At 37.4% G+C, this 66989-nt stretch overlaps 3 protein-coding genes and 1 long non-coding RNA gene across 4 annotated transcripts; 2 read left to right on the top strand and 2 right to left on the bottom strand.

The window, feature by feature from the left end:
• Nucleotides 1–26870: 26870 nt before the first annotated feature.
• On the top strand, nt 26871–33755 carry LOC135153075 (uncharacterized). The gene is made up of 2 exons (XM_064104985.1): nt 26871–27230; nt 32352–33755. Exon 2 carries the CDS (start codon nt 32526–32528, stop codon nt 33744–33746), a length of 1221 nt encoding a protein of 406 aa, XP_063961055.1. The 5' UTR covers nt 26871–27230; nt 32352–32525; the 3' UTR covers nt 33747–33755.
• A 2608-nt stretch (nt 33756–36363) lies between these two features.
• LOC129268085 (UPF0489 protein C5orf22 homolog) lies at nt 36364–49840 on the top strand. The gene is made up of 7 exons (XM_054905668.2): nt 36364–36445; nt 37926–38071; nt 39363–39512; nt 40915–41896; nt 42810–42985; nt 45009–45230; nt 46754–49840. The coding sequence occupies exons 2-7, from the start codon at nt 37986–37988 to the stop codon at nt 46872–46874; spliced, it is 1737 nt and encodes a 578-aa protein (XP_054761643.2). The 5' UTR covers nt 36364–36445; nt 37926–37985; the 3' UTR covers nt 46875–49840.
• Nucleotides 49841–56852: 7012 nt separating this feature from the next.
• LOC135155545 (uncharacterized) lies at nt 56853–57027 on the bottom strand. The gene is made up of 2 exons (XR_010294694.1): nt 56941–57027; nt 56853–56884 (listed from the first exon to the last, which is right to left on the bottom strand). It is a non-coding gene; the product is annotated as an uncharacterized LOC135155545 (long non-coding RNA).
• Nucleotides 57028–58024: 997 nt separating this feature from the next.
• LOC129268087 (DNA damage-regulated autophagy modulator protein 2-like) lies at nt 58025–64799 on the bottom strand. Its single transcript, XM_054905672.2, has 5 exons — nt 64735–64799; nt 63891–64042; nt 62450–62627; nt 60964–61040; nt 58025–60263 (listed from the first exon to the last, which is right to left on the bottom strand). The coding sequence occupies exons 1-5, from the start codon at nt 64748–64750 to the stop codon at nt 60057–60059; spliced, it is 630 nt and encodes a 209-aa protein (XP_054761647.2). The 5' UTR covers nt 64751–64799; the 3' UTR covers nt 58025–60056.
• Between the last annotated feature and the right edge of the window lie 2190 nt (nt 64800–66989).

The raw sequence follows: 66989 nt of genomic DNA, 5'->3' as shown, positions 1-66989 counted from the left end.
AAATACATAATCCTCTATTAAAAACGTTCACACATATCAACTTCAATAATTGGTACTTGAAATGCAGGGGCCGTGGAAAGGTCTTGAAAGGGGGGGGGGGCTGACCATGCAAAAAACACAATCAGGTGGTCCACTTTATGTTTTTGTACACGGTTTTGGGAAAAAAAGTGGGGGGAGGGGGAAGGGGCTGAAACCCACCCAGCCCCCCCCCCCCCTGTTTCCGCGGCCCCTGAAATGAATATCTGTGAATGAATTGTCAATTCCACTTTATAAAGATTATGCAGCCACAATCACAGAAGACACATCCTTAAATGAATATTAATTTCATTCGCTCCGAACATGGACTTCTTTTCGCCAATCCCCTCCCCCACAAAGTCACAAACATCCCATCGTTTTCATTTACATTGCCCACGACCACCTCCCATTATTCTCTTTATCATTTACACAAATTAATTTCAAATAATATTTTATTTTAAATCGTAGTTGTTACCGGGAGTTGTTAAGCAATTGTACAACAAATTCATGAAGCATTCACTGCAGTGGCGTACCTAGGATTTTCCACAGGGGGGGGGGGGGCAAAAAAATTGACAAGCAAAAAAAAAGGTTTTCAACCACAAATAAAGGATTTCGTACCAGAAAAAACAAAGGAGCGGCCAGGGATCAGTTATGACTCGTCAGGGGGCGGGGGGGGGGGGGGGGGACAGTCTGCCGCCCCCCGTAGGTACGCTAGTGATTCACTGTGATGACTAAAAACATTTCTCAGGATAGGACCGTTCATTATTTAATTGGCAGGCAAAGAGTAATAAAGAACAATACAAATGAAAATACACTACGTATAACTCACATTCAAAAATGAGTCGTAATATGCTAAAAAGTGTGAATAATATTAATAAGGATTATTACTTATGAAAATTATAACAGATTCAATGAATATCCGAAAATAAAAAAAAAACATTCAAATTAAATCAGTTTTGGATCCCATCTAATTTTGGAAGACGCGGATCAAGGATTTTGATGCTATGTGCGATTTGTATTTATGTGGCCGTGGCGAGCGCGAGTGCAGTGACACAGAACTTGGTAGACACACCGTCGCGAAATTAATCAACACTTTCAAAAGATCGATGTAGAGATCAAGACTTTGGAAATTATGGAGTAAAATCGGAATATAAATGTGAATAAATCATTTTGCTGTAAGTAAATGAGTTGGACATTATTAACGTGATCTTTTAATAATTTTCTCAATTCGCTCTACGGCAGTGTCATCAGAAATGCATTCAATGAATTCATGTAGATGTAGCTATACAAGGCTGGGGCCTGGGACGAGATGAAACTAAGTTTCGATCGAATTTATGTTATTTTTGAGACACTTTACTTTTGACAAAATAAGTGACAATATCAACTGAAATCCTCTCCCCTCACTTTATTTTTGAGAGTACCGGTATTTACTACCATTTTAAAGACGTACCGGTCCCGTAAATATTGTGAGCAATGCGATACGCAAATCGAGGTAAACGTCTTCGCGCTTCCTACCTCGAGTCGAGGTCGTATCGTATACAGATTAGTAGCGAGTCAAAGAAATCCTGGGAAGAAATCGTGGACGAAATAATCGACAAGTTTATTTTAGGATCTGAAAAGCATATTGTTTTTTTTAAAATATATTATTCATTTTTTTGTGTAGATCTAGGCCTGTTTGACAGTTGTCGGCCACGGTTGTCGGGGAAGTTCACGGTTGGCGGATTTGCTCTGAAAATTTTCAGGGTTGGCGGCGCCCGCCAACCGTGACGCGTGGTAGCGAGAACGTTGGTTGCATCGACTGTCTGATTTGCATGCCACTGAAATGTGCATATCACTGTTTTGTGAAAAATAAGCGAAACTTTAAAATGTCATAACTTTCTTATTTTGATGAAACTTTCTGGTGTTTACGCTAGTTTGATTTTTCTCTATTTATTCAAATCAACATTTTTCTGGGGTGGACTTGACTTAAATCACATATCTCACGAAGCTGGTAAGTCTATTACATTCTACACTACAGCTTCATTCCCCCACCTGTATAGTGCTGTATACACAAATCGCACCATTTGCGTTGTCGCCAAGCGAAAGACAATGAAATCAAGATGGCGACGTAAACATGGTGGCAAGTTTTCCCCATCTTTACATAACATTTTTTATTGTCATGTATGAATTCTTGTTTAAAAATGAAATCGATAGTGTAGTAGAAATGTCAGAAATGAAGTTCCATTTATGATTTAATTAGGGCTAGATGAAGTAAAAATCTCGGGGGCGAAAGTTTCAGGTTTTTTGGCGGTACATGGAGATGAATGGGAAGGAATTTCTGGCTCCTTGGAGAGTAAGCATGATTTTTTACTCTCTACTCTAGGACTAGGACTTGGGAGTAGGACTAGGAGCCTCCTGGCTAGGCTACAGCTACACTGGCTACAGTACAGTATCGCTCATCGTGAAACAGGCCCCAGTACGTAGGATGGGGGATCGGGTGTCCGGACACTTTATATTTTTGAAGCCTTCTTTTTTGTCTTTGGATTACACTAAAAATATGAATTCAATACTTGTAATCATCTTCTATTTTGTTCTGAATAATATTTCCTAACATTTTGTAGGCCTACTAGAAATTTATGAAACTTTACTTCGCTTTCAAATTTTTCCAAATGACTTTCTAAAATTAATCGTCCGGACACACAACCTGTCCGTACACACAACAATCCAAACACGCGTCGTCCACTGGTACGTACCACAAGTAGGATGGGGGGTCGGGTGTCCAGACACTTAATATTTTTGAAGCCTTCGTTTTTTTCCTTTGGATTACACTAAAAATATGAATTCATAATTAGTTGTAATCATCTTCTATTTTGTTCTCTATAATATTTCCTAGCATTTTGTACTAGAAATTGATGAAACTTCACTTGTATATTCTTCCAAATGACTTTCTAAAATTGATCGTCCGGACACACAACCTGTCCGGACCCACAACAACTGGGTATACGCCCGGCCGGGATTCCCGGGAAACCTCCCCGGCCTGGGTCCGCTGCGAGTGCGAGAGGTCTGCCTCTCTCTGACCCTTGCACAATTAAGCTACTCATTTGAATGCATTAAATCATTAATACACATGTAAGAAAAAAGACGAGGAAAAGGTCAGAAGTGATATAAATTAAGCATTTTCTATAACATACTTATTAGTAGTATTCTTACCCAAATAATCACGGAGCTAAAATAAACAAAGCAGCACTCTCGGGACACCGCGACGGTACGGAGCTCGGGATAAAGGAATACGGTAGTTGACGACACTGATATGACATTAACGTAATGTAAACACGGGATTTAGCCCCTGTGTAATTCCAATCAGTCAATCACGGAGTCGTGATATACATATTGAAATTGTGTGCATAAGAAAAGTATGCGCTGATAGCGGTAATGGTCATTACAACATTCGAATTTCGACAACTGTTGAACCTCGCTCAAATTGATTCGGGGGAACTTTACAAATTTTAGTCGAATTATATTTGTGTATCCCTGTGGCTGTGCTGTGGAAATGACAAACGTTCGCAATTTCAGCAAGCTACCAGTATGGATTGTGGAAAATCATAATGAGGTATATGGCAATATGCAGACTCTGACTGAGTTTAGTTTTTAGTACATTTCACTTTTTTAACAAGTTCAGTCCCATTCACTCTTATTTATGTTGGTGTACATGGTGTATGTTGGTCGATGGATAGATGTGTGGTCTGTGGAGAAATTGAAATGAATGTCTTGTCTTGTATGGTTGGACCTACCCCTTATCATGCTTATCGACCACCCAATTTTCTAAGCATCGTATTTGCTAAAATATTTTTCACTTTCAGTTTTACATTTCGTCTAATTTTTGCAGAAAATTGAGCAGATCAGAATCAGATTCCCATGCTTCGCCTTCGATCAACGACTCGGATTCTACATTTGCTCATTTGGACCCTTCTTTTGAAACTGACCGCCACCGATACACTAAGTTTATGGCCGATTCTTGTCGCGGTGGCGAAATATTTTGACTCTTCCAAGTCATTTCTATAATGTCAATATGCTAAATAATCGTCTCACTACTTCCACTGCGAGCTCCGGCACATGATTCGCGATTGACGGCGGATATTTGTTCTAAAGCCGTTTCCTATCGGATTTCTTAAACTCTAGGCAACACCGCAATACTTACCCGTGTTAATAAACTGGGACTCCACTCACGCGCATTTGGGCCACCCTAGCTTAGAACTAAAATTTATTATCTAGAAATTGTTCAACTATACTGATAAAATATATTTCATTAAATAGCTTGATACTGTTTGATCGGTACTCACCGGTTCTTTTGTTGCATTTTCAGCCCAATTCTCACAATTCTTGGGAAATATTTGCGGCAAATTTTGTCGCCATAGACAGCTACACGTCCATCTTTATTTATAACTGGAGCGCCCTTTACGACGCGGAGAAATCGTTAGGCATTTTGGCCTGTGTTCAAGGTGTAGCTGTTCTATTTTTTTTTTATAGGTATGAGATCGAAATCACAACGAGTATTTACACTCTTCCATAATGATTCCGAAAGGGAGGCGCAACACCCCCCACCCACATGGGCGCAAATTCCAGGGGGACATGTCCCCCTCACCTAGAATAGTAGGGAGGCACATTATGAAATGTCATCCCCCTACTATTTTTGGTCTTTTCATTCAAAATCGAAATAAAATATGTATTTTGGAAGAGACGATCTTACTTTTGGGGTGCCCTTTTTTTTTCTTGTTTGCTTATCAAATTTCTTTTGGTCAAGATGACCTTCTTTTTGGGGTGATAAACCTTCTTTTTTTGTTTGTGTTTGTTTGTTTTTTTCTTGTCAAATTTTCCAGCCCCTGGTCCCGGCTACCTTTGGGGAGAGATTTCCGCCCTTGCCTAACAGTACACTTGATATTGTTTGCGAATCTGCGTGGGCGTCGGGGGCTGGGGGATTAGGAAAAGCGGTGAGACGAGAAAAAAAAATAGAAGGAAAAAGAGGACAGAAAAAAAGTGAACGAAAGAAAAATTAATGGAAAATAAAAGGGAGGAGAAAATAGTGAGAAAAGTGATGGGTAGGTCGAGATTTTATGTGTCCGTGCAAAAAGAAATGAGCAGAGGTTGAGATGTTGTCTGTTTGGGCAAATGTCTGTCTGTTTGTTGGACTGGCGCCTGTTGCAAAAATTATTAAGCTGATGGAGAAAGTTCCAACTGCTTCATGTCATACCGACAGTGACAGGATTAAGCGGTTGTATAAAATACGCTCTAAAACTGTGTTCTTTATTAAAAAGTTGTCCTTCATATTCATTTTCACAAAAGAATATCAAGTTTTCAATTAATTGTCTATAGTTATCCTGTTTATGATAAAAATACTTAGAAATTGGGTTAGGTTAGGTTTATCAAATTATCGGGGCAGAAAATAAATTTTTTCAGTTCGCGCGTCGAGCTGGCATTAGTGATCAGTGAGATTATGTTTTTAATGACATTCATTCTATTCACAGCAATATATTATTAAACATAGCTGCATGAATTATAGATAGGTCTATAGTTATCAGGTGAATAATTTACCGCTACACACTGATCATGCGGATACTGTTTTGTAAAGGGGAATTTCACCTTGATAAAAAGATTGTGAAAATATAGGCCAAAGAAAAATAATTTCAAAACATCGGTGAAGGTGTTATTTAAAAAAAATGGAGTTAGTAGAATTTCGAATGCTTGATTTGTGACGTCATAAACGAGCAGTTGCTCAATATTCTATGTAATATAAAATGCCAAAATGTCCCATTTTTAATGGTCCGTAATGACCCACTTTTTTCTTTTTGGAGAGAGTATGAAGTTATCTATTGATATACTGAATGTACAATAAAAGTCATTATCACGTATTTCTTGACATTTCATTTAGTTTTTACCATAATTATATCCGATATAGCTGCTCGCAAAGGCCTACGCCGTCACAAATAATTATTTAAAAAATCTCACCTTTAATTTTTTTTTGGTGGGGGATGGATTTTTCCGATAACGCATACCAATTTTTCAAATTATTTTTTCTGCTATTTTCATAATTAACTTTAAATAAATTCACCTATGCACTACTTAATTTTTTCAAAGACAAAATAACAAAATTACATCTAGTCATCATCATCACCATCATCACCACTACCACCATCATTATCATGATCATCATCATCATCATCATCATCATCATCATCATCATCATCATCACCACCACCATCATCATCACCAAGATAATTTTCATCATCATCATCTTTCTTTTTTTTCTTTTTTTTTTCCCTTCCCTTCTTCTTTTTTTCCTTCCTATTTTCCTCCCTTTTTAGAGGGGCACACCACCAAATAAATATGTTTGTTGTTGTTGTATATAAGTTGGCGGATGCCTCATGAAATGAAATAAAAGAGAAAATAAGGAAAGGGAAAAAGTAAGAAGAAGGATAAGAAGAAAAAAAGAAAGCCAAACAAACAAGACAAAATAATATCAAAATTTCGTAATAAAGTCAGTCAGTTTGATAATTATGTTTTCAATGAAATGAGACATAAAAGAATTGAAACAAGTAAAAAGGGCTACATCATAGTTAAAAGAAATAGAGGGAAGCTCCGAGACAATAAAAAGTGTAAAAAAAATCAGAAAAGACTTTGAAACACTCTGAACACGAGTATAATATACAAAAAAATTGGGAATAAGCGAGGACAAGTAGCTGAGGGACCCCCCCCCCTCTCTCTCTAGTTATTTACTCAAACTCGCATATACAAGAGAAGAAATTCTTTCTAATCAAAATATTGCGAGCATTTTTTTTTTTTAATATTCAAAACTGATAGAGAGACACATTTTGAACAATTCATGAAACATAATAATCATTCATTATAGCTACCAATCGGATTGCGACAAGATCTGAGAATTAGAAATTCATTAAAAGCATAAAATTGTATAACATTAAAGCTCGTGGATAGTGTTGGTAAAGGATACAAAAATTCCACTTGAATGGATCTTTTCCATTGAATAACAATCGCTGATAATAGTTCAATGAGAAATTGACAGAATTTCTTCTTGGAAATATTAAAATTTTAAATAAACACTGAGAAATGAAATCATTTTCCTCGCTGAATTTAAACAGCATTTTGTTGAATTTACGGGCACTCACATAGCGCCCACTATCGTCCACGACTGATTTTCCCCCCTGTTCGCCGATCGTTGGCCGGTAGGCACTTATGATCCAAGTTTGAAAGGAGACTCGTAAAATGACGTCAGTCTCGCCGATGAATATTCATTAGATCGTGGTCGTGCGTGTTCAATACACACTGCGTGCAGGCATGCAGATAGTTATATGCGAGGAACTTTGGCTCCAGAGACAAGTTGTCAAATAACGTGTGTGTGTGTGCGTGTGTGTACCATCGGCTGGTAGTATGCCATGCTGTCTAAGACTTCAAACGCGTCGGAGAGAGTGCATGGCAATTCGGTAAAACGAAGTTTCCGATATAAAGAGATAATAAAATAACACTATGTACAGTAGGCCCGGGGGGCCACTTATATTGACGAGTGGATACCATGCGCGACCAAAAAAACACGTAAAAAGGATGTCTTTTTCAAGAGAGGGCACGTTACGTACGTAACGTGATAAGGGTGTCAAAAACACAAAAATATTGAAAAAAGGGTATCTATTTCCAGTACGTTGAGAGGCAAATGTCAGATCAGGGGAGGCAGGAGTACAATCAGGTTTTTTTAAAGGGAAGAATAAAATGTATTATATATAGCCAAATGATCTAGGTGAGGGAAGTGAACAATGATGTTTTAAAAAAAAAGAATGAATATACCTTACCTGAATATTATGGTGAAGCCAATTTAAAAGGAGGTGAGACAAGTTTCAATGGAGGTTTAAAAAAAGAATAAACTGTATTATGGTGAAGCCAATTTAAAAGGAGGTGAGGCAAGTTTTAATGGAGGTTTTTAAAAAGAATAAACTGTACTACAAATTATGGTGAAGCCAATTTAAAAGGAGGTGAGGCAAGTTTCAATGGAGGTTTTTAAAAAGAATAAACTGTACTACAAATTATGGTGAAGCCAATTTAAAAGGAGGTGAGGCAAGTTTCAATTGAGGTTTTCAAAAAGAATAAACTGTATTATGGTGAAGCCAATTTAAAAGGAGGTGATCCAAGTTTCAATGGAGGTTTTTAAAAAGAATAAACTGTACTACAAATTATGGTGAAGCCAATTTAAAAGGAGGTGAGGCAAGTTTTAATGGAGGTTTTTAAAAAGAATAAACTGTATTATGGTGAAGCCAATTTAAAAGGATGTGAGGCAAGTTTCAATGGAGGTTTTTAAAAAGAATAAACTGTATATGGTGGCCAATTTAAAAGGAGGTGAGGCAAGTTTCAATGGAGGTTTTTAAAAAGAATAAACTGTATTATGGTGAAGCCAATTTAAAAGGAGGTGAGGCAAGTTTCAATGGAGGTTTTTAAAAAGAATAAACTGTATTATGGTGAAGCCAATTTAAAAGGAGGTGAGGCAAGTTTCAATGGAGGTTTTTAAAAAGAATAAACTGTATATATGGTGAAGCCAATTTAAAAGGAGGTGATGCAAGTTTTAATGGAGGTTTTTAAAAAGAATAAACTGTATTATGGTGAAGCCAGTTTAAAAGAAGGTGAGGCAAGTTTCAATGGAGGTTTTTAAAAAAGAATAAACTGTACTACAAATTTAAAAGGAGGCGACGCAAGTTTCAATAGAGGTTTTTAAAAAGAATAAACTGTACTACAAATTATGGTGAAGCCAATTTAAAAGGAGGTGAGGTAAGTTTCAATGGAGGTTTTTAAAAAGAATAAACTGTACTACAAATTATGGTGAAGCCAATTTAAAAGGAGGTGAGGCAAGTTTCAATTGAGGTTTTCAAAAAGAATAAACTGTATTATGGTGAAGCCAATTTAAAAGGAGGTGATCCAAGTTTCAATGGAGGTTTTTAAAAAGAATAAACTGTACTACAAATTATGGTGAAGCCAATTTAAAAGGAGGTGAGGCAAGTTTTAATGGAGGTTTTTAAAAAGAATAAACTGTATATGGTGGCCAATTTAAAAGGAGGTGAGGCAAGTTTCAATGGAGGTTTTTAAAAAGAATAAACTGTATTATGGTGAAGCCAATTTAAAAGGAGGTGAGGCAAGTTTCAATGGAGGTTTTTAAAAAGAATAAACTGTATTATGGTGAAGCCAATTTAAAAGGAGGTGAGGCAAGTTTCAATGGAGGTTTTTAAAAAGAATAAACTGTATATATGGTGAAGCCAATTTAAAAGGAGGTGATGCAAGTTTTAATGGAGGTTTTTAAAAAGAATAAACTGTATTATGGTGAAGCCAGTTTAAAAGGAGGTGAGGCAAGTTTCAATGGAGGTTTTTAAAAAAGAATAAACTGTACTACAAATTTAAAAGGAGGCGACGCAAGTTTCAATAGAGGTTTTTAAAAAGAATAAACTGTACTACAAATTATGGTGAAGCCAATTTAAAAGGAGGTGAGGCAAGTTTCAATGGAGGTTTTTAAAAAGAATAAACTGTACTACAAATTTAAAAGGAGGCGACGCAAGTTTCAATAGAGGTTTTTAAAAAGAATAAACTGTACTACAAATTATGGTGAAGCCAATTCAAAAGGAGGTGAGGCAAGTTTCAATGGAGGTTTAAAAAAATAAACTGTATTATGGTGAAGCCAATTTAAAAGGAGGTGAGGCAAGTTTCAATTGAGGTTTTTAAAAAGAATAAACTGTACTACAAATTTGAAAGGAGGTGAGGCAAGTTTCAATGGAGGTTTTTAAAAAGAATAAACTGTACTACAAATTATGGTGAAGCCAATTTAAAAGGAGGTGAGGCAAGTTTCAATTGAGGTTGTTAAATAGAATAATTAGTGTCATAAATATTATGGTGAAGCCAACTTGAGAGGAGGTGAGGCAAGTGCACAATGATGTTTTTACAAAGACTGTGGAAGATGGTTGCACTTAATTGCATTGTGTTTCACTTGCAAAGCCACCACAGGCAAAGGATGACTACATATGCCCCATTTGCACTGCTCTCTACAAGTAACTTGCTTTAGTTTACTTAAGTTTTGTAAGAGATGTACATTATCATACGCTAGAATGTGAACTTGCTATATATGGAGGTTTGATGGCATTTACTCTGTAAAGTCAAAATCCCTGAACGTCTTAGGCTAGATGTTCTTCTACTATAGTTGTTTGCCATCAAAATGATTAATAATCAAGCTTGCATAGCTGTAACTTTTCAGGCTGAAGTCCAAATTCAGACTTTCACGCATATTTTTTTTGGGGGAACTAAATGATTTCCACTAGATGATTTTCAGACTTTTATTTTATCTCACCCACCAGACGTGAAGGCGAGACTTAAAGATCCATATATCGTCTGTCCATCTGTCACGAACCTTATGACACAAAACTCCACAACCATAAGTCACTTTTCAACCAAACTTGGATGGTAGATGTACTTAAGAGACTTGCACGTTAGGCTGCAGTCGGAGGTCACATGGTAAGGTCAAAGGTCATTTTCAGGTCAACGCTGAAGTTTACATGCAAGGCCCTCTTATGACACCTAACTCCGCAACAGCAAGTCACTTTTGAACCAAACTTGGATGGTTGATGTACTTAGGAGACTTGCATGTTATGCTGCAGTCAGAGGTCACATGGTAAGGTCAAAGGTCATTTTCAGGTCAAAGCTGAAGTTTACATGCAAGACTCTCTTATGACACCTGACTCCACAACCACAAGTCACTTTTCAACCAAACTTAGATGGTCAATGTACTTAGGAGATCTGCATGTTATGCTGCAGTCGGAGGTCACATGGTTAGGTCAAAGTTCATTTTCAGGTCAATGTTAAAGTTTCCGTGCAAGACTCTTTATGACACATAACTCTGCAACCGTAAATCACTTTCAACCAAACTTGGATGGTAGATGTACTTACAGGACATGGTAAGATTGAGGTCAACATTAAAGTTTACTTGCAAGACTCTTATGACATTTCTGGTTATCTTCATAAGTGGGCGAGACACAAAATCGCTTTTGTCGTGTTTAATCTTTAGGCCCAGGAGCTTGCCTTTTATTGTGATCATTTTTTTGCATATCACACAATTATCTTTTTTTTATGTAAACAATAACGTGTATATACCTGAGGAAACCAAAGTATGGTGTCTGACTATGGGCCTGCCTATAGGGTTTGACCTTCAATTGTTTTGCTGTAGTAAAAATTATCTTAACTCTGCTTTGACTTATGATTGGTACATTGTTAGCATTACAGTTACATATTTCTATGGTAATGTTGTTTTTTTAAATGTCAGTAGGTGGTGATTGCTTTGAGTATGATCGGTTAGAGTGAGCATAACAACAATTTTTTATAAATATTTTCTTAGCAGTCCTATGGGACAAATTATGATATCAAGTTTCATGTCTGACCATCCATCAACCTGTAAATGTGTTAGCTTCAGTTTAACTTAACCTAGGCTCTTATAATTTGGTGTGTATAATACCAGCATGGATCCCAGGAAGCCTATTGATTTTGTGGTCCAAGGTCAAACTGACATACTCTTCTGTGTTAACTTCAGTTTAACTTAACCTTAAGTCATATAATTTGGTGTGTATGATACTAGCATGGATCCCAGGAAGCTTATTGATTTTAAGGTCAAAGGTCAAGGTCACAATGACATGTTTTCATCTTACCCTTCTGCAGTCTTTGTAAACGGAATAACTTCAGTTTAACTTTACCTAGGCTCATATATTTGGTGTGTATGATACTAGCATGGAGAAAGCATAACGATTTTAAGGTAAAAAGGTCAAGGTTACAATGACATGTTTTCATCCTACCCTTCTCAAGTCCTTGTTAAGGAAATAACTTCAGTTTAGCTTAACCTAGCTAGGCTCATATAATTTTACGTATATGATGCTACCATAGATCCCAGGAAATCTATTGATTTTGAGGTCAGAAGGTAAAAGGTGAAGTCACCACCTTTCTCATTTCTTGCTGGACCAATTACTCTATTTTCCGTGTTACAGGTGGGGCGTATTATGAGCGTGCCTTAGCGACACAATTGTTTTTAAATAAAGTGATTTTAATTTTTCAACCAGTATCTCAAATTTCTGCCATCTTATCTAAAAATGTATTCATTTCGTGAGAAAAATTAATAGATATTAGACCATAAGGGGGCACTCAATATCATGAGGATACATTTTGGGGGAAATTCAATATCTTGATATCTTTAACAGTTTAATGTATTGATACATTATATTTCAACATAGGATGGACCATTTGCTAAGTTTTCATTAATAAATGCTCTCCTTGCCATTGTCAAATGGCCATGACCAAAGGATTTTAGCAACATTTCAGCATGCTATACATATGCATGCAAGACCAAAAATTGCTCAAAAGCATGACTTCATGTACAGACACAATACAGATTCTGTTACTTGCCAAAAATTAATGTATGATTATTTATACTCGTACTAATTAAAAAAAAAAATCATATCATGTTTATAAAGAAGGTTCCAGCACCCCCTCCTCCCCCCCCCCAAAAAAAAAAATAAACACTCAGTAAACAGAAGATAATTAGACAAATATATAGAAATTTATTGAACAGTAAATGAATATAAAAATCATTTTCAATTTTTTTTCTCTCTCTTTCATAGTAAGTTTTCTATGAATGGCCAAAAATACCAGTAAACAGAAGATAATTATCGAGAGAAATATATAAGAAATTTATGGAACAGTAAATAAACATAGAAAATGGTTTTCAATATTTTTTTTACATTATGAGTTTTCTATGAATCGCAAAAAATAATAAACAGAAGATAATTAATTAGAGAAATATATAAGAAATTTATTGACCAGTTAAGAAACAGATAATCGTTTCAAATATTGTATTTTCTTTGCAGTAAGATTTCTATGAATGGCAACAAAAAGCAATAAACATAAGATAATTAATTCTAGAAATATATAATAAATTTATTGAAAAGTAAAATAAACATCGAAAATTGTTTTTATCTTGTAATTTGTCTTCCTAGCAGTACAACTTTTGCTTCCATGATCAGAGCAGATCTAACATAGACTTTAGACAAAGCTCCATGTCTGATATAACATGTATTTCATTGCCTGATGTCTCATGACATCGGGCATCAAAAGTGTGAATCGGCGCATCGGCATGCTCATGGATAATTCATAGCAAGCAGTAAAAGCAAAAATTTATAAGGCTTCGCAACTGAAGTTGCTTGATCTCGCATGTGTCCGCAGGTTTTGCCATTTCTCTTCTTCGTCAAACTAACCTTATTTTAGCCACTACTTGAAGAAGTCATGCTGCCTTGTCAAAAGGCTAGATCTAATAAATAAAGCATTATCTCCTTTGATGATGCGTCACCATTCACATTATGCAAATCCAGGTGAAGATCAATGCTGTGCTGTTTCTCTTTCATATTATAAACAATTTATTTTTTATGTGATAGCAAGATTGGTATTTTTACAAGCATTCTTTATTTTCTTCTTATGAAATTAATTTATACCCTGGGACACTGTTTGTGACTTTTTCTAGTAAATATTCAATGACTATGCAATTTGTGTAAAACAGGTATTTCTTTAAGGCAGTTGGCAGCTTAAAGGTCAAGTCCACCCCAGGAAAATGCTGACTTGAATAAATAGAGAAAATTCAAACTTGCATAATGCTGAAAATTTCATCAAAATCAAACGTAGAATAAGAAAGTTTTGACATTTTAAAGTTTCGCTTATTTTTGACAAAACAGTGATATACACAACAAGGTGAGTCAGTCGATGATGTCAATCACTCACTATTTCGTTTGTTTTTTACTGTTTGAATTATACAATATTTCATTTTCTATAAATTTGACAATAAGGACCAACTTGACTGAACCATATAGTATTAAACAAAGCTAATTCCACATGTTCAGGGAGGAATTAATCGTTGTATCACTTGACATTGAGGAGAAAATTAGAATATTTCATATTTCCTATAATAAAATACAAAAGAAATAGTGAGAGGATGACGTCATCAGTCTCCTCAGGTGCATACAGACCAGGATGTGCATATAACTGTTTTTTTAATTAAGCAAAACTTTAAAATGTCATAACTTTCTTATTTTACATCCGATTTTGATGAAATTTTCAGTGTTATGCTTGTTGATTTTTTCTCTTTTTATTCAAATCAACTTTTTGTTGGGGTGGACTTGTCCTTAAATGTAATTGTTGTAAAACAGTACTAAATTACTCCATAACAGTATCTCTTGTGAAAAAAATATTTGATTTGTATTAGGTCTACTCTGTGATTGTGTAGTTATACCTTGTTTCAATAAGTTCATTACAAGTTGAACATTAAACTACATCACACCAATGACAAAAGGGGTAGAAGCATAGTTTTGCAACCTTTACTTAAAAGTTCAGCTCTTTCAAGAAAAAGCTAATCTTCACCATACAAAATGTGAATATGGATTGTTTAAAGGTCAAGTCCACCCCAGGAAAATGCTGACTTGAATAAATAGAGAAAAATCAAACTAGCATAGTGCTGAAAATTTCATCAAAATCGGATGTAAAATAAGAAAGTTATGACATTTTAAAGTTTCGCTTATTTTTCACAAAACAGTGATATGCACAACTAGTTGAGTCAGTTGATGATGTCCATCACTCACTATTTCTTTTGTTTTTTATTGTTTGAATTATACATTATTTCATTTTTTATAGATTTGACAATAAGTACCGACTTGACTGAACCATATAGTGTTAAACAATGTTAATTCCACATGTTCAGGGAGGAATTAATCGTTTTTCACTTGACAATGAGGACATAATTAGAATATTTCATATTTCATATAATAAAATACAAAAGAAATAGTGAGTGGATGACGTCATAGTCTCCTCATTTGCATACCAGCCAGGATGTGCATATAACTGTTTTGTGAAATTAAGCGAAACTTTGAAATTTCATAACTTTCTTATTTTACATCCGATTTTGATGAAATTTTCAGTGTTATGCTTGTTGGATTTTTCTCTTTTTATTCAAATAAACTTTTTGTTGCGGTGGACTTGTCCTTTAACAACTATATACAAGATTATGTTCTGCCTTCTTGAAATGGTTGCAGGAGGCTTATTCCAGCTTGTGTGGCTAATTTTATCTCCCGACAGTTTATTCTTTTTAAAAAACCTCCATTGAAACTTGCCTCACCTCCTTTTAAATTGGCTTCACCATAATTTGTAGTACAGTTTATTATTTTTTAAAAACCTCCATTGAAACTTGCCTCGCCTCCTTTTAAATTTGTAGTATAGTTTATTCTTTTTAAAAACCTCCATTGAAACTTGCCTCACCTCCTTTCAAATTTGTAGTACAGTTTATTCTTTTAAAAAACCTCAATTGAAACTTGCCTCACCTCCTTTTAAATTGGCTTCACCATAATACAGTTTATATTTTAAAACCTCCATTGAAACTTGCCTCACCTCCTTTTAAATTGGCTTCACCATAATACAGTTTATTCTTTTTAAAAACCTCCATTGAGGCTTGCCTCACCTCCTTTTAAATTGGCTTCACCATAATTTGTAGTACAGTTAATTCTTTTTTTAAAACCTCCATTGAAACTTGCCTCGCCTCCTTTTAAATTTGTAGTACAGTTTATTCTTTTTAAAAACCTCAATTGAAACTTGCCTCACCTCCTTTTAAATTGGCTTCACCATAATTTGCAGTACAGTTTATTCTTTTTAAAAACCTCCATTGAAACTTGCCTCACCTCCTTTTAAATTGGCTTCACCATAATACAGTTTATTCTTTTTAAAAACCTCCATTAAAACTTGCCTCACCTCCTTTTAAATTGGCTTCACCATAATACAGTTTATTCTTTTCAAAAACCTCCATTGAGGCTTTCCTCACCTCCTTTTAAATTGGCTTCACCATAACTTGTAATACAGTTTATTCTTTTTAAAAACCTCCATTGAAACTTGCCTCACCTCCTTTCAAATTTGTAGTACAGTTTATTCTTTTAAAAAACCTCAATTGAAACTTGCCTCACCTCCTTTTAAATTGGCTTCACCATAATACAGTTTATTTTTTTAAACCTCCATTGAAACTAGCCTCACCTCCTTTTGAATTGGCTTCACCATAATTTGTAGTACAGTTTATTCTTTTTTAAAAACCTCCATTGAAACTTGCCTCACCTCCTTTTAAATTGGCTTCACCATAATTTGTAGTACAGTTTATTCTTTTTTTAAAACCTCCATTGAAACTTGCCTCACCTCCTTTTGAATTGGCTTCACCATAATTTGTAGTACAGTTTATTCTTTTTTAAAAACCTCAATTGAAACTTGCCTCGCCTCCTTTTAAATTTGTAGTACATAGTTTATTCTTTTTTAAAAACTTCCATTGAAACTTGCCTCACCTCCTTTAAACTGGCTTCACCATAATACAGTTTATTCTTTTTAAAAACCTCCATTGAAACTTGCCTCACCTCCTTTTAAATTGGCTTCACCATATATACAGTTTATTCTTTTTAAAAACCTCCATTGAAACTTGCCCCACCTCCTTTTAAATTGGCTTCACCATAATACAGTTTATTCTTTTTAAAAACCTCCATTGAAACTTGCCTCACCTCCTTTTAAATTGGCTTCACCATATACAGTTTATTCTTTTTAAAAACCTCCATTGAAACTTGCCTCACCTCCTTTTAAATTGGCTTCACCATATACAGTTTATTCTTTTTAAAAACCTCCATTGAAACTTGCCTCACATCCTTTTAAATTGGCTTCACCATAATACAGTTTATTCTTTTTAAAAACCTCCATTAAAACTTGCCTCACCTCCTTTTAAATTGGCTTCACCATAATTTGTAGTACAGTTTATTCTTTTTAAAAACCTCCATTAAAACTTGCCTCACCTCCTTTTAAATTGGCTTCACCATAATACAGTTTATTCTTTTTTAAAACCTCCATTGAAACTTGTCTCACCTCCTTTTAAATTGGCTTCACCATAATATTCAGGTAAGGTATATTCATTCTTTTTTTTAAAAACATCATTGTTCACTTCCCTCACCTAGATCAATTTGCTATATATAATACCTTTTATTCTACACTATTCTTCCCTTAAAAAAAACCTGATTGTACTCCTGCCTCCCCTGATCTGACATTTGCCTCTCAACGTACTGGAAATAGATACCTTTTTTTCAATATTTTTGTGTTTTTGACACCCTTATCACGTTACGTACGTAACGTGCCCTCTCTTGAAAAAGACATCCTTTTTACGTGTTTTTTTGGTCGCGCATGGTATCCACTCGTCAATATAAGTGGCCCCCCCCCGGGCCTACTGTACATAGTGTTATTTTATTATCTCTTTATATCGGAAACTTCGTTTTACCGAATTGCCATGCACTCTCTCCGACGCGTTTGAAGTCTTAGACAGCATGGCATACTACCAGCCGATGGATTTTTCTCTTTTTATTCAAATAAACTTTTTGTTGCGGTGGACTTGTCCTTTAACAACTATATACAAGATTATGTTCTGCCTTCTTGAAATGGTTGCAGGAGGCTTATTCCAGCTTGTGTGGCTAATTTTATCTCCCGACAGTTTATTCTTTTTAAAAAACCTCCATTGAAACTTGCCTCACCTCCTTTTAAATTGGCTTCACCATAATTTGTAGTACAGTTTATTATTTTTTAAAAACCTCCATTGAAACTTGCCTCGCCTCCTTTTAAATTTGTAGTATAGTTTATTCTTTTTAAAAACCTCCATTGAAACTTGCCTCACCTCCTTTCATATTTGTAGTACAGTTTATTCTTTAAAAAAACCTCAATTGAAACTTGCCTCACCTCCTTTTAAATTGGCTTCACCATAATACAGTTTATATTTTAAAACCTCCATTGAAACTTGCCTCACCTCCTTTTAAATTGGCTTCACCATAATACAGTTTATTCTTTTTAAAAACCTCCATTGAGGCTTGCCTCACCTCCTTTTAAATTGGCTTCACCATAATTTGTAGTACAGTTAATTCTTTTTTTAAAACCTCCATTGAAACTTGCCTCGCCTCCTTTTAAATTTGTAGTACAGTTTATTCTTTTTAAAAACCTCAATTGAAACTTGCCTCACCTCCTTTTAAATTGGCTTCACCATAATTTGCAGTACAGTTTATTCTTTTTAAAAACCTCCATTGAAACTTGCCTCACCTCCTTTTAAATTGGCTTCACCATAATACAGTTTATTCTTTTTAAAAACCTCCATTAAAACTTGCCTCACCTCCTTTTAAATTGGAGGCTTATTCCAGCTTGTGTGGCTAATTTTATCTCCCGACAGTTTATTCTTTTTAAAAAACCTCCATTGAAACTTGCCCCACCTCCTTTTAAATTGGCTTCACCATAATACAGTTTATTCTTTTTAAAAACCTCCATTGAAACTTGCCTCACCTCCTTTTAAATTGGCTTCACCATATACAGTTTATTCTTTTTAAAAACCTCCATTGAAACTTGCCTCACCTCCTTTTAAATTGGCTTCACCATATACAGTTTATTCTTTTTAAAAACCTCCATTGAAACTTGCCTCACATCCTTTTAAATTGGCTTCACCATAATACAGTTTATTCTTTTTAAAAACCTCCATTAAAACTTGCCTCACCTCCTTTTAAATTGGCTTCACCATAATTTGTAGTACAGTTTATTCTTTTTAAAAACCTCCATTAAAACTTGCCTCACCTCCTTTTAAATTGGCTTCACCATAATACAGTTTATTCTTTTTTAAAACCTCCATTGAAACTTGTCTCACCTCCTTTTAAATTGGCTTCACCATAATATTCAGGTAAGGTATATTCATTCTTTTTTTTTAAAACATCATTGTTCACTTCCCTCACCTAGATCATTTGGCTATATATAATACATTTTATTCTTCCCTTTAAAAAAACCTGATTGTACTCCTGCCTCCCCTGATCTGACATTTGCCTCTCAACGTACTGGAAATAGATCCCTTTTTTTAATATTTTTGTGTTTTTGACACCCTTATCACGTTACGTACGTAACGTGCCCTCTCTTGAAAAAGACATCCTGTACCTTTTTACGTGTTTTTTGGTCGCGCATGGTATCCACTCGTCAATATAAGTGGCCCCCCCGGGCCTACTGTACATAGTGTTATTTTATTATCTCTTTATATCGGAAACTTCGTTTTACCGAATTGCCATGCACTCTCTCCGACGCGTTTGAAGTCTTAGACAGCATGGCATACTACCAGCCGATGGTACACACACGCACACACACACACGTTATTTGACAACTTGTCTCTGGAGCCAAAGTTCCTCGCATATAACTATCTGCATGCCTGCACGCAGTGTTTATTGAACACGCACGACCACGATCTAATGAATATTCATCGGCGAGACTGACGTCATTTTACGAGTCTCCTTTCAAACTTGGATCATAAGTGCCTACCTCGTTGGCCATTCCACTTTTTCCCAACCCGAAATATCCCTGCGAGCGTAGTCTGCTAATTCCGTGTATACGCTCGCCAGTCGTTGTTATAGCATGATATCCGTCGAGTTTCTCCCCCAGCGAGTTCGGCGAGGAGCACAGTACAGGCAACGGTAACATTGTAAACAAAAATATGTGGACTTACTTACCCTTATGCTGTCCCTCCAACCTGTAGTTCACATGTTACTTAAGTTTGTTTTGACGTTCATGTAAACGTATATTCATGAAAACGTATTGGAGATGTTTCTGTGAAAATTTTGGCTACAAATGTCCTCGTGCGACAAGATGCAAGATTGGTTGAACCACGGGATACATTGCACTATACTGCGACCGCCATTGGCCACGCTCGCTAGCTGAGCAAAACATTCACGTACATATTTTTGCGGGTACGACATTATCTTTATGGTGTACGATGATTGTGTTCATGTTTTTCACGTCATATTTCAACGCATGCATTGGGGAAGGGAAAGTGGAAGAAAAATGGAGAAAAGAAAGAAAGGGAAAAGTAAACAAAAGGAAAAAGAAAACAAGATAAGGAAAAGAAAGAACATGGAAAGAAGAAGGGGAATGAAAGAGGAAAAGGAAGCGACTGATGTCGGCCTATATACTACAGTGAGAAAGAACAATCGCGAAATACTAATAAATGATGGGGATTAAAAAAAAAATATATATATAAGAGATTGGAAAATAGAACAGGTATTTATCTCGGGAATGGGAAGGAAATGAGGCATAAGGAAACAGGAAATTAGAATGGAACAAGTTAATATGATAGCAGGGGCGGATCCAGCTTTCGCCAATATTGGGGGGGGGGGATTTTTCATCCATATTTTCCACGATCGACTGCTATAAGCGGGGGGGGGGGGGGGGGAGGGGGGGCTGGGCACTTTTTTTTCCAAAACCGTGTACAAAAACGTAAAAATTACCATAGGATTGTGATATTTTGCGTGGTCAGCCCCCCCCCCCGACTTTGAAAACCGTTCCGCGGCCCCCTGTAACAGTCAGCTGAGAGCTGAAATTTTTTGGAAATGTCATATTTTTCCTGAAAAAAAAAACGTTCTGAGTAATGTTTTTGATCCTGAGCAAGATTCGTATATCTAACTAATAACTACTGCGAACATGAATGTGAAGTGCGAGCCTGATAGAAAGGGACCTGTTCTAATTGCAGTATAGCCATGACGATACGTAGGCCTATTTCACTAAAATCGAATAATGTGAGTGCGGAGTGCGAGTCGATCATTTTTGACATTCAAACCAAGAAAATTGACATTCTAAGCATTTTTTGTAATCCTGAACTGGATAGGTATCCGGGATATGTATATAACTAAACAATACGAGCGCTAAGCGCGATGGGAAAAAATGTGAGATTTAGAGCTAAAAACGGGGCACTATACTATAGCATGACTAGTATTCGTATCTTGTAATTCGTGAAGATGGGTATAATTAGGTATCTTCCTACATCTATATTGCGAGCGCGAAGTGCGAGCAGAAAATTTTTGATATTTTGATCTGAAAACGTCAATATAAGCACTAGTTTCAAACAATAAAAATGAAAATTGTAAATCGGAGTTGGATCGCACTTAAGATTCGAGCGCGAAGCGCGAGCTGATATTCTAAGGACATTTTGTCATCATATGAAAATGGTAATTATCTTTCTATTAGTCTCCCTAATCACGAGATGAAACTTGTCGACATTCCGAAAATAAGACAATATAATTGTTGGGAATTCATGAAATTGTTATCTTATTTACTACTCTGATAAGCCCGATGAGAGCGAGAGCAAGTTCGGAAAACTGGATATTCTTAGCATTTTTGTATTAATGAATAGAAGACATTGGTTGATACATCTTTAACAATTAGTGCAAGCACAACCACGAACCGACAAATTGTCATGAAAAGGGATTTTGAATAGTTTGTTATAGAGTTACATTTCTCACCAATCAAAATGCGAGCGCGCATCGCTAGCTGAAAGGTTTTGACAATGACCTGAAAAGGAATATTTTGAGAATTTATGGAATATATGAGAACTAGAGAATGGGTACTTGACAAATAATGCTGCTAGCTAGCGCGTGGTGTGAGCTGCATTGATAATGAGACATAAAACGGATTACGGCTGCACATTAAAAAAAAATGTAAATCGAACAAAATAATAACAGCTCGATGTCCGAGCTGAAATAGGTTTTGTATATCACACACACACATAACTATATATACATATATATATATATATATATATATATATATATATATATATATATATATATATATATATATATATACCATATCGGTCTATTGAGGAAGATTTGTATCTCGACATCAAACATGCGAGCGCGAGCGAAAAACTTAAATAATGATATGAAAGATTATTTTTTTCCAAGCCTTCCCCTCACCTTATTTTATTTACTTGACTTTCTCCTCTATCCCCCATTCTTTTTCTCTCTTCTCTTTTCCCTTTTCCTTTTTTTTTTAATTTATTTTTTTCGTTTTCTTCATTTTATTTTTTCGCTTTTTCCACCACTATAGGGGGACCCGGGTACTTCGCCCCCTGGATCGGCCTATGCGATGAAACTGAATTGAAAAATGAAGAGAAGGGATTAAGGAAAGGTGGAATTGGGCCCATAAAAACACATCCGGATTGACAATCGAGGATTATTTAAAAAAAGAACGGGAGGAAAAAAATGTGATGACGTATGTGCCATGAAGTCTGGAATAGCTTGCTAATTTTTTATTGCTGAATTTCGGCGAGGTTTCGGGGGTACCACCCCAGCATTATATCCTAGTTAATGTTAAATCCTAGCCAAAGAATTTGGGGGCATACCCCCCCCCCCCCCATTTTCGCTTTCACCGCCGTATATGTATGGGTGTCCAGTGTCGGTCTTCACGGGGTTGGATAACTGACACAGTTAAGTTTGGTCCCTGATGGGAGTATTTATTTTTTTTACATTTAGGCATATTATTTATCAATATCATTATGATTATTTTTTTTGAGGGGGGGGGGGGTGGTCAGTTCCATAACCAGTCTTAAATTTGTATGGGGGACAGAATTGCACAAAAGGATAAAATCATTACTAGAAAAGCTGCGAGCGAGCATTTTTTTTTTACCAGAATAATTTGTACTTATTGACTAGTCTTGAAAAATGAATATTTTAGGGCAGTTGATATCCTCTTGAACATGTTGAACAGATTGTTATGTCGCTCAAGTCAATGCGAGTGCGAAGCGTGAGCAAATTTTTTGTTTATATTATTAACTATTTTTTTTTAATTATCTATCCCTTCCCCAGGTTTATTATACTTTCTTCCTTCTTTTATAATTTTCTTCCCTAACTCATCTTTTCATTCCCTCCCTCTTCTTTTTCTTTACTGAGCTTCCCTTTTCGCCGCCAATAGAGGGAGGGTGGGCCTAAGTGGCCGCTTCGCCCCCATGGATTTGAAAGCCTTGCCTATATACATAATGATCCTGTCTTCATTACAGAATATTTTCACTTTAAATTTCCAGAAAGGCGGATCTAGGGGCGAGGGACCGTCCCCCTTTTTGGCGTAGCAAAAACAAAAAGAAAAAAGGGGGAAAGAAACAAAAACGGAAAAGAAGAGGGAAAAGAAATAAGTGAAATATGAGGAGGAAGACGAATGAATAAAATAAGATGAGGGGAAGACTTGGAAAATAAAACAAATCTTTCATGTCACTTTATAAAATTTTCGCTCACTGTTCATGCTCGCATAGCCTGGTAGGTGATTTACATATCATGCACAATATGGACTTATTTTAAAGTCAATATACAGAACATACTTCAGCTCAGTAATCGAACTTTCATTTCAAAAGTTACAAATTGATTTTTAGCAAGTGTTCTGTAAAAATGTCACTTTTATGGTCTGAATATTAGTATCTTCTACTTGCGCTGTGTAAAAATTGATTGGTTTATAGGTAGGCCTTTATAACTATATTATTTTCTAGGTCTACCTATATACGCCCGCGCCTCGCTCTCGCATCATTGTTCAGTGATATACCTATCCTGTTCACGTTTACAAAAAAAGCTTAGAATTTCCCTTCTTTAGGTAAAAAACATTGCGCTCGCACTATTTTATTGTTGAAACATGTAACGCATTCATTGCTAACTGCAAGAAGTCCTTGACAAAAAAAAATCTTCTCACTTTTCGCAGTAATTATTTGCATACACAATTTGTTCAGGACCACAAAAATTGCCTAGAATTATCAAATTTTAGGACAAAGCACATACAATTTCAAAAACAAAATTAGTTCGCGCTTCGCGCTCGAACTATTCAGATAAGGTATGAGATTATTATATATTCATGCTGATTTTCAAGAATAAAGGTAGAGAGGTGCACTGTTAGGACTATACCCCTTCAAATAAACATACACAAATCAACTTCGAGCTGCCGATCGGGGAAAATATGGCAGAAACATATATGATCCGCCCCCGATCAGCGAAGGCTGGATCCGTGTCTGTATCCGATATATTATTTGTAAAGATGCCTCTACAAAGGAGCTATGGAGTTCTTTACTAAATTGTATTTCTGCTCAGACTCGTTAGAAAGGTGCAAATTGGAAACTTAAAAATGACCATGAACCCATTGCCATTTGGCCAGGGTATAGGTGCATGAACAACTTTTGTTTCTTAGCAATCGATTTATGAGTAAAGTTGATGTAATTTCCAGTCAATATCAAATTGGAAAGAATGTGTCAGGCAAGCTCGCCAACAATAGTAAAAAAAAAAGTTCTTATAAAATTTTACGTTGTGAAGAAAGTTTGAAAATGGTCACTCGTTTCGTGTTAGATGTCAAGTATGATTTATTGGAACGGGTAAAATGAACATTGAGCATTGTCACAGCACCTCCAGTAACAATATAGATCATCCTCCGTGGCCAGGTCCATGATTATTTCAATGCACTATATGAATTATGTTGCAATAATTTAGGCCGATAACGCAACATATTTTTTTACAGCTTTTCTCTCATAAATACAGTCCGATTTACAATATCCGGATATTTATCCATTTTATAATGAGGGACGTACGTATATATGTGCATGACTTGTTTGTCAAGTTAGAAACGAAAATTTGCAATAAAGTTTTGAAGGCTCCATCTTTGTCAGAACAAATTCCCAACGACGCGATCTAGCCCCCCCCCCCCTTCTTCAGTTCTTTCTTTCTTTATCTACTAATTTCTCTCTTGCATTTTTCTTCTCGTTCTCAGTTTGTTCTTGCTTATAAATGACTTGAAAATCAGTGCTTATAATTAAATCATTGTCCCTGCAATTTTTGCACCGCGCACATGGTTCAATGTATAAAGGTCCCGTCCACCCCATGCAGAAAGTGTTGATTTGAATCAATTAATAGAGTAAAAAATCTAACAAGCATGATTTTGAAAATTTCACCAAAACCGGATGTGAAATGAATGCAATGAAATTGTTTGAATTATACAATCTTAGAGATTTGAAAATAAGGACCAACTTGACCATTAAAATGTAATCCACAACGGTTATTCCACATATTCAGGAGAAAGTAACACTTTTTGTCACATTTCAATGAGGAGGAAATTAGATAGTCATATTTCATATACAAAAAGAGGTGTATGCCGTCATCAGTCATACAGAACAGGATGTGCATATAAATTACTGTTCTGTGAAATTATGATCATAAAAAAATCTTACATCCGATTATTATGATCATAAAATAATGATCACATACAAATTTACATCCGATTTTAATGAAATGTTCAGTGCTTGGATTTTTCTTTTTATTCAAATAAACCTTGGAATGGACTCCACTGACTCCATTGGACTTCAAGTTCGTTCAATCGATCGCTGTGCTTCCTTCATGTGGATACGAAACATATTGGACGTACGCTTAGTAGCAGATCAAGTGACCGTTTGCCATATTTTTACACATGAATATGACCCCAACCCCCCAAAACACGCGTTATAAAAATCATATATTCATTCGAGTCTCAACTCTCAAGTATAATTAAGAAGCACTATAGCGTACCTACGGGGGACAGTCTGCCCCCCCCCCCCGACGACCTACAACCCATAAAAAGGACGTATCCCTGCCCCCCCTGACGAGCTTGAAAGACCTTTTTTGCCCCCCCCCCCTGACCCTGACGAGCTTGAAGACCTTTATTGCCCCCCCCCCCTGACGAGCTTGAAGCCCTTTTTGTATGCTTGTCAATTTTTTTCTAGTTCGAAATAATTTTTTTGTGATTGAAGACCTTTTTTTTTGCTTGTCAATTTTTTTGGCGGACGGTTCCCCCCCCCCCCCCTGTGGAAAATCCTAGGTACGCCACTGATAAGAAGGTAAAATCTGCGCACATCGATCACTGAATGTATGAATAGAGATCTGAGAAGTGAGACAGATATTCATAACAGTATAACATTCGGTGACCCATAATATGGCGTCAGTGCCCCCCCCCCCCATTGCCAGTTATAAAGAGAAAGGGGGAAATTGAAATATGGAGAAAAATATGACGATCGAGGCCCTAAGTATATCGACGTTACACCCAACCCACATTCCTTTTTTTTGGCAGGCCTAGTTCGTGAAATGGCCTACATCCAGTCATGGAAAAATATATACCCAGTTGTTGTGGGTCCGGACAGGTTGTGTGTCCGGACGATCAATTTTAGAAAGTCATTTGGAAAAATTTACAAGCGAAGTTTCATCAATTTTTAGTACAAAATGTTAGGAAATATTATAAAGAACAAACAAGAAAATGATTACAACTATTGAATTTAAATTTTTTGTGTAATCCAAAGACAAAAAAGAAGGCTTCAAAAATATAAAGTGTCAGGACACCCGACCCCCATCCTACTTTCAAACTGAATGTCATTATTTACAGAACTTTATCCAATAATTAATTACAAGTTCATTACTATTTCCATAGGATCGCCAGTTTTCCAAAATTTGACACTGACATGCTGAGTTTTAGTTAGAGCTCGATTATCTTTGGGCAGGAGATGAGTTCATGTCCATAGGTCCATGCCCTGACAGAACACGAGAAAAGTAACAGCTTCATGGAACAACACAAGTACAAACCAGTGGACTGAACACCTTTTACTACTGTTTCCATGGGCCATGCATATGCGCATGGTGTAGGGCAAATGTGTTTTTGACCTCCTTCGCCTTACGTAACCTGCAGTGATTCTTCAACACAAATACACACATCCCTGCCTCGCACACACACACACACACACACACACGTATCCAGGCCTACTGTGTACTATACTGCAAACACACATAGCCAAGGCGCATACTGTACTAGTCTATAAATTCAGACACAGTTTACCCAAAGACGGTTTATATATCATTTTAGTGAGAAATCAATACATTTCCAAAACATAAACAGGATGCATAATCTTGTTATTTCCTTTGTAAAGGTTTCTTTATGTTGGTTTTATTTCCCTTTTTTCTCTTGATTCATCAGTATCATAGAACAAAAAACTTTTTCATCATTCGATCTGAAACAATTATGAGCCGAGACTAAAACGCGGGAAGCCAGAGAAGAACCCAAAAGATGTTTTTTTTTTTTCCAATTCTGTGCTAGTTGTATTCATTCTGAATTGAGTTTTATAAATTGTTCCCGTGTTATATCGGCAGTTAGAGAGCATATTTATGTGCAACAGCGTATCACATCGTGGTTCCACATATTTTTTTTTTTTTTTTTTTTTTTGAAATGGGGACGATCGGGTTTGTTTATCGAAGTCCCAGCCAAGGCAAAAGCAAGCTGCAAGGAAGGTAGGAAAACAGTGGTGTTGCATGTATGTTGTGAATGTGCGGAACGTATACTGATCCTAATAGTAATATCGATATGCATCGAGGCTTTTTAGATCTAAATTCTGCTCTGCCGTTCATTGTAATGTGATGCAAGAACATCAGGTAAACGCAATGCATCAACGAGCTTTGTAAAACTGACTGAAAACTCAATTGTGCAGCGGACTACATTATCGTTCTCGCGTAGCACACGCACGGCAGCAGCGGTGATGCGCACTGTGGCGTTTCAAATCTGGGTATCCCGGCCGAATTAATTCACACATAAAAGAGCATAATTTATCATGAAAAACACCATTTCATTTCATATCATTTACATCATGACTGTTTTAGGGCATACACATTCATATTATATACAAATTAATTAGAATGGTGACAGGCCGATTTCGAGGAATTTACCAAAACTATCCACCCTCTTTAAAATAAGACGGGCGCAACGCATGAGCTAAAGCTTTATATACCAATTAAAAATTTTGACATTTTTAGCGTTTTCGGTAGTCATGAAAAAGATTCATATTTCATGAAAGCTCAAATCCCGAGGAGGTATATTTTTTATTAATTGACTTAAAAAAGGCTGTTCTAATTAAGCCCCATTTAATATTTGATTACAAGTCTCGTTAAACAGTAAAAGAGGAAAAAATAAAGCATATTGTGTTCCTCAATTCTCTTTCTCTTTAATCCTATTTTTTATTTATTTTTTTTTTTTTGGGGGGGAGGTATTTTGGTTTAAAAAAAAGAGAAAAAACGATAATTGCTGGCTAGTGGGTGTAGTGGTAGGGACACCCCGCCCCCACCCCCCCCCCCCCCCGTAGTTACGCAAACATGGGACCAAATGATCCTACATGTTCCAAGGCGAAACTTGTGCATTCAATTAAATGTTATTTTTGAGAAAATTAAAGCTTGCGCTGTTTAAATTCAATCTCTTTCACCTAAATTTGCGATGAATGCTAGCATTATGAAATATATAATTATCAAAAAGAATTATCGAAAAGAATAACCAACCGATCAGCTGACGAGAACGCGTATCACGTGATCTGCATATCAGCTTCGATCGCGAGTCAGAAGTGAAGAGCAACTGGCAATAAAATCTGGAAAAAGTCGTCAAAATGTAAGTTCCTTCATTTCTTTCAATTTTTTTTTATTGCTAACAATGCTTTAACTTTCTTAAACAAAAATTTAATGAATAGACAGTACGATAGCTCGTACTTGTGTTATAATAAACAAATAATCATCTTCACAAAGATTTCTGACACAAAATACTACAGATGTCGCCTATGAGGTCCATACATGTAATGTCTGGACCTCATTGGTACTAGGAGTGGTATGAACAACTGTTTATCGGCGGGGTCTGGTCAATAAAATTTTGATGAATTTTACTATATTTTTTGCATTTTTCCCTCCTTTCTTTCTTGTAAAATCGATTCTTACAGACTCTGCGCCTACTCCCTCGCGGGTATTCGCAAGGTGGTCGGTTTCAAAAGAGTTGGTCGATATGTGGTTGTCTCACTATAAGTTGTAAGTACTGAACTTGAACGCCTCAAAGAAAAAAGATGATTGAGCGAATCATTGGATGAATGAATGGATGAATGAGATCAGTGTTCAAAATGACAAAAATTAGATAACTGGGGCCCGTTTCTCAACACCGTCATAAGTCTAACTTCTTGACTAAATCGGAGATAGTGAGCTACTTGTCCGCTAACCGTTTCACGAAGCCCTCTTTACCAAGATCGGGTACAACAACCTCACTAAATATTTATGACACCTCCAAACCTGTCATAACTTCTTTCTTAATGACGTAGTGGCATCACGTGGGTAGACTATGACATGCGAAAGTGCCTAGAAATTTTAAAATTATAATCTTACGTAATCAATCATAGAGGTTGAAATTACATCACAAAACAAGTGGGTTAATGCATTCAATGATAATTGTAATACAAAGAAACCATAAAATCTGTTGGTAAACGCCACAAAACCATTCATTTTGAAATAGTAAAATGACTTAATCGATAAAGATTCTACCACGTCAGGCCATCCATAACTGAACTCGTATTTGTTGTTTTCAGACCCCTATTAACAGTTGGATGAATTCTTTCTCTAATTTATGCATATAATTTGTCCAATTATATCGTATCTTTTGGTATAAATGATTAAAAATGTTTTGTTAAACTATATTTTGATGACGTTTGGAATCGTAAAAGTCCGTATAATTATCATCATTTTACAAAGAAAACCGTTATGGTTTACTATCATAAACTATTAAAATTGGGTATCCCGGGGGTACCCATCTCAACGTCCACAAGTGATTTTTTAGTCATGAAATGAATTATTCATGATTTAATTTTCTTGGCAATTGAATGCTCCAGTCTTCATGGTCTAAGTATGTATGATGCATAATTCACCTGTGCTATTATTTTGAAAATATTTATTTCCCAATTCATCATTATATTTGCAATTTTGTCATAATTTTTCTTTTTGAAAATTATGCTATTTTGTGACTAAGGCTACATCTCGTATGCTCTTTTTACCGATAGTATCGATATCAAGGTATTCTAGTTAGGAAGCCTTTCGAGAAACAGGTTTAGTAAGATTGGAACTAACTCCGTGGTTGGTGGATAAAGATATGACTAACTTGTCCATGTGTTGAGAAACGGGCCCCAGACTGAAATGAAAAAGCTGAGTGGAAGGAACAGGAAGAATAAAAAAATGAATGAAGGAATCTAATGAATGAATCATGATGGACTTGAAGTTGAAGGCTATATGATTTGATAGTGATTAGTATAGCATACTAACCTCTAGACAGCTGGCAGCCGTCTGTTTCGAGGAGTTTTTTAAACATATTTTTTTAAAATTTCTCCTGGTATACACAGACGGCTCGCTATCGTGCAGCAGCCATTAGGGGGTGAACAATGAAAAATCCCCCCGACGGCTCATCGAATTTTGTCTTTATTTCATTAAAATATTGAAAAAGAATTGTACCAAAATAGAGATTATTATTCTGTTTTGGCCTAAAATGCACGAAAACAGGGAAAAATAAACTTAAAAGGGGAAAAACAGTGACTTACTTAGGCTGTCACACAACTTCACTTCCCTGATTTATCCAAATTTAAGTACATAAACATATGGCCATTGAGTCCCCTGTACAGATCGCGCTAGAACTTCGGTCTCTGTATTTGGTGAGTGGAGCCAAGAGAGTTCAGCGGAGCAACCAACATAACATGAGAGACCGAAGCTTTTGGTCTAACTAACTTCGACAAAGCCGAAGCTCTTGCAAGTCAATTTCACAGCATATTTACAAGAGAAAACACAGCCCCAGACTCTAGATGCCAACTCTGCCAAACACTACAGTCCATATCCACTCACACATGCATGCGTGGTTAGCTATACTAACCTCGCACAACGCATGTGATTTGACAATGATTTTTGAAGTTTTTTATTCATCACACGAATGTGAGGGAAACCTACATTTATTCACTACATAATTTTATTTTCATCATACGGAGAGCGGTGTTGGCTCAGTCGGTAATGCGTCTGCCCGTCAAACCAAAGATCGTGGGTTCGAGTCCACCCCGGGCGGATGACTGAAGCCAGTGTGTTGTGTGTGAACGTCTCTCCCATGTTTCATAGATGCAGGCTATGTTACAATGGAAAACACTCTGTCCCTCGGATAGGACGTTAAATGGAGGCCCCGTGTAGAGGAGAGTCACCACCTTTGCACGTTAAGAACCCACTGCACTATTCGTATAAGAGTAGGGGGAAACCCCGGTGTAGTGGTCCACCTGCATTCCCCCCAATCAGTTATAACGGGAGGAGAGACATGTGGGTCATAGTGATTCAGTTCGCTTTTCGCCTCCCAGGCACAGGTGACGCCAAACAAAATAATAAATAATAATAATCTAATGAACTAATTTAATTTTAAAAATATATTCGAAATTATGTATGAAAATGATTTTTTAACACTTTTACCTCCAAATTTCGGCCATGATACTCTGCTCGTCCGTCAGAATATTGCGGTGGAAATTACATAAACAACAATCGAAATGCGAATTTATGCTATCTAACAGTCTCGGTTCAAGTCGTTGGCGCATAATAGGAAATTGTACAAAAAATCAACAGGTTGCATCTCATGTATATACTTATAGGTGAAGTACGTCATCTTTTGACAAGATGATGATGAAAGTGGACTGAACGAGCAAGAAAATAATGCTGAGTGCCTAGAATGCAACCAGTACAAGCTTCAGAACTGTAAACAAACCGGATTATAAATAATATTGCGCACCCTCTTTAGGCCAAAATTGATTTTGTCGCTGATCGAAGGGCATCTACGTGAAAATCAAGAAAAATACATTTTTTAAATAATAAACTGCAAAGAGAAGTCACCAAAAGATCCATATAGTTTGGTAAGTGTCATAGCACAATGTGAAATTCTAACTTTAGTGTTATAATCATTAATTTATGTTCCACGTGAGTGAAGCAAGCGAGAAAAATCCTTTTCATGCGAATCTAACTTTGAGATAGATATCTTACCTTACACTTTTCCTTTTTTTTCTTTAATTCCCTTCTTTTCTTTTTTATCTTGGTTGTAGAACATTCGGGGGCCACTGGGCCTAACCCTTCCATTCTGTTCCCCAATGCTATATCAGCAGGTGGGTCTCGATACCTCTGGATATTTAGCCATTTTGAAATTTATATGGTTGCTATTTTTAATTAAATCGCGATTATAGACCTAATTATAGAAGAAAGTTTCGTTAAGGTTTTAATTCTTTTGATAAAAAAAAACAAGAAGGAAATTTAATCAAGTTATACACCCTCCCTTTTCTCATTTCGCTTTTTCTTTTTCTCTTCCCCCCTTTTTTTTTTGGGGGGGTACCTTTTCGAGGGATAGTGGAGAGTACCTCGGCAGATTGACTAAGGCTACTCAGATCGCTCATGAAGTCGCCAAGGCCACTTTGCAGAACACATCCTGTTGGGATGTTATGGTCCTGCTTGGATACTAAAGTGCACTTCCTGCCAGGATGATGAATTTCTAACCACCTCCCTTGCAGGGTTCTCACCACATCTCTCTGTTCTCCCTTTTTGTCTTCTCTGCAGGTGGAGGAAGCGGTCAACCTTCCGTTGCCCTCTGATGGTGAACTTAAAGGCTTGGGTGGAGAGAATGACGGCCCAATCCTTAATCTGGGCCACACGGACCTTGGGATAGGTGTTTCGGACCAAGCGGCACCATCCGAAGGGGGTTTCAAGCAGGCGCCCCCAGGGTTTTTTGGGATGGAGGGGGCTAATAGGCCCCCCTCTGAGAGGCAAATTAGGTGTTGGAGAGCGTTGGAGTGGCTCATGCACGGCCAGCTCCTTCCATATCCTGGCACGATTGTTAGGATGGCCCCATCTGAGCTGTCGTGGGAACATGTCCTGGGATTCTTAGATAGGGCGTACGCGCGTGCAGTAGTAAGGGCGGATGCAGGTTGGGTCTGGTGCCTGCATGAGTACCTCAGGGAACGTTTGTCCCCAGGGGAATACAGAGACCGGTTTCCGCTATTAGATGAAAGGGGTAGGGACGACAAATTATTATTCTTTGACCCCGACACCCCCTGGTGGGAACCCGCTATGGCATGGGAGCGTCGCTTCCCAAGAGGTCTGGCTTATCTGCCTCACTTCGAGGGAAGGGCCTCGACCGCGACGCGCGCTCCAGAGCAGGTGGGACCTAGTCTGGAACCAGCTGCCCCGGTAACCGCCCCCAATCTTGAGGTTATGGACAGCAGGGAGCCATCTGCTGCGTCCAAATTTGCACAACCAGACCTTCAGGAGACCCCTTTCAAGGACATGAGTGTCCCTGAAGCCCAGGCTGGTGGACCGTCCACGAGGGGGACTACCCCGTATGAGAAAAAGGAGGTGGGTAGGCGAGGCCAGGCAGGTGCACCCGCCACCCTGGGCAAGCGCACGTTTGGCGGGGCCAAGGGAGGGCCGGTCAACAAGCGGAATGCGAGGGGACCTTGTCCACTTTGCCAGCAGCGGCCGCATCAAAAGTTGAAGGTACATGTGTACCGACACATGCCGCCTGCACTCCGATTGGGTCAGGATAAACCTGCTAGGGAGGATTTCCCTCTTCTTGAAGTAATGGGGTGTCTACGGTTCTTGGCCAAGTGTTTCACTGGCACACACGACCTGGACGCTCTTGTCCAGTTCGTGAACCGGAGTGCCCCCGACAACTGGACCTTGCACATCCCACCGGCCATGGAGGAGGAGATGTTTCGCCTCCTAGATCAGCTGGGAGCATCCCGGCCTGAAAGTATTACGGCGCAGCCAATAAATTCCATCGCCGCGTTGCTCCACTGGCGTGTCCTGGCATGGCTTGTGGGGCAGTTGACTGAGGAAGAAACTCGGCAGCTACATCAACTCGGGGGATCTAGCACCTCGGAGCAGGGGGAGGCTATGCCAGCGGAAGCCGCGCAGCCGAAACTGGCGGGGAGCACTATTCCCCGACGCTGGTAGCAAGGCAGCAGAGGCCACCACCGCCTGGGCATGGCAGGGACTATGTCCCAGCTCAATCGGCTCTGCCTGCAGCAGGCGTGCCGCCAACTGCTGAGGGGGGAGCATCGGCTACCCCTGTGGCATCCCCGACGCCGGTAGCAAGGCAGCAGAGGCCACCACCGCCTGGGCATGGCAGGGACTATGTCCCAGCTCAATCGGCTCTGCCTGCAGCAGGCGTGCCGCCAACTGCTGAGGGGGGAGCATCGGCTACCCCTGTGGCATCCCCGACGCCGGTAGCAAGGCAGCAGAGGCCACCACCGCCTGGGCATGGCAGGGACTATGTCCCAGCTCAATCGGCTCTGCCTGCAGCAGGCGTGCCGCCAACTGCTGAGGGGGGAGCATCGGCTACCCCTGTGGCATCCCCGACGCCGGTAGCAAGGCAGCAGAGGCCACCACCGCCTGGGCATGGCAGGGACTATGTCCCAGCTCAATCGGCTCTGCCTGCAGCAGGCGTGCCGCCAACTGCTGAGGGGGGAGCATCGGCTACCCCTGTGGCATCCCCGACGCCGGTAGCAAGGCAGCAAAGGCCACCACCGCCTGGGCATGGGAGGGACTATGTCTCAGCTCAATCGGCTCTGCCTGCAGCAGGCGTGCCGCCAACTGCTGAGGGGGAGCATCGGCTACCCCTGTGGCATCGGAGGGCTCGGCTTGGACCCCGATTCGGAAATGAACCCAGGGGCTTAACGTGGAGGTTAAGCGCGTGTCCTTTGCAGAGGCCGACGCGAAAGCCCCTATATCCCTGGCCGTGGACAGCCACTTCCATCTAGATTTTCTGGAGGGCCGTCTTGGGAAGAAGGGCTGGAGGTGTGTCGAGTCCACATCGGGCAGGGAGCCTCGGATTCCAGTCCGTCTAACCGGGGGTGGAGCGAATTTCTGTGACCCCTGGAGGTACAAGAACATCGTAGTCCCGAGAGTCGCAACTGGAAGGTCTCGGTAGAGTACTCCCCCGCTTCACCTCGAGTTTCGAAGAATCGGACTTGGACGCCCTGGGCCAACTGGCCTGTGATGCAAAGACGAGTGCACTCGGGGAGATGCTGGTCTTTAAGACCATCCTGGAGAAGGTTGGGGCTTCGGGTAAGGTCCTTGTATTACACATACGGGGACAAGAGGGACTGACTTCCGATGTTCCTTCCCGAATTGTCCGAGAGGCGACCAGGACGAGGGTTAACAGGTATCAGAGGATACATATCCAATGCTGCACCCTTGGAACTCAGGAGGTGGAGGCTTGGGGAAAAACTTTCCCCAACACCTACTTCAGCTTCGGCTCCGAGGTAAATCATTTCACCGGGGAGTAGATAGATGCCTTGAGGAGGGTCCCTCTGGATAGGATGCTGCTGGAGACTGATTCTCCTTATCTCCTTATCGAGGGTGTCAAAGTCATGACCCCTGCGTATATTGGGGAGGTGGGCGAGTGTGTCCCCTCAGCCCGGCGGGTGAACTTCTTTACCCTCATGGAGCAGGCTAGGGTTAACCACCTGGTGCTCTATGGGGCTTAGCAAGGAGAAATTGGAGGATCCTTGGATTCTGTGTTATGTGGGGCCTTCTTTCTGTATGGCGAGAGGAGACCAGTTGAGTCGCTTCCTCTCTGTGTCTCTTTGTTTTCTTCTTTTGTCTTTGTTTCCTTTTTTTATTTAGGCCATCTATTGTCAAAGGGTTCACTTTCTGGAGGGGAGTGTTTTCAAATGGCCCTTTCCGCGCAATGGCAGCGCTGACGCCCCCTTCCTGCACCTGGGGGACCTAGGTTGGACACTGGTGAGCCAGTCCTCCAACCGAAAGGGAATGCAATGTACTGCACAGCCCTGGTAAGAGGGTGCCTTGACAGGGGAGGGCCCGCGGGCAGTCCACTGCTATGGGGAAGTGGAGCTTTTGGGGAGGGGGACTCTCCAGGGATATGGATTTTTATATACTTTTGTATTTTTATATGTTTTGGTTTGGTGTGTAAGAACCCAAGGGAGACAAGGAACATAAATATTCTACCTCTGATGTATATAGTAGCTAAGTTGTTGGGTGTTATAATTGGTTTGTAACGTTTAAAGTTCGAAAAGTGTTGCACAGTTGTGCCTAGCGTTTTTGACAGTTTTGCAGTTGTCGTTTTATTATAGGAAGGAATTTGTGTTAAAGAAAATTACTGGTAGTAGATTATTTTACTGAATTATAGGTTACAGATGTGGGACATTGAAATACGGGTAAAACACTTTTTTATAATCTTCAAAAGGCGTTGTGAAAAAAAAAGTGAAAAAGGGGACATGTTGCGAGTAGCAACATATATTTGGATACTTTTAGTAACATGTGGGTAGATTTACGAAATGCAGTGCATTTTCAAGCTTTTGCGTACTGCTGGGAGTATTTGTTATACCCAATGGACTTGTGTCAGCCCATGCCTCAGCCTGGAGACAATGTCTCTTTGCTGGTGTGCCTAGGGGAGGGGACGATTTTTTCCTCCCCCTGCTTGCTGTTTTCTGGATTCGGACGGCGTCTATGGGGGTTGGAAACTCGTGGGACCGAATCTCATAGAACGGGGGGGGGGGGGGGGAGTCACCCCACCCCCATCCAGGTCTGCTACCAACAGAGGGCGATATACCACTCTAGATGCTGGAAGACTTGAAGCTGATCTTGACTGATATACACCAGAACTGAGGAATCTCTCCAGTAAAATATTGGTAGGAGCCTTTTCCTCTTATATTTAGTTTTAAGTGCCACACCTAGTGGTCTATTGAAAGTAGTGACCGCTATACCTCCATTAAGGTCACCAAGGCAATAGGGCCAGATGAGATGAAAAACCAGGCTTTGAAATTAGCAGCCTACAAGCTGGCACCTATATTGCAGAGCTGCCAACATTGGGATGATAGAATCCAGTAGATTTCGCGGAATTATGATTTTGTGAGGGAGCGGCGGAACGTTTGTCCCACGGATGGGAGTTTTGGGTAGCAAGACACATTAAGAAACAACATTTGATAGTAACTGACACTGACAGCTGTCTAAACCATCAAAACTTTTTGTGCTTATCAGAAGAAAATGTGTCGAAGCATGTCATTTCTTGCTCCAAACTTCATCTTTCAACAATCCTTGGATACTGGTACCCTCCCCCTTGATTGGAGAAGAGCAATGATATGCCCCATCTTCAAGAAAGGAGCTACCACTGATCCCGCTAACTGTATACCTGTGTCAGGTGATGAGTCATTTGAGTAAGTTCAACATCATTGCAGACAATCAACATGCATTCCGCAAAGGTAGATCGAAGCCTGACCCTACCAAATACACAATGATGGGAATCAGACTGGAAGAAAAAGAGAACGTCCAGTACTTGGGAATCCAGCTCCAGCGCGACCTCCGCTGGAACAAACAAACACAACATGCTACGACAAAAGCAACAAGGGTGTTGAACTTCATTAAGAGGAATTTCTACTATTGTGCCCCCTCCATCAAAAGCTATACACTTCCCTTGTTAGACCCTACCTTGAGTATGCTGTTGCATTATGGGATTGAATTGAATGGATTGATAAATGAATGAATGAATAATGATTCATGATTTTGAATGAAGGAAGAAAGGATATATGTGACCCGACACCCCAAAACCAACAATAAGTCAACCAAAATGAATATTGAGATGTTTATTGTGCTTAAAAATTCATTTCCTAGGCTTTAAAAATATACAGTATATGTTAAAATTGACCAACAATAACCATTACAAGTACTTGATTGAGTGCAGAGGAAATTCAGCAAAAGCTTAAAAAATAAGGAGAAAACAAGGTTTTAAGTTTGGGTTCACTCAAGCATGGGAAATGCATACTGTGTAATCTCAGTGAAACTTCCAAGCAGTCTGAAAAAGTATTCTCCAAGAAACCCTTTTATCTTTTCATTTATTCAACTTAACGACTTCAAATTTTCACAGTATGAAGAAGAAGCATTGCTCTTTCAGATAAGCTATTTTTTGTAATTTTTGGTTTTTGAGACAAAATTACTATTTTGGCTATTTAGAGAGAACCTTACCTGGTAACTCATTGGTGGTTTTGGGGTGGTAGGTCACATATGCAGAATAAAGAAATTAACAACGGGTGAAGAAATTAAAAACATATTTTTATAAATAATATTGCATTACCAAGGTAATATGATCTTTTGTTTATAATCATTCGCCATCAGGTCCTTGAGCCAATCTACCGAGCGATTGCTTCACGGCATCTACCATTCGAAGGGATAGCGATGCTGCACTTCGACTCTCACCCAGATCTACAGATAGACACCAACATGCCTGCAGATATCATCTTTGATAAGCATCAGTTATTCGAGTGAGTATCATCTAGGAACCCAAGTTGCATACAGGGACAGTCCGGGCTGAAAATATTTATATCTTAAGACATAGAGTAGAATTCACTGAGCAAAATGCCGAAAATTTCATCAAAATCTGATATTTTCACTGAGCAAAATGCCAAAAATTTCATCAAAATCGGATAACAAATAATAAAGTTATTGAAGTTTAAAGTTGAGCAATATTTTGTGAAAACAGTCGTCATGAATATTCATTAGGTGGGCTGATGTTGTCACATCCCCACTTTCCGTTTTCTTACATGTATGTTATTACATAAAACCATAATTTGTTTTCATTATTTCATACTTGTGTGAATAATATGTCTCCCTTATAATGAAATAAGTTGCAGCAATGAATACCTAATGCACTAAATCAGTTGTCAATCCAATTTTTCTAGCTCTTGGAGGAAAAAAATTGAATAAATCTGATTTCATATAATAAAATACAAAAGAACAAGTGGGGATGTGACATCATCAGCCCACATAATGAATATTCATGACGACTGTTTTCACAAAATATTGCTAAACTTTAAAATTCAATAAATTTGTTATTTGTTATCCGATTTTGATGAAATTTTCGGCATTTTGCTCAGTGAACTCTACTCTATTTATTAAGCTATAAATATTTTCAGCCCGAACCATCCCTTTAATTATCCTAGGGAACCAGCTCTGCAGGATGGGGATATCCTTGTTTTAAACTAATATTAAGAAGGAAAAGGAAAGGAAGAGAGGGCTCAGTGGATAGGAATTTGAACCACAAGGTCCGGGGTTCAAATCCCACTGCAGCACTCCCACCCTTTGGCAAGGCATTTATCTACATTTGCCACTCTCCACCCAGGTGTAGAAAATGGGTACCCTGTAGGGAAAATTTCCTTGAATGCTTGAACGCCCGATCAGGGTAACCGTGCTAAAGCCAGGGTAATAGTATGCAGTGCTTAGAAAATTTATATTAAGCTCTTTATAATTGTTGCATATTATCATTATTATTAATTTTGTATCTTATAAAATTAATCACATGCAGGTCGTCTATTCTAGTATTAATTGCAAAACATGGTTAATGATCTGTATAAAGTAAATTGATAAAGTTGCAATTGAGTTATCGGTTACAAATTTGCAGTCGAATGCAAATAGGTTTCTCCTAAGTAGCAGCAACCTCGAAATCTAAATTAATAAGTATTGTTTTTCTTAAGTTCAGTAAAGTTTAGTTTAGTTAAGTTTAGACCTAAAGAAAAATCCCCTTCTTTTAACAAGACTACAATTTCTGAATTCCAGTGTCCTCAGCATTGAGAACTGGATCATGCCAGCCATCTATGCAGGTCATCTAGGTCATGTGACCTGGGTCAAACCTCCGTGGGCGGATCAACTTTCTGAGGGGTCACGGAAGGTCAAAGTCGGGAAGGACAGGTCATCTGGGAAATTAAGGTTAGTTTGGTAGTGGTAGTATGGAAGCCCTGTTGGATAATTTAAGACTAGAATAGTTATCATCTACAACATAATGGCCCATATTCTGAATATTTTGACTTAGACTCGGGTCTAAAGTTGCGTTGTAGCTCTAATTGTGACAAAAATCTCTAAATTAGGATGAAAGAGCAGTGCTGTAAAGAAATATGCAATAGCAACCTTTTTAAAGTTCCGGTTCTCTACAATAGTTTTACAGACGTCTGTATTCTAAAGTCAGGTTTAACTTAGACCATGGTCTAGCTCTGTGCTAAAATTATGGGAAGCCAAATGTGTCAAAATTTTTATTAAGTTCTATGTTTCTTTTGTTTACTGTCTCTTTCCTGATTCATCGATGATGCAGACAATAATCTATTTATACTTCCTACACAATTATGAATGATTTTGGAGCCAAATGAGGTGAAATATTATATCTCTACTGTTAGTGATGTATTTAACAGTTGGCTGTCCATATTTATACCACAACTTTAAAGCTGAGTTTAAGTTAAACCCGACTTCAGAATACGGGCCAGAGTGTTTAAATGGTATGGTTCACATGTTTTTGATTGCATTGCTCTACAGATAAGTTGGACAAAGAAAACTGTGAGGGCTGGGACCAGGTGGTGAGTCCCGTCTCGAATGCCCTCATGGTTGAAATTGAATGACAAAATACTGGCAAGAGAGGGCTTTGCATCACCCTTCTCCTATCAGAAGAAGAGAAGGGGAAGATCGTAGACGAAACAATAGAAATTACGCTATATCAGACTATAATACTTCACCATATCATCTATTGATTTTGTACATACATGTACTCTTTCTTTGTTTTACATAACACTGATTTAATTGATGTGTTGATGCTGGCATCATTGGGTGATTTCAAGTTCAGTGTTGACCTTTTGGTGTTGGTGTTAGGTCAATTTTTACACGATTATAACACCAAACATAAAATGAAGATGGTCCCGAAAAGTCTTTCACTAGTTGTTGAGATGTCAATAATGTGATCTGGATCAGTTTTACAAACTCTGAGTAAGTTTTGGAGCAAGGGGAAGCAATCAAAATTTCAACACCAAGTCCAACACCGGACTTGAAATCACCCATTGATATTAAAACCTTTTCCCCCTGTTTGTTGTATCTGTCAGGAACCCAACACAAAAAGCGTGGTGGTCAATTATACAGTAGGATCAGTATGGTTGATTGCGCATGACAATCAAATGCAATTAAACATGATTAAAAACCACAGAACATCACAATGTAATAGATTATGTAAACAACAAGATTGCGCAAATTACTTGAAAAAGCCATAACAAATGATCTACATGTATGTGTAGATACAATTTAAACTCAATTGCATTCCTATTCCCCTTCCTTTCTTCATACTTCACTCCAGAGTCAACTGGCCGGATAGTTACTTCGTCAGTGACCTCCTTTTCGCTCCTCAAGAAGACATGGAGAATGGAAAAGATGCGGTTATTGATGTTGTTACCATGGAAACAGAGTGTCTGAGGAGCAGAGAATTTACCATTTCCCCATCGGTGTGTATGGAGTCAAGATGTAAATCATTCTTGAGCAGGGAGAAAGATGATAAGGACATGCATTTAAGAGTTAAGGAAGGCAGTATTCATGCTGGTGTTGAAACACAAAAGAGAATGTTACTTGAGAGTCACAGAGGTGCATCAATTGATCTGAACAATGCTGAGAGTGAAAGTAGGACGTTTCATGATGATGAAAGCGATTCATCCACTGCAGGACTTGTTCAGAACAAGGTTGAAACGCAAAGAATGTCTTTGGAGAATGGGAACGATCCGTGTAGTCAAAACAATGTTCAATTACTTGGAAGAACGTCTTTGGAGAGTGGGAACGCTTCATCAAATGACAGACCTGATCGCAATGATGTTGAATCCGACAAAGATGCTATGAAGTCAGACAAAATGGCATCTTCCTCTTATAACAATGAACAAGACATAAGTGCTCAAACAAGTTGCCCAACTCAGCAAATATCAAGCAGGGCTGAAATAAGAAACTGTAATAAACATGATGAGAGTGTTGCCAATTTGAATGAAAGGCACTCTGAACCTGTGATAGATAAATCAGCAGACAGGAGTAACCTGTGCAGTATTGATAGTAATGACCAGCAAACTAGAGATAACACTCACCAGTGCAATAGTAGCGAAATAACTCCAAATTTCATTGAGACTGGTACAGGTGTTGCCAATTTGGGGAGAGGACAAGACCAAAGATCGCGTGCTCCGTCATCTGGCACATGTGACACTGTTATGAGAGACTATTCAGAGTTCAGTGGAAGGTTCATTTTAGACATTGATTTAGATTTCTTCTCTACGAGGAACCCATTCAAACAGATGTACACGAAGGTAATAACCTCTTTTCCCTGACTTGATTTTGTATAAAAATTTATCAGCATTAAGTGAAGGATTTAATAAAATTTAATCAAATTTATTACTCTATTACATTCAATGCAAGATTTTAAAAGAATTTCCAACATGTCCTTTTTAGTTGAACTTCTATCAATTTTTGTTTCTGTTGGAGGAGGTTCAAATAAATTTATATGAGGGAGGAGAGACCTGCGGGTCACAGTTCTGTGTGCGCGCCCTTCTAGGCGACCCAGATTGGCTGGCTCCTCCAAAAATGCACCTTTGAATGTCTTTGACAGATATATGGTGCTATACAAATGCTGTGCATCATCATCATCATCTTATATGGGGGGTACTCAGATAATAGTGCAACAGGGTAGTGCAGCTGAGCCTGATCAGGACGCCAAACCTATACCCACATACAGGTGTCGTTTTGCTGTAATTATATAAGCACTCATGTCTAAGGATTTTTTTTAAATGAAAGTAAGACCCATGAATATTATAACCCAAACCAAGAGGGAGAAAAGGGAGGAATGAAATAAATCATAAGAAACCTATTTTTGTGAAAAATTGACTCATGTCTAAAGATCTTTTTAATGAAAAGGGGACCGATATCAAAGGATTTTTTTTATGAAAGAGCAATCCATGTCTTACAGATCTTTAAAGTCACTCCTAGCAGCACGTACTCAAAATAACTTGTAACCACCCCCCTTACCCCATCCTAGTCTGCTGTGCAAACCCTTCACTCGAGTTAAGGGTCTGAATGTGCAGCCTATTAATGTCTTGTGTACTGAAGGCCCTCTAAACAGCAAGTTTTGTATGTGCTAGTCTTTGCGTGAAGACCCACTTGTTGATCTCTTTAGGAGAGTTTGCACTCCTTTAGATTTATTCATTTTGTTCCTTTTTGATGAAGGAGCAATACAATCTGATGGATGAGCTGTATCGATTCGCTACTCCCACAGATGAATCTGTTCCAGCACTGAAAGCCTGTCAGAAGAAGAGAGCCAAGCAGATCAGCGAACTGTCTGCTGGGCTGAAGGCTGCATTCAATGGTGATGATTATGATGCTTCGCTTGGTGATAGGGAAACGTAGGTGCACAATTCTGCTTGATTCTTGCTGCTTATTACTAATCAGGAATTAGAGTTCAATATTTTTAGAGCATGCCACTTGTTTCATGGGGTACATTGATATATACAGCACAAATGGGAACAATTAAAAAAAAAAAATTCCAAGGCCAATAAATGCGCCAGTCACAGGGCATGCAAGTTCACATATTTTGAGGGCAGCTTAGAAAAGGCTGTATTATAAAAATATAGCAATGGTGGCAGTCTCATATTGTCTGAGAACAGTCTCTTTATACCTGTGAAGAACTCTTTCAAGGCAAAAGAAAGTTGCTTCCCATGTTATAACTCTAAGATCTAGCATATTCTGAGCGGTCATCAAAATATTTAAATTTTGAGATACAATCTTTTATTAGCCCAGCCACGATATAGCCTTCAATGGGCGGGCTTTGATTGATTTTTAATACAGGGTTACCACAGTCATAGAAATCCTGGAAAAATTTGTGGTCATGGAAAGTCAGGAAATTTGGAAAATTTGTGGAATTCACAGAAAAGTCATGGAATTGCATTTACCTCTTGGCTATGGCAGCTTTCCAGTTTGTCGTGTCTCGCAACTCTCATACTCTGTGATCATACTCTGCAATTGTAATTGGTGTTCATGATTTCCATTTTTCCCAGTTTTGTGACATCCCAAATTCTACATAACTCCCGGGAAGTCATGGAAAGCAGCAATTAAGTCATGAAAAAGTCATGGAATTCTGGTTTCAAATTTCTGTGGGAACCCTGTAATAGCCCTACACTTTGTTCTATTTCACAGAAAAGGTTTCCTATGTAAAACTTCTTTGATCAGGTGCCATTAAAATTGTAGCTTTTTTTTTTATTGTACTTGTAATTAACATGTAGGTATCATGGAACTTTTCACATAGGATTTTTAGTTCAAACAAGTCGTATGTAGATACTAGTCACGAAATAAGTTGTCCCCTCTGTAAGACCGATTTGATTATTGTAATTCAGATAATTGTCTTCCACTTCACTTTTGGTGTATCTAATCTTTCTGTTTTGAAGGTTTGACAGTCAAATTTTCAAGGGTCCACTTGAATAATATTCCCATTGTAACAATTAAAAGAATCTGCCCATAAAGTCCACCTGCTCATAATAATAATACATACTGGTGTTTCTAAGCGCACTGTGTTCTGTTTATGGTTTGTACTTCGGATTAAAGAAAAGAAAAAAGAATAAAATGTGGCAGGGGAAAATGACACACTAATGCAACTATACAAATAATCAAATTTAAAAACTGGTGTGCACCTCCTATTGACCGACCCACAACTGTGAATCATCTAGTAAACAGGTAGGTTTTGAGTAGGGTTTTGAACTGATTCACAGACTTGGCATTATGAATGTAAGATGGTAGCTTATTCTACTTTGTAGAGGTTCGAGGTCCAGGAGTTAACTGCATCGTAGGCGATGAACGGAGAGGTCTTGAGGAGGTACTAGAGCGTAAAGAAATGATATATCATAAAGACCAATTTTCTAACCTCCCTTTGGAAGTCTTTGTGTACAGGTTTTGCTATATTTCAGGGACCTGTCCAGAAAAGACCATCTGTTATAAGTCTCTCTTGGTATTCTCCACAGCCGGCCCATGCCCCCCCCCCCCTTTTGAGAAGCAAAATTGAAATTTGTATGTAATGCCATTTAAACAGAGGTGTGCCCCCTCTTGAAAGTAAAGGCCTTTTTTCTTTTTTTTTTGCTTGTCAAATTTTTTCTGGTACGACATAGCCTTAATTTTGGGGTTAAAAACCTTTCTTTTCTTTTTTTTTCCTCCGAAAAATGTGCCCCCCCCTTTTGGAAAATCCTGGAACCATCCCTGATATTCTCATTGACCAGATTCTTTTGTTTGTAAAAATTGTGTCCACAGAATTGAAAAATAGCATTCCAAACCTAAGTTTTTTTTCTTTGAGATAATTCCACTCAGCTGTGAAATATTAGCACTTTGAGCTTGTATATTTCTCAACCAGATATTATTTTTCATGCTCCTTGTTATAAATAGATTCATCAAGATTACTGAACTGGTCAAATTTCTTCAGTCGACGCCCGACATCGAACCAGAATGCCTGGACCCAGAGATGGTTCATATGGCTGGGCTGACGTGCGATGATCACGGTGAACTCCCTCACCATGTCAGCTCCAACGAGGAGATCGATAGCTTAATAACGACAACAAGAGAACTTCTAGAAAAGTTGCCGGCACCTACTATGGTCACTATATCAAGGTCAGTTAACTTTTTTTTTTCTCATTTCTAACATGAATATCATAAAATTCAATGCACTTTGCATTTTTGGACCTAATACTACATCATCCAACAGGATTTTGGAAGGGTTTGAATATTATCTGAAAAATGGCCATTTCAAACTTTTTTAATTCCACTGAGCTGTGGAATGTGTAATGTGTAATGTCCATAATGTTTTAGGTACACAAGTGTGCCCTACTTGTACCCAGGATGACACTGTTCTTCTTTTCTTCATTTTTTTTCCTTTTTGGGGTTATATTTCATTCTATCCTTCAACTATGTCAACTACATAATTCACACTTTCCGGTATATTTTTTAGGTCAAGTTACATGGATTGGAAAGGAAGACCTATGGGTTATAGTTATTTAGTTAAGCTTTTTCTTTTCCTAGTATCCATATGACTCTCTTTATTCTAATGTTTGTATTTGTTGGTTACATGTTGATTAAGCCGACTGGATGATGATGATGGTGATGATGATGGTGATGATGGTGATGATGATGATGGTGATGACGGTGATGGTGATGATGATGATTTTGATGATGATGATGATGGTGATGATGATGATGATGTTGATGGTGATGATGATGGTGAAGACGGTGATGGTGATGATGATGATTTTGATGATGATGATGATGTTGATGGTGATGATGATGGTGATGATGATGATGGTGGTGGTGGTAGTGGTGATAATGATGATGATTGTGATGATGATGATGATGGTGATGATAATGATGATGGTGGTGGTGATGATTATGATGATGATGAAGGTGATGATGATGATTGACGATTGATGATGATGATGATGATGATGGTGATGATGGTGATGATGATGATGATGATGATTGATGATGATGATGATGATGATGATGATGGTGATGATGGTGATGATGATGATGGTGATGATGATGATGGTGATGATGATGATGATGATTGATGATGATGATGATGATGATTGATGATGATGATGGTGATGATGATGATGATGATGATGGTGATGATGATGATGATTGATGATGATGATGGTGATGGTGATGATGATGATGGTGATGATGATGATGATGGTGATGATGATGGTGATGATGATGATTGATGATGATGATGATGATGATGGTGATGATGGTGATGATGATGGTGATGATGATGATTGATGATGATGATGGTGATGATGATGATGGTGATGATGATGGTGATGATGATGATTGATGATGATGATGGTGATGATGATGATGATGATGATGATGGTGATGATGATGATGGTGATGATGATGGTGATGATGATGATTTTGATGATGATGGTGATGATCATGATGGTGATCATGATGATGAGGATGATGATGATGGTGATGATGACGATGGTGATGATGATGATGATGATGATGGTGATGAAGATGATGATGATGGTTATGATGGTGATGATGATGATGATTTTGATGATGATGATGATGATGGTGATGATCATGATCATGATAATAATAATAAAACTGTTTTTTTTTATATGTTTCAGGTCCTCCCATGATGATTATTGCCCAGCACACCAGGTTGATGGAATTCAAAACAAGGTTATCAAGATGTTACACTCAATATATGACAAGCTGGATATACATTTAGAATATGAAGCAGATTGATTGAATTTAAACCTGTGTATAAAGACCCACCCAATGTTGGCTAGAAAATTAGTCTTTATGAGTGGTCTGTATGGACAGGTTCTTGTAGTACAACAAAACCTACATAAAGGGAGGGAAGGAAAGGGGTCTTAAACACATTGGCCCGCATTCTGAAATCAGGTTTAATTTAGACCAGTCTAACTCTGTGCTAAAATTATGGGGAGCCAAAAGTTCAAAAATTCTGTTTATATTTTATATTTCTTATGGTTACTATTATGTTTCCTTTTGCTTTCATAATGAAGAAAAATACTTCAGTTATCATTCCCAGACAATTATGAACAATTTGGGTGTCATATGAGTCAATAATTTGAATGTGTACTGTTAAGGATTTGTGCTCCAATTGGCTTTTCATAGTTAAACCACAACTTTAAACCAGTTCAGAATACGGGCCATGAGTTTTTATGAACAGGTTCCACATAGTGAAACTTTTATTTCAAGACCGCCCTTGGGAGGCTTAAAATCTGGTCTTTATGAGCAGGTCGACTCTATTAACAGGTTTCCTTTATACATGTTTCAGTGGGGGAAATACTGTTTGGTCAAACCTATGGATTGCTAGAAAATTGGACTTTGAGTGGGTGATCTTTATGGGGGGATGGTTCTTTTTCCACATATTTTAGTGGGGGAATATCATTATAGTTAAACCTGTATATAAAGACTACCAAGGGAGGCTTTAATTAGATAATGGTATTTACCGACATATTTTTATTTTATTTTATACATATTTCAATAGGTAAATGGCTCTCAGTCAAACCTGTATAAAAGACGATCCAATCGAGGCTAGGGACTGGACTTTATGAGTAGTTGGTCTTTATTGACCCGATATATTTTTATATGTGTTTCAATGGAGAAAATAATTCAAGGAAAACCTAATGTGTGGTATTTATCAACATGTAGAACTTTACTAAAGCAGGTTTTCACTGTGATGTCATTGAAATGATGAACTTACGAGTAATGACTTCCATTCACATCATACTGTGCCAGGATGGTATTAATACTTTGCTACGGATTTCTCATCATATGTCGTGTGTGGCTGCCAAAATTTAGGATAAAAAGCACTTTAAAAATACAATGGAAACCTTTTATTTCAAGAGATGCTTCCTCTATTTGGAGGTGTCGTGGTGTGTGGAGGTGTCTTGGTGTAGTGGTTCAGTCACTTGACTCTTAAACCAAGGTTCAAGGGTTTGAGTCCCACCCGGTGCTAATGTCCTTTGGTAAGGCTCTTATCCACATTTGTCACTCTACACCCAGGTGTTGAATTGGGTACCCGTTAGGATGTGAAAGTCAATGTGAATAGATTGGCATGTGTGCACCAATAAACGGTTGCCTGGCCACTATATTCCCCAGGGAGTGGAGATGGTGCACTTTATTGTGGAACAGTGATGGATCCTATGACAGGGGTAATAATAATTACAATGTAAAGCACTTAGAAACCAACGTATGAAGCGCTACATAAATGTAACTATTATTATTATTTGTGAAAGAAAATCATACTTATCCTTGCTACTGTAGATGCTATTAAAGCTAACTGACACAGGTAGAGTTATGTTTTGTAAAGTTGTTTGTACAGTATGTTAGGCATGGCTTTATGCATGCCCTTATACATGACTGATGACCCTTTCTTGTGTGCTGAATGAGATATCCTAACAATGTCTTTAACATAATGGCCCGAATTCACAAAGGTGGTTTTGAAAACCCATGGATGAGTCCATGGTTTATGCAGATTTCCTGTATAAATTACGCTTATTTACCGTGTATATTTTAAAAAATGTCCAAATTGACGCCTGTTGCCATGGTTAAGTACGCTTTGTCATTAATGAGTCCACTGTTTTGAATTAATGAGTCCACTCTTAAAACAGTGGACTCATGAATAAAATAGCGTATCTAGTCAAATTGGCGCACTGTGACAAAAGCCAGCATTAGCATTGGACATTTTTTATACACTAGCCCGATACGCGCTAAATTAAGCGTAATTTATACAGAAAATCTGCATAAACCATGGATTCAGCTGTGGGTTTTCAAAACCACCTTTGTGAATTCGGGCCAATGGGGTGCATTTCAATTAATGTATCCCTTGTGAAACTGTGATCATGTCGAACTTAAGATTTACATGCTTGTTATTTGATTTCAACTGTAGTTAAAGGAAAATGAAACCTTTGGAACAAGATAGCTTTTGTGAAAACAGAAAAATCAAAGAAACAGATCAACGAAAGTTTGAGAAAAATTGAATAAATAATAAGAAAGTTATGAGCATTTGAAATTTAGATCATTATTGTAATGTAGATCCTCCCGTTGGCAATGTGACAAAGATGTGTGATGTCACCTGTGAACAACTTTGCCATTACTTTTGTATATCTATAATTATTATATTTCACTTAAACTGCCTCTTTTATCACATCTATCAGTAGATCATGCATTCTTTCTATATGAGGGCATGTAAAACAGATTTTCAAAGAATACAATATGAATCAAGAATTTGTATAACCATAAGACAGAGCAAAAAGAGACATTTTGGGGGCATTTTATAGTCCATCAAAGGGAAAGTTGTTCACATGTGACATCACACATCTTTGTCGCATTGCCAATTGGAGAATCTCCATAGCATTTAGTGATCTCAATATTCAAATGCTCATAACTTTCTAATTTTTTTCTGAATTTTCTCAAACTTTCTTTGAACTTAATTTGTGATTTTTCTGTTTCCACACAAGCTCGCTTGTTCCAAAGGTTTCATTCCCCTTTAATTTAGAGTAATATTAGCCAAGAAATGGTCACCTGTCCTGGGAAAGTTGTGTGTATAAATTTACGAACAGCTTTATGATGAAGCACTATTATGGATGCAGTTGAATGCGAGCAAAACAAACACTGCTGTGTTGTTTAATACCTTGTACATGTTCAAGAAAATAAATACAGAAAGTCTTTAAAAACTGTTGTCATGTATAATTGGAGGGTTTTTTTTTCTTCTTTTTACACTGCAATATGCTCCAAATTAGAACAATAACAAGTACTATTATAATGATTCCAGCATCTAAATTGAAAAGTTTTCCCCCCGTTTCCTTTTATTCATTCATCTCATTCTTTCTTAGGGGGTATTGCAAGAATATGTTTGCAATCAATTGCAAATATACTGTAGCAATTTTACAATAGATGGATCAATTTTAATTAGCAATTTAGATTACACTCCTTGTTTCAAGAAGCAGATTAGCAATCAATCACAAATTTGCAATTAATCGCAATTCATTTGATTGATTTAGAAACTGAAATCAGACTTGCAATTGTCGCAAGTTTCTTGCAATGCCCCATTAGAAATATGGAACAGGAAAGGAAGCAGATAAGAAAGCGAGAGAAAGATAGGGGGAGAGTGGGGGGGGGGTACAGTGTGACAAGAACATGGAAGAGTACATGATATATGAAAGTGGGAAGGTAACATTGGGTAAAGAAAATAAAATATTAGGAGAGTGAGGGCAGTATAAAAGCATTGAGAGATTGGGAGTGAGCTTGGGATCAAAGAGAATGAAAAAAAAAAAGGGGAAATGAGTGAAGAAAAGACAAGCAAAACTGAATAAGGAAAATAAAATATTGGAAAAAAAGATGGAGATCGAGCTGATTAAATTTGTCAAGGCCTTTTAGTCTTCGATCTGATTGCGTTTTCATTAGCCCATTTACATCTCAATCTTCACTTGGTCATAACGGTCAGGTGAACTGTTTAAGAATCAAATTTCTATTTGATAAAGTACAAAAAAATAGATGAAAAGTAGATGATGTGGATATTGGACCAAGTGGAGCAAATTGATGATAGACAAAATGGCCCGTATTCTGAAGTGGGGTTTAACTTTAACTCAGGTATGAAGTTGTGGTTTAAGTATGGATAGCCAAATGTTACATAAATCACTAATGGTAGTGATATCATATTTCAGCTCATTTAGCTCTCAAATCATTCATAATTGTGTAGGACGTATAAATATATGATTGTTTTCCCCATCGATGAATCAGGAAAGAGCACAGTAAACATAATAAACATACAACTTAATACAAATTTTGACACTTCTGGCTTCCCATAATTTTAGCACATAGACCATGGTCTAAGTTAAACCTGACTTCAGAATACGGGCCAATGGGTTTTGCCCATAGACTATCTTAGGAGACAAACTGCTACACTAATGCTTTTCACACTACAGAAATTTTACTTAACCCCGGGAAATAGGTGGGGCTAACGGGGGGGCCTTAGCCCCACCAGTTTCCTGGGGTTAAGCTTACCCCACTTCGGTTTCACATTAGCAAAGTGGGCTGCCCCGGTAAATAGTATGGTACTAGCTGGCCCTGCTAAAAAGCAGTCTTAAACCAAACCAGGCTAAGGAACAGTGGGGCTAAGCATTAGCCAATCACAGAAGTAAAAATTACACGTTAATCACTCGCTAAGTGGCAAAATCATCAATATTCATGAGCTGTGCGATAGACCGGAATTAAGGCGTTAACCCCGGCTAGCCAAATACGTAGTATGGGGAGAAGAAAGACGATCTGAAACCAAAATAAAGATAGTCCGGGATTAAGGATAGTCTTGGATTAAGGATAGTATGGGGTTAAGGAAACCCAGTGTGAAAAGCATATACGTGAACATAACTGGTGGAATAACTTTATTCCATTAAACACACTCGTAAACATCAGACATAGAACTTCTTTATATTCAATACAAAAGTATAACTTACATTTATTATTTCATTTCGGCAAGCAAATCAATCTCTTTCAAATCACAAACCATATTCTAAAAATTAAAATTTCACATGAGTATAATAATTACATCTCATGAAAGACTTAGCATCTAAAAGCAATAGTACTACTTTACCATTTGAAATAACTCAATACAACAGAGTACCACCATAAAATTCACAATTATCACGATCTAATCTTAAACATATTTCTGCAATTGAACGCCTGTCTGGTTTCTTAATTTCATTTTGTTTGGTTTGCATGTTAATTTCACACACTCGCCTATTTTCATTTCATGAGCAACTCTTCTGTAATATTTCAGTAATGTAGGTTTTACATTTTTTTGAAGAAACAATAATTTTGTAATATTATTATTCAAATACTCTTAATGGTGGCCATTAAAACTTAATACAATTTAAAGCATATTTATCTACATTTACAGAAAAATGACTAAATTGATTTATAGTGACAAACATGGACTACCGATAAATATTTCCTACATAAACATACATGAACTTGATAACTTAAAATATAAAGGTTTATGAAAGGAATATCCTAACAATATTCTTGAAATTAATTACAGGATTATGAACAAATCATGCACCTTGGGCATATTTCTAAATATTTCTAAATACAAAATAATTTTCCTTGACAGTTTTATGACACAAAATTGTGAAAAAACACTAAAACATTGCAAAATCAAATTTTCACAAATCTTTCCTCAAAAAGTATCTGAAAATATACACAATTGTATATCAAATATTCCAATTAAAATAATTATCATAACTCTATATTATTAATCGGTGAGTGTACATTTCCTGCATGTAGGATTGGCATATATAGGGGAAGGTGGGGGTAAGTTGTGACTCTTTTTGCATTTTGCATGTTAGAATTGATATGACTAATAATATTGTAGAAATAAGTACCTTGCCTTTAAATTTGATTCTTGGGAAATATTTTTCACCTATATATAACTTCTTACCCCCACACTGAAATTCATTGTGACCTTTGAAAAAAACGATGTCAAATGGCTCAACTTGCCCCATATGTGGGGTAAGTTGAGCCACAAAAACTGTGTACAAAAAGAATGTGGGAAGAACCAGCATGTCAATTTTTTATTTCAAGTCTTCACTTGCTAATTCTTTATAAATACTAACATCCTCTAAAAGTAAAGAAACTGTCATGTGAATTTGCACCTTTCTGCCTGCATATCAATGGCTATTCAAGGTTTGTTTCTTTTTATATTATACATTACCATACAAATTACCATGGCTCAACTTGCCCCATGTTGGCTGGCTCAAAGTACCCCAGTCCTAACTTAATACGATATTTTTACATCCACACATTTCTTATGCATCCATCATGTAAAAGACTATGACAAGAATGAAGATCCACACCTGGACTACCAATCTTGTTCTTATTTCTTAATTATATTTTAAGACGTGTGTGGGTAAAAAGCACTGATCTTTTTTACACCCTTTTTTACTTTTTTGGCTGAAATTTGTATTTTTCCCTCTAAAAAAGTACTTTTTGTTTCAAAATCGAAAACAATGTGGTGGGGGAATGGGTTATGTAATGGGTCATCAATACATGACACCACCACAATGTCTGACTAATTCATTATTGGCCCGGGGGTGGTGGCTTAACTTGCCCCTATGCTCAACTTACCCCGCCTTCCCCTACTGGTCAATTCGGCGGGAAATATGACTCACTCCCATTGACTTTCTACATAAGAGCTCAAAATCATACAGGAGTCTCAGAGTGTCCCAAAAGAAAGTTGAAAATGATCCAACCCGGACTGCATGCCAAATTATTGATACAGTTAATCAGAACAATACTATTTAATACTGTAGTACTATATTTTCAGCTGTCATATTGGTCATACTAAAGCACAGGGATATAATAATAATAGGCATTTATATTGCGGCAGCTAGCTAGAAATAATATCTACTCTGAGGCGCATGACTCTATATTTCCTTTAAAGAAAGGTCACAACATTCACAAGACTGTTTAGTCTGTCCTAACATGAGAGTTGGTGAAACATTACATCATAAAATCTGTATTTACAGCACAATTTATCAAAGGAAAAGCATTTTAGCATAATAATCACTCCATAATTAGAGTAAATTAATTTGAAAAAATTGCAAAAAGAAGCAAAATTTTTCATCAAATGATTGCAGAAATATCTCTTTGTAATTAATTTTAGTGACTGCAGTAAAATGTACATGTAGTTATTTAAAAAAAAATTTGGATTTAGGAAAAAAACACGAGATATATACAGGTATACATGGCACTAATTAATACAATTTAAGAAACATACCAGAATAACAAACATTACAACTAAGTTTACACTTAGTTTACATTAAAACCATACTTACATGTATATTTCCAAATTACCTAGCAGGAATTAATCTCTTGAAATGCTTATGCACTCTAAATGCCGACTGCCAGGCTTAAGTCTTCGTCCTTTAGAAGCGCATAGATTTGGTATGCGGTATACAAGAACTGTTTATAATAATACCTGTATCATAATAAAGCAGCATTTATTCATAAAGAATATTGAACATTGAGAAGATTAGCTAGAATGTTAAAGTAAGTTGTCTTGACCTTTTAAGAGAAATGCATGGATTGCAATTCGCTGATACCAGATTTTTTGAATAGCAATGGAAGTCCTTGTTACATGCCTGCATATTTCAGGGATCAGCAAACTATTCAGTACCATTGAATCAGATAACAAACATTCCTTTGCTCGATTTGCAAATTTCAGATCAAGGGAGGGTTTCATATAACAGAGATTTTTTCTACGACTACTTTGATCTGAGCCAATCAGATGCAACGATTTCAGTAGCTTATAACAAATAGACAGTGAAAATCTCAATCTATTTGTTTCATGAAATGTTAACCCAGTGTTAAGGAGATAATGAGCGACTTTACCGAATAAAGCAAGAAGGATTTATATACACAACAATTACATAACATCTATTAGTCATAAAACTTATTGGATTGAAAGTTATATATGATTTAAAACACCTGGAAATGATAAACAATCTAATAGTTATCAAATTCCCATGGAAACTGAGGTCATCCTATCTTTTAATTTGGATGACAGAAATTTATTATACATGGCCTCAGTTTCATACAATGTAACACTTATCACAACATTACAATAAATGGGAGGCCTTTCTAAATGGCCTCTAAAATATATCCAAAAAGGAAAGCATTTGTCACACATCTTTAAACAGTTTTAAAGCCATTATTTCAAAAGATTCAAAAGAAAACATTCATCACACATCTTTAAATAATTTCAAAGCCATGATGTAAAAACTATGTCATATACTGGTGAGGGCAAATCTACTACATACAACTAAAAAAAGCACAAATTTTGCAGCAAATACTACGGCTTGATTGCACATGAAATACAATTCAGCATATTGTGGGGCAATCTAAAGCAAGCACCAAAAACTATTGTAAACAAATTTCCTCATGAAAACAAAAGCAATTCTACATTAAGTACATGTATTAAAGTGATTGGTTAACATTGGTTTGACTTTTAAAAAATCTGAGCTAGAAGGTCACACTTGTCACCTGTGTCTGTGATATGTTACAAAAATGAAGCCCAGAAAAAATTGCGTTTGAAAATAATTATTTAGTGCTTCAAAAATTTATATATAAAGTGACCGAAAACACCATCTTAATTTCATCCCATAAACTTATGTGAACTATTTAGGCGTCTATAAGACGCCTATTTACAAAATCAGGTTTGCCTTGTAGTTTTAGCTTTTCATTCTCAATAATGGTTGTTTTCAGGGTTTATTAGTTCAGATACATGCACTTGTACACATGTTTCATCTTGGTTTGAGAATTTTTTCAATCGGCTGCTCACAAAGTTAAACAATACCTTTAAACAAATCCAATGGCTATGCAAGTAATTGGAAACTATTATGGGATATCATTCACTATCCTTGCTTATGGTAGCCATAATCTGCATTCATGTCCGAGTGGATTGTCGGTAAATGCCATGTCAAAATAAAACTTTGGACTTGCAAATTCTGCCCTTCCATTACCGAAAGTATTCCACTTTATTAACTCTTTGCACGCTGAATTAATTTTTGGGGATAATAATGAAAATTGTTTCCATGTTATTTTCTTTAACGCAAGATTTCCATATTGCGCTATTGACATTTACTGTTATTATTTAGATTTTATCCGAGAACTATTGTCTTTTATTAGCTTATCTCATTTGAAGGTAGGGGAGAATACTTATTATTACGATTGCTGAATTTAATTGTACGAATGTTCAAGATTGCAACATCACAGGGGCCGCGGAAGCGGGGGGGCTGGGGGGGCTTCAGCCCCCCCACTTTTTCCCAAAACCATGTACAAAATCGTAAAAATGACCATACGATTGTGATTTTTTGCTTGGTCAGCCCCCCCACTTTTGGCTCAGCCCCCCCCCCCCCACTTTGAAAACCGTTCCGCGGCCCCTGCATCAGCGCGCAAAGGGCTAACTGAAAGATTGTAAGACAAATCTGGTAAGTCTGCAACCTTTTAATGTCGGAGTACCATCAAGGTTGAACCTAAGTCAGGCCTGCCAACATTTGAAAATGAAAAAAAAAGAGTCCTAATCGCACGGCACTAATTTTTCTGCTCGATGTCAGGTGTGTCTCTCTCACTTTTTAAAATAATAATAATAATGTGATTTGTAATGCGCCAAATCCACTCTGCAGAGTGCCCAAGGCGCAGTAAAAGAAAGAGAGAGAGAACAGTAGAAATACAAAGATAAATTAAGGAACAATTAAGAATAGGAAGCATTGAACAGACGCGTCTTAAGGTAGCGTTTAAATGTTTCAATGGAAGTGCAGTCACGGATAACCAGGGGTAGGTCATTCCAGTGAACAGGGCCAGCATGAGCAAAAGCCCGTGCCCCCCATGTCTTAGCAGATTTGGGAACAACTAAGAAACCAGAGTTGGATGAACGAAGGGACCTGACAGGAGTGTATTTTAAATGAAGACATGTTTAGCATCCTAATATTACAAGTGTTGAAAAACTATATTACTCTTACACTAATACACACACCCATACCCCACTACACAAATACATTATATGGCTTGATTTATTTTTGATCTTTAATAAATAAATGGAAAAATTGGCTGCTCCTCTCTTTGGTTGATAAAAAAAATCTTAAAAATGGGCAACTCCTGGAAAAAAGGAGTAAGGAGTGGTTGGCAGGCCAGGGGCCCGTTGCAGAAAGAGTTGAAATCAATTGCAACTCTAAAAATCAGGCGCAACTTGATTTTCAACCAATCAACAGCCCGCATTTGGGACTTGCGATTGATTTTTTGACTTGCGTTTAAACGCAACTCTTTCTGCAACGGACCCCTGTTAAGTTAAGGGAATTTAGGATTCTGAACATAATATACATGTATTAACATTATTTCAGGAATGTTTCCTTTCATCTGAAAAAGGTTATCATAGAGGTCCTTTTATAGTTTGTGATGAACAAATACTACATGTAACTTTTGTGTACAAGTACTGGTATTTGTACTATGTTTGTATTCACAAAGCTAAATGAATTAATATCTGATCCAATTTAATTCAGAATGGTATATATTTTCGTAAGATTGATATGACGTGACCCCTATTACAGAATCTAATATCATGAACATATGTCAGAAAAACTCTTAAAAAATGACCTAAATACTAATCTACTGACTAAACATTTAATCTACATGTATACATGATTAAAATTCAGCTGCAAATTTTAGTTTGATTCTAAATTTTTTTTTAATCCTATAGATTTCTAAAAAAAATAAACACCAAAAACTATACACCATAGTATGTACTGTATCATACAGATAGAATCAATGTTACGCCAGCATTGTAAAGAAATTCACATCAATATTCGCAAGTCGAATATGGGCCTCAAAAACAAAATCTAAACACGTTTCACTATAATTTCCAAATATTGCAAAGTTGTCTGATCTACCTTGATAATTAACCAACATTTACACTTACAAGTCATACACAGTGTAAAATGAAATCATAAAATAAAATAAGTAATATAAAATGGTTTTGCAAAGATTGATGCAAAAGAAACATTGTTTAATACAGAGTCAACAGTATTAAAAGGATGAGATGTGGCGATTAATAATAAATACAACATATTATTTCAAGAGGAAGTCTTCTGTCAGTAGCTTGTCAAGACCCATTGTATCCCCCCCAAAAAAAAAAAATATTTTTCAGATAATGACGCTCAACTTAGGGGGCAATGCAAGAAACCTACATTCATTTGCAAATCTGGGGCCCGTCTTACAAAGATTTGCGATTTATCCTATTAATACGATCAATCCCAACTATGGAAAGCCAGCAAAGTCAACATATTCAATGCATGTTTGCTCAAATTTTTTTTCTAGATATGAATGTATATCCATAATTTCATTGATTTCTTGACAGTTCGGTGTTTTCTCCTTTGTTTACAAAGGACATTTTGCAAATTTCCTGTCGAAAAAATTATGACACTGATGGATTTCCATAGAGTTACAATTGATTGGATTAATTGTAACTCTTTGTAAGACGGGGCCCAGGGGTAAGTCCCAAATCTAAGCATAAAGGGTGTTAGAGGAAGTTCAGGTGCAATTTAAAGCAAATAATTGAATGCAAATCAACTACAAAGTTGCATTCAATGAAAGAACTTTTGAGGTATGTATTTTGATTAAAATGCAAATTTGAAAATTTGACTAACTGGTTAACTGACTAACTAAATGAAGTTCAACCACATAGGCCCGTATTCTGAAGTCGGGTTTAAATTAAACTCTGGTCTAAAGTTGTGGTTTAACTATGGATAGCCAATTGTGATGTTCACTGTATCAGCTCAATCCAATCTTAAATGTCTGGAAAGGATAAATGAGATAGTTGTCTTCACCATTAAAGGATAAGTTCACCCCAACAAAAAGTTGATTTGAATAAAAAGAGAAAAATCCAACAAGCATAACACTGAAAATTTCATCAAAATCGGATGTAAAATAAGAAAGTTAAGACATTTTAAAATTTTGCTTAATTTCACAAAACAGTTAAATGCACATCCTGGCTGGTATGCAAATGAGGAGACTATGACGTCATCCACTCACTATTTTTGTATTTTATTATATAAAATATGAAATATTCTCATTTTCTCCTCATTGTCAAGTGATACAACGATTAATTCCTTGTTAATGTGGAATTAGCATTGTTTAATACTATATGGTTCAGTCAAGTTGGTCCTTATTGTCCAATGTATAAAAAATGACATATTGTATAATTCAAACAAAAAAAAACAAAAGAAATAGTGAGTGATGGACATCATCGACTGACTCACCTAGTTGTGCATATCACTGTTTTGTGAAAAATTAGCGAAACTTAAAATGTCATAACTTTCTTATTTTACATCCGATTTTGATGAAATTTTCAGCACTATGCTAGTTTGATTTTTCTCTATTTATTGAAGTCAGCATTTTTCTGGGGTGGACTTGACCTTTAACAAAATTAGGAGAGAGCACAGTACACACAAGAAACATACATTGTAAACAAAATTTGGACAATTTTTGGCTTCCCATAACTTAAAGGGGAATGAAACCTTTGGAACAAGTGGGCTTGTGTGGAAAGAGAAAAATTAAAGAATAAGATCAAAGAAAGTTTGAGAAAAATCAGACAAATTATCAAAAATTTATGAGCATTTGAATATCGCGATCACTAATGCTATGGAGATTCTCCCATTGGCAATGCGACAAAGATGTGTGATGTGTTTGAACACAACGCTCTGACCACATTCAAAACAAACAGTTTAAGAACTTATCTTCATTCGCAAATGTCCGCTAAAAATATGCATGCATATGAGGTTCAAATTAAAGTTTGATCGAAACCGTCATAGTGTGCAACACTGCATGTGCAAGCTTTGCAACTTGCGTGGTACCTAAGCGTGCATTAGTTTTGTTTGACCCACGTAGACTGATTGGACATACCATGTTAGGACAGGTCTGTGAAATATACTATATTTTTTTATCCCTCTGGAGCTTCTAGCGGACCACCTGAGAGAGCTTCGCAGCCCACTGTTTGAGAAGTCAAACCTTACTTAAGAATACAAGCCAAAGATCAAGGCCCCGTCTTACAAAGAGTTACGATTGATCCAATCAACCAAAACTATGGAAAGACAGTAGCATCAACATTTAAAATGCATGTTTGTTCAAAATATTTTCTAGATACGCAGTATATTCATACATTCATCTCTTTCTTGAAACTTCATTGTGCTTCTCTTTGTGTACAAGGACGTTGTGCAAACTTCCTGTAGAAAAAATGTATGACATTGATGGATTTCCATACAGATGAGATCGAGCGGATCAATCGTAACTCTTTGTAAGACCGGGCCAATTAGAAAAAGTGGCTACAGACAAATTGACAGAGTACCATTACAGAGCGCCACTGAAGCTGTTGTCATAGTTGGCCACAGGTGGATAGCTATTTGCATCGACGAGGGCATCGTAGACAAGATGATGTTTGAGCTCCGCCTTGATGGTGATCGTCTGGAATTCTCTGATGAATGTGAAGTAGTACAAGAGAAAGGCGATTGCCACAACCCATTCAGAAACGGTGGCTACTACGTGCTCAGGGTAGCCCTGCAATGGTAGAAACAACAAACAAACAAGATGTGTAATTTGATGCATGTTCTTGCTTTAATATTGTTTCCATGGGAGGAAAATTGGGGAAGATATTTGACAAGAACGGATCGGGTATCATCTGTATAGTTTTTATTATTTACATGAAATAGACGTTTATTTGGAAACAGAGGCTACTATGTGTACAGGAAAGCCCTGCAATAAAAGCAAACGAATATATGTGACTCGAAGATTTAACTAAGGCAAAAAAAGGATTTTAGCTTTTACTACATGATTGCTTGTTACCCCTTAAAAGTAGCCATTAAAATGAAAGAAATAGCCCCCAAACTTCTGCAATACCCCAACGTTGGAAAAAAAGAACACCACTAAAATAAAACTTATTTCCTTCCCTGATCTAAATGCATGAATGAGCTCTTGTTACTTGGATTAGCTTCAGAAAGATAGTCCTATACAAAGGGCCAGAAAGTTCTAATCACCAATCCAATGATTGCCACCTTGGAACTAATACACTCAATAACCCTAATTTATGCATTGACGTCATCATGCCATCTTAGAGGCTGAAGTCATAATTGCCTTGCATGCATTGGTGATGTACAGCTGGCACATCTCTGACAACTCTGTTTATGCATATTCCTATATCCTCTGAGGGAGGGCGCTATGACATTACGATGTCATGTTCATAAGGCCTATATGAACTTACCCCATCTTCAGGTGCCCAGTGAAGGATAGATCCTGTTTTATGTGTCAGCTCCTGAGCAATCAAAGTAAAAATTGTACCTGATAGGGAGCAATATTAAGGAAAAGTCTAAGACAATGTTACAAATTTCGACCTGTGAGCTCAGAAGTAGCCTAGGAAAGTTTTTTACTCATGTGCCACTGGATGCTATTAATGTCATCCCCATAAGCATTGATTGAACTGCCATTTTGATTTTTTACTTTTTTTAATTTTTAGTCTGTCTAACAAAGACAGAAGTAGTATTTTTTTGGAACAAAGCTCTTCAGTTTACAAAATATTAGGGTCGAGTCAAAACGTTTAAAGGGGAATCCAACCCAAATAAAAACTTGATTTTATAAGGAAAAGAAAAATCAGACAAGTTGATCGGTGAAAGTTTGAACAATATTGGACAAACAACAAGAAAGTTATGAATTTTTAAAAGTTGTAAATATTGGTAATCAATACCCATGGAGACTTCAAATTGGCCGCATATGGGATGTCATAGTGATGTAAGGCAAGGACTACTCTTCCATGTACTCCAATACATATTATGGCTAAAATGTCATTTTTCCCAAAAGTTACATTTCAAATTATATTTTTCTTTCATGAGGACATAAAACAATATACTACCTGAGTTATATTTAGATTACTGCCCCAGGGGAATGGGTACTTAGGAGAAAACCACAAATCCCTGATAATAAAGTACATGGCCTATGGGAAAGTTGTCCTTGCCCCTTGTCATAATTTATTTACCCAGTTGCCAATTTGAAATCTACATAGTATTAATGATCTCAATTTTAAAGCAGCTATAACGTTCTTATTGCTTGTCCGATTTCTTTCAAACTTTCACCATTCTGTTTAATTTATTTTTCTCCTTCCCAACACAACATTTAATGACCAAGGCTGGATTCCCCTTTAAACGCTGTTCAAACAACTGTTAAAAGCATGAATGTTTACTTTATCTTGACAACTGTTTAGATGTAGGGCCTAGGGGGGGGGGAATCCTTCCCAAAAAGCATAAATGTTTACCTATCTTGACAACCGATTAATGTATATAGATCTAGGGCCTATGGGAGAAAAAATCTTTCCAAAAAAGTTGCAGTAACATTTTACATCTTTATATTCATGAAACATCATAACATGAACTATCAGAGTCAAGAGAGATGGTTTCTAACTAAATCAAAACAATATCAAGGAAATAAGGAAAATAAATGGCCATTCATGGACTTAAAGATGCAAAATGTGAAATTTCAGCAACTATTGGTGAAGGTTTTTTTTAATCCTTGTTTATTAAAACTATTTAAACGTTTTAAAAATAAACGTAATGACTCGGGCCTACAAAATATCAACTTGACAATTTGACAATGATGATCTTTCTTTGTTCTGTTAAGGAAGGTTGCCAATTTGACATTGAATTCAGTTAATGGTTGTTGCCAATTTGACACTGATCATTGTTATTTGTTAAGGATACACAGTGTAAAGAAGATTGCTATGATGATTGAGAGGATGAGACGGATATGACAGATGAGGATGGAGGCGTGTCGAGGGTACATCTTGTACGAGAGCCATGCCTGCAGGAAACCGTACACTGCTCCCGGAGCAAAGAGAAGAAAGGCACCACTAAAATGGACTGGCAATACATTTCCAACCTGAAAGATGTAAGAGAAGAAAAAGATATCTTTAAAAAGGCCGAATATATTTAACTAATACATGTATTAAGAATAAATGTCATATGGTGATGATGGTGATATTTTTACCTGATTGCTTAAGAAAGCATGAATGTTTGTTAGCAAGCAAGCAACCAGGGGACTGACGGCTTCAGGTCCTCTCCGAGGGACCTGGTAATGAGGATTTAAATGCCTTACCAAAGGGCACTAGCACACCAAGTGGGAATCGAACCTGGGTCACTAGAATCCACCCCCCCCCCTTCCTCTACTGATTGAGCTTTCATGCCTTCCCATATGTGGTTACAATCTAAAAATAATTTCTAACAGAATCCAATTAAATAACCACCGAAAAGCTTATAAAGTTTTAATGTATAAAATGAAAAGAAAATATGTGCCTAATTATTCTGCTAGAAAATGTGTGATTGCTGAGAAATAGACAAAATAAGCATGGCGTTCTAGCCAAATGTCGAGTCTTTTTTTCCCCCAAGTAATAATATACTGCAGAGTCCCACATGTGCTAATTTGTGTTGGTGATATTCAGTGTGATCATTTTTCAGCTTACATCCCATGATATCACAGAGCAATGATTCAATAAATCAGATAAATATCATCTAAGAATTTTGTTTAATGAAATATTCTCCCGGTCATTGAACCTTTGTTTTTCGATACGAATACTATACAAAACCCCTTGTTAATAAACAAACATCTTTATTCACACTCCCCAGGGCCATGTCTTACAAAGAGTAATAATATATCATTATATGACACCTGGACAGATCCTTGTGATTTGATTGCAATGGCGCCGTCAACAGTGCAATTTTGAATCCATACCATTTTGTCCATTGCACGCGCGCACCGAGACTGCAGCTGCAGGCACCAGTAGTGCGCATAATGTAATGACGTAACAATGAACAGACAAAACTCGCACTGCATGAGCATGTTTTGCATCGAAATTCAAAAATTTCGTATGAAAAAAAAAAAAAGCACGGCTACCCTAATTGGGCGCATCGAGCATTCAAGGAATTCCTTCCTACCGGGTACCCATTCACTACACCTGGGTCGAGAGTGGCAAATGTAGATAAACGCCTTTCCAAAGGACGCTAGTGCTGTGGTGGGATTTGAACCTCGGACCTTGTGGTTCAGAGTCCGAAGACTTATCCACTGAGCCACAACACCTCTACATCAGACCAATCACAGCTCTCTATGAGGACAGGACCTAGAACTGGAAAAACCAAGTAAACTTACCTGAAAATTAGCCACCACTGACATACCAAAGCAGGCTACGATCCCAAGAACCAGGCCTATTTTGTTAATCTGCAGCATTCTACCCTGTCTAGAATCATAGTCATCTGAATACAGTATCACTTGCTTGTATCTGACGTATATACCGGCAAGCCCTTTAAACACAATTAATAATAACAATTAATAGTAATAACAATATTCCACTTAAATATAGCACTTAATCTTATCTATCTTTCTAATGATAATAATAATAACAACGAAAGCGTACTGAATCACCATGACCCGCAAGTCTCTCCTCCCTATATAACTGATTGGGAGAGTGCAGGTGGACCACTACACCGGGTTTCCCCCTACTCTTATACGAATAGTGCAATGGGTTCTTAACGTGCAAAGGTGGTGACTCTCCTCTATACGGGGCCTCCATTTAACGTCCTATCCGAGGGACGGAGTGTTTTCCATTGTAACATAGCCTGAATCTATGAAACATGAAAGAGACGATTACACACAACGCACTGGCTTCAGTCATCCGCCCGGGGTGGACTCGAACCCACGATCTTTGTTTCGACGGGCAGACGTGTTACCGACTGATCCAACGACGTTCTCTGCCGTGATTAATCTTTTTTATATGTAATACCTCAGTCACATTTCCTCTACGGCCGTCGTACGGCGAGTCAAGAACAGCTGTTTTATCTCATTTTATTCAAACCACCCATACATGTATGTTGTTGGTACAAAAAATGTTAAAACGGCTGTTTTCGACTCGCTGTACGGCGGCCATAGGGGAAATGTGACTGAGGTATAAAGGCATGTGGATAATCAAATTTTAAAAGATTCTTGTAAGATTTACCTAGCCCAGCTGCCATGTTTAATAATTGTCCAAATATACAGCTTTCTGGTGGGACTGTACCCGAGTCACTGGAGGGGGAAAACAAGAACAAAGGAAAAGAGGGTTTAGCCATTAATCGTCATGATTATGTAACAGTAATACATGTACGCACCAGGCCTATGAATCTGGAACATGAATCTTGCAAACTTCAAATTTAATGTTGCATCTAACTGGTAATAATCTCACAAATGATAGTTGGGAAGTTTTTGGAACTACACCAGGGCAATAATTTTTTTTCCCACATTGGGGCAATTGAAGAATTTTTGGGGCTCTACATTGTATCTTTCATTTCAAGGGCTACTTTTTTGGCGTAAAAAGCAAGTATAAAGCACTAAAAGCAAATACCATTATTCTGTCATAATTTAATAGCATATTGATTTTCTATAATCTTGAATATTGTTTGTGACAGATCTTGGGGCAACTCTAGAAAGAATGGTCGTCCCAAAAGCATGCATTTGGGAGAAGTTTAGGGGCAATTTCGGCTGTCATGAGGGTGTAATCATCATCCTCATGTATTTCCTAAGCTGAACTACACATGGTTATTTTTGAACATTTCTATTCAAATAATTTGGACAGGCACGTATAGTCTACTATACTGGATGTCCTCATTAGAGGTCACAAACTTTATGAACAATGACTGAATATAATTTGGTCTGTCAAAACACAGAATTGCACTTCCCTGATCGAACGATACATGTAGCAGTTGATGTCACAAAAGGGACATGGAAGTCAGGAAAAAGGAAATCAATGGGGTATTTTCACAGGAAATTCATTGACTGATATCATTTCATTCCAATATCAAACTTGACCCACTGATAATTGGATTATCTGGTACATGACTTTATACCGTTCAGGTTTTATATTCAGGTTGACATAGCCCAAATAATCAATGCCATTAATACTGACTTCATAGGGTTACATGTAATATCATATCATTCAAGGGGGAAGGGATGACCTAATAGATCACCCCCCCCCACACACACACACACACACACATATAGGTTTGCTGCTTGAATTCAATTCAATTCATTTTATTTAACTCGATAAAAATAACATCTATACAGGTAAATAAGAATTTAAGAAATACAATATGGCAAGAAAGAACAAAACAAAGTAACAAAAATGATAATACAGTGAATAATGTACAAAACAGGCTTCAAGTGTGGACTGGCATTAAAGATCTGTAGGATCTTAGAAGTTCCAGCCCAGTAAAGAAAGACAAAGACGCGATACAAACTAGAACATACAAAGACAAAAGCATACAAGGGAAACACAAACATTAACAAAGTTAAAATGAAGTGTTTGCCTTTCTATAAAAATGATAGAAAAAAGGTAAAGGAATAGCGTATGTGGAGGGTCACAGAAAATCGACAGGTGAAATTAGTAAGAATAAGTGTAGGAGAAGGGCAAACACAGAAATTATAGTCATGTTACAATTTAATTGTTATTGGAAGGGAATGTTATTAACAGAATTTCTTTGTAATGATGTTGAAAACTATTAAGGGATAAACTGTTTTTAAGTGTAGGGGGAAATGAGTTCCATAATTTGGGACCTGAATACATTATAGTTTTTTTTAGTAAACGTAGTACGGACAGAGGGCATGTGAAAATCGAATGGACTACGGGTTTGGTGAGAATGGGTAATAGTATTGAGACAAAAATATCTGCTTTTTAATAGTGATTCAGGAATTATCTTTTTGTGACAAGAATGCATAAATGATCCTAGGGATAGTTTATAAAGGTCAAATACATTCAGGACTTTTAATCTTTTAAAAAGGACACTAGTGTGGGCATTAAATGAAGTTTTACATATTATTCTTACTGCTCTTTTCTGTAATTTAAATAATCTTAACATATTTAGGTTATTATTGGCTGCTGTGGCCCATACATTACAATAATCTAAATGGATAAACCATTGTATAATAAAGAATTAACCACAATGGTATTATCAAGCTCATCCACACTATTGGAGCATTGCAAGAAGCTGGCGATCAATTGCAAGTCTATTTTGGTCCCTAAATCATTCATAAATTTTGAAATAAATTGTGAATTTATGATTGATTGTCAATCTGCTTCTTGAAACAAGCAGTGTAATCTGATTTGCCACAGTTGAAATTGATCTATCAATTGTAAAATTGCAACAGAATATTTGCAATTGATTGAAAATATTTTCTTACAACACCCCCTTAGAGTTGCTGACATTAACTACACCAAGG

The sequence above is a fragment of the Lytechinus pictus genome, chromosome 9 (genome assembly GCF_037042905.1).
Source record: "Lytechinus pictus isolate F3 Inbred chromosome 9, Lp3.0, whole genome shotgun sequence".
In the NCBI taxonomy this organism is placed as follows: domain Eukaryota; kingdom Metazoa; phylum Echinodermata; class Echinoidea; order Temnopleuroida; family Toxopneustidae; genus Lytechinus; species Lytechinus pictus.
Note: the sequence above shows the minus strand (reverse complement) of the source record. Positions and strands in the feature narration are given on the sequence as shown.

What these genes read in the sequence shown, in the direction of transcription:
- LOC129268087 (XM_054905672.2), bottom strand. An exon ending in CAGTGGTGGCTAATTTTCAG is followed by an intron (nt 62,628 to 63,890) that starts GTAAGTTTACTT and finishes TACATCTTTCAG; the next exon opens with GTTGGAAATGTATTGCCAGT. An exon ending in ACTGGGCACCTGAAGATGGG is followed by an intron (nt 60,264 to 60,963) that starts GTAAGTTCATAT and finishes CTACCATTGCAG; the next exon opens with GGCTACCCTGAGCACGTAGT.
- LOC129268085 (XM_054905668.2), top strand. Translation starts at nt 37,986, where the DNA reads ATGCTGCACTTCGACTCTCACCCAGATCTACAGATAGACACCAACATG. An exon ending in GATAAGCATCAGTTATTCGA is followed by an intron (nt 38,072 to 39,362) that starts GTGAGTATCATC and finishes TCTGAATTCCAG; the next exon opens with TGTCCTCAGCATTGAGAACT. An exon ending in ACTATGGTCACTATATCAAG is followed by an intron (nt 45,231 to 46,753) that starts GTCAGTTAACTT and finishes TATATGTTTCAG; the next exon opens with GTCCTCCCATGATGATTATT.
- LOC135153075 (XM_064104985.1), top strand. Translation starts at nt 32,526, where the DNA reads ATGGAGGGGGCTAATAGGCCCCCCTCTGAGAGGCAAATTAGGTGTTGG.